The sequence below is a fragment of the Pinus tabuliformis genome, chromosome 5_1 (genome assembly GCF_031772625.1).
Source record: "Pinus tabuliformis cultivar Carrire ecotype Pingquan chromosome 5_1, CPIR1, whole genome shotgun sequence".
NCBI classification, from domain to species: domain Eukaryota; kingdom Viridiplantae; phylum Streptophyta; class Pinopsida; order Pinales; family Pinaceae; genus Pinus; species Pinus tabuliformis.
In genome coordinates, this window is record NC_142305.1 from 340,713,326 (window position 1) to 340,785,414 (window position 72,089).

The 72,089-nt window shown below is 38.1% G+C and overlaps 3 protein-coding genes across 6 annotated transcripts; 2 read left to right on the forward strand and 1 right to left on the reverse strand.

Moving 5' to 3' along the window:
• The first annotated feature begins 34,218 nt into the window (after positions 1 to 34,218).
• On the forward strand, positions 34,219 to 36,425 carry LOC149164836 (uncharacterized). The gene is made up of 2 exons (XM_089431002.1): positions 34,219 to 35,033; positions 35,843 to 36,425. The coding sequence occupies exons 1-2, from the start codon at positions 34,869 to 34,871 to the stop codon at positions 36,050 to 36,052; spliced, it is 375 nt and encodes a 124-aa protein (XP_089287128.1). The 5' UTR covers positions 34,219 to 34,868; the 3' UTR covers positions 36,053 to 36,425.
• A 115-nt stretch (positions 36,426 to 36,540) lies between these two features.
• LOC149164837 (importin subunit alpha-2-like) lies at positions 36,541 to 39,227 on the forward strand. 4 transcript variants are annotated; one of them, XM_089432187.1, is made up of 4 exons: positions 36,541 to 36,735; positions 36,819 to 36,910; positions 37,001 to 37,132; positions 37,391 to 37,858. In XM_089432187.1, the coding sequence occupies exons 1-4, from the start codon at positions 36,621 to 36,623 to the stop codon at positions 37,397 to 37,399; spliced, it is 348 nt and encodes a 115-aa protein (XP_089288313.1). In that variant the 5' UTR covers positions 36,541 to 36,620; the 3' UTR covers positions 37,400 to 37,858. The 4 variants fall into 4 exon arrangements, with proteins under 4 accessions (XP_089288313.1, XP_089288312.1, XP_089288310.1 ...); XM_089432186.1 differs by having other exon boundaries at positions 36,599 to 36,910; positions 37,382 to 39,227; XM_089432185.1 differs by having other exon boundaries at positions 36,638 to 36,735; positions 36,839 to 36,910; positions 37,001 to 39,227.
• Positions 39,228 to 43,893: 4,666 nt separating this feature from the next.
• LOC149164838 (expansin-A8-like) lies at positions 43,894 to 53,694 on the reverse strand. Its single transcript, XM_089431003.1, has 3 exons — positions 53,473 to 53,694; positions 44,747 to 45,065; positions 43,894 to 44,616 (listed from the first exon to the last, which is right to left on the reverse strand). Exons 1-3 carry the CDS (start codon positions 53,600 to 53,602, stop codon positions 44,313 to 44,315), a joined length of 753 nt encoding a protein of 250 aa, XP_089287129.1. The 5' UTR covers positions 53,603 to 53,694; the 3' UTR covers positions 43,894 to 44,312.
• Between the last annotated feature and the right edge of the window lie 18,395 nt (positions 53,695 to 72,089).

A 72,089-nucleotide genomic window follows, 5' to 3' on the forward strand; every position in this document is an offset into this window, starting at 1 on the left:
TCAATTCCGACCTTTATGACCTTTGCGACTCAACGACCTGTTGGTCACGGGGTCGAAAGGGTCGTGTGGTCGCAATAGGTATCACTTGTGACCTTTGTGACTTAGCGACCTATTGGCCAAAAGGGTCGCAATTGTCAAAGATCTGACCTACGTGACTCAAGCGACTTAGGCTGCTTGGGTCACACTAGTCCCAAGTGATGGAAAGAGTCGCATTCTAAAGCTATGGATGACTTCCTTGAACCAGATTTGTGACTTAGCTTGATATAGCAGGAAACTTTAGGTTCTCACAAGGCTTTTTTGGTCTAGTGAGCTTTTGCACAGATTCTTAAGGTACGGAAAGTTCTCGCACGATACAGGGGTTCTGAAAATTTTAAGGATTTGAAATTTTTGGAGGGGTTGTTGCAGCGGATAGAAAAATTAGCGATTCACTGGGAGAACTCAAGGATCTCTGACGTCTTCTAGCTTGGCTTAAGGGGGACTTGAATGAGTGTTGCTTGTGTAGAGCTGCGAGTTGTGTTGATGATACTTGGGCCTTTCCTTCACACCAGTGGGTTATCCCAATCTGCAAAAATCCAACCTTTAACACATGGGATAGGATGTCAATTCATGTTATTATAGGAAGGAAAATGGAAACTGAAGTAATGATATGAAATTTAAGTTTTTCGGTATAGTAGTCATGGTACTCTGGTGTTGCTACACTACCAGTGAGCCTGAACAATACCTTGACAGAGTCAGTACCTAGAAATCGCAAACCTTTCTCTGCTTCCAGTGAGCCTAGTAAGTACCCCGGTGGAGTCGTTGCCTCACCTCTTTGCGTGTGAAGTATTTCTCAGTCGTTTAGCCCTTATTATTAGTAATTGGATGTTATCATTGACACTTATTTGTTTGTTCTTACTTGCACTTATTTGATGGTGGCTTTAAAACCCTGTGCGGACGAGGGATCCTAACTTATTTGACTATCAAAGAGGGTGTTTCTGGTTTTTCAGAGACCTTATTGTTTTGCTGAAATGTATGTATTCTCAAAAGGTTTCTTCAGCTCCCCTTCATTCCCAAAACAATGAGTGGGCTGGAACAATGCAAACTCCCATCTTGTAAGAAACTGGGATAGGCCGATGAGAGCGAAAAAGGGAGGCTGTGTGTGCCATTGAGTTCCCCACTACTGCCAATTTTGCACACTTTATCTTGGTCGTGAATTAAGGTTCAATCAACAAATGGTTCCATAGAGCACCCGCAGGAGCCAAAGTGCAGGGCCATTCTAACCTCTACCTGTCATCCCAAACTTTTATTTCAAATCAAAAGAACATCAAACTATACTGAAAACAAAACAAACTGACTAGCAAGGAAAATGAAAGGGAACTATGGTACAAGACGGGACTAGGTAAAGTAGAAATTGAGGTCTTGGCCATTCATAGGAAGGGGTTCAACCTGCCCTCCTAGGGTTTGCAACTTATAGGTGTGTTGGCTGATTTTCTCTTTGATTTGGAAAGGACCAATCCACAAAGCTTGGAACTTGGTGTGTTTTCCCTTGTCCTCATGGGACCAATCCCATTTAAGAACCAGATCAGCACTAAATTCAGAGGTTCCTGCAGACTTCTTTTCAAACCAACTTTTAATCCGGCTTTGGTGGAAAACAAATTTCTCCTTGGTCTTTAGTCTCTCCTCTTCTAATATAAAGAGCGTGTCAATACAACTTTGAGTGGCGAGGCAAGGGGAGCCTTGTGACTCTTGAGCTAGTTTGAGGGCTAGGAGATAAATATTAGGCGGCAATATGGCTTCTTTCCCATAAACCAGGAAGTAGGGGGATGTGCCAATGGATGGTTTGGGAGTAACCGGCCAGCCCATAGGGCATTGCTGAGTGCATTGTGCCAGTTTCTTTGGTGAGAGAGCAGGGTTTTCTTGAGGATGTGGATGAGGTTTTTATTGGTAGATTTTGCTAGGCCATTCCCCTATGGGTAGTAGTTGGTTGAATGTTTTAAAACAACATTGTTTTACAAGGAAAAAACATACAATTTTAAAGATGAAAAATACATAGAATTATCAAAGACATGTGAGGTTGGGACACCAAACTTGACTATGATGTAATTATTGATAAAACATATTACCTCGTTGTCATTGATTTTCCATAACGGGATTGCCTCCACCCACCTAGTGAAATAATCAGTGGCCGTGAGTATGTACCTGCGTTGTTTGATGAGTTCAACATGATCTCTCCGATGACATCCAACCCCCATTGCTGGAAAGGCTCTTCTACGGTTATGGGCTGGAGCGGAGTGGATGATCTAACCTTCTTTCCTATGTGATTCTGATAGATGGGACATTTTCGGGCGTAGGCATGTGCATTCTTAAAGAGTGTGGGTCATTAGAATCCTACCCGCATGATCTTGTGGGTAGTGGTGTCACCCGCATAATGACCTCCCACAGGTCCATCATGTATTTATTTCAGAACTCATTGATCTTCTTCATATTCAAAACATCTTAGCAGTACGCCGAGGTGGTGCTTTCTGAATAGATTTCTCTAAACTATTTGATATGAGGTAGCCTTGAGCCTGACGGCTCTCTTCTGCTTGGCGGACAAGGTATCCGGTAGAGACCCTTGCACTAGGTATTGCTTCAGGTCAGAGTACCATGAAGAGTGGTCACGTGAGCCAAGTAGCTCATTCTGGTACATTTCGATCTCATGTTCCCATCCTTCTGCCTCCGAAATCGATTGATTTGCCTCTGAAACATGTTGATTTGTCGCCTTGGCAGTTAGTTTACAGATCCCGTGCCCTTTCACAGTGTGTGATGATTTGAAATCCAAATCATAATCTTGGAGGGAGGTCATCCAGTTGACTCTCCTCTCACCCAACTCTTGTTGGATGAAGAGTGATCTGACTCCCGAGTGCGGGACCATTACTGTGACATGATATTTTAGAATGTATGGTCTAAAATGTTTCACCTCTTTGTAGACATCATATGCCTACTTATCGATGTCCGGGTAATTGAGTTCCGCACTTTGTAGCTCTGTCCTCATGAAGGATATAGGACGTTCATCATGGTTTCAATCCTTTTATGTGAGGACTACGACCAAGGATGAGTCTGAGGAAAAAGTGTATAATATGAAATCCTTACTGAAATCCAGGTTGAAAAGGGAAGGGGCCTCAGTGATTATTGTTTTGATGTGATCAAAAGACTCCTTTTATTATTGATTCTGTTTGAAAACTAAATCTTTCTTTATCCTATTCTGGAAAGGCTTGACAATTTGCAAAATATATGAAATAAATTTGCGAAGAAAATTTATTTTACCAAGGAAAGATTGCATACGTTTTTTGCTGCTTGGTTGGGGAATCTATGCTATAGCCTTCATGCGATCGGGGTCAATAGTGATTCCGTCTTTGGTAATGATATGTCCGAGAAGGTTTCCCTTAGAAACCGTGAATATGCTCTTTTTGGGGGTGAGAGAGATTCCATATTTTCAGCACTGTTCAAAAATCTGATTTAGATGGTGAAGGTGGTCAGCCCTTTTCTTCGAGAAAATAGTGAAGCTATCAAGGTAGACCACTATGCTCTGGCCCATTAAACCCCAGAATGTGATATCCATTTCTCTTTGGAACGTTGCCACAACATTAATCATTCTGAAGGGCATATGAATAAATGCAAACGTTCCCCACTTCGTTTTGAAGGTCATTTTGATCCGATCTTGTTTGGCTACTATGAATTGATTGTAGCCAGAGAAGCCATCTAACAAGGAGAAAATTTATGATCACGAGATGGTTTGAAGAATCTACTCCATGGAGGGGATCGGATAGTCGTATCTATCTGATGCCCGATTGAGGTTTCGGAAATCGACACATAAACGGATTTCTCCAAATTTCTTATGTACTAGAACCAGATTGGATACCTAAGCAGAGTTTCTAACCTTGAAGATAATGCGAGCATTAGTTTCTTGAGTTCCTTCTAGATAAGGGGTTCTAACGCAGGATGCACTTTCATCAATTTTTGTTGAAATGGTTTAGCCCCTTCTTTTGTAGGAATGACATGTTGGATAATTCGTGTATCGTATGTCTTCAGGTCATCATATGTCCAAGCAAAAATGTCGTGATACTTCTTGAATAGGTTGATAAGGGCTTGTCTTTCTTCGAGGGAGCATTCTAGTACTATGTGGACACATTTGGGATCATATTCAATCCTAAGGTTGATCTGTTCGTGCGACAAGGTGGAACTTTAGGTCGTGGTGTTCGATGGGCCTCATAACCAGTTATGTATGTCAAACAATTTCTCTAACGTGACCACTCCTTTAGGTATAGGGTTCCCTTTTCGTGAGTCTTCTTCTTCCTGTAGGGAACTTTCATGTTCCTCTTCTTCGATGCCTGCGTCTTTAAACACTTCTGCACTTGTCATGAACTCTAGTATCTGTTGTTTATCATTGAAAATGCGTAAGTTATTTATGTTTTCAGGCACAACAGGTTTATAAATAATTTCAATAGAAAATATGTCCCTAAGGGGCGTGAATCTAGATGCTGCATTAGCCAAAGTGTCAACGACGACATTATTAAATCTAGGAACATAAATAATATTTAAAGCTTTAAACGAGTTTATCAAATGCCATACCTCTTGCCGGTAATTCTTGAGGTGAGGGGACAAACATTGAATTATGTTGCGTACCTATCTTGTTATGATTATAGAATACCAGATTATCTTTAAACAATCTGCCTTTAGGTCTGTGGATTTCTTGAGGCCAAGGATTAATGCCTCATACTTTGTAGTTTTGGTAGTGCATTGGAACTCTAACCTGCAAGAAATCAAGAATATGTTTCCTTTGGGATCTACTAGGACACAACATGCTCCAGCTCCATCATGAGTCTTGGATCCGTCATAATATAATGTCTAGATCCAAACATTGAGGACAGGTGGGTCCGAACCATGCAAGTTCAACATGCATATTTCATTATTATGGCCTCGAGTTTGCAATGGGAGCTCGAACTGGGTATTCAGAGGGATAGTCGATGTTTGGGACTAATAGAAACCGAATGTTTGAGGCACACCCACAACTCCGCTTGGGCGTAGCTGATTGGTTTGTTAGAGCCCTCAAGTTTGGTTATGGTGTGCTTCATGCAAGGCTCACTATTGACTCTGATCTGATTATTCTTTCCTTTTTAGGGTAGCCATAAGTGGGACCAGTCTGTGGCGAAGTAGCCTTGAAGCTTGTAGGACCAATCTCTACTAAGGAGTAACCCGTAGGCTTCTAGGATGTCTATGAAAATTATTTCAATGCACTGATGCACCCAAGAATCAAAAGACAAACAAATAATAACGTTATTCAACTCTTAAATGGCTGGGACTTGGGACCTATCCAGTTGGATGATTTTAGCATCTATTTTTTATGGCTAGATGTTTAGCTTCTTATAGACTAACAAGGGCATGATGTTGGTTGATGCACCAGAGTCAACGAGGTAGTTGTGCACATTGTAGTTGAATAACTCAAAGGTCAAGAGGAAAGGAGTGGTTTAACCTCTCGAGCTTGCATTTCCGGCATTTAAAATGGCTTGCAGGTCAATCATGACCTGGGATTAGCCTGAAGAGTTGTCCTTAAATGACGAGGTTTATTTTGAAGGGGTGAGAGAGGTGGAAAAAGTTTTGATGATCAACTCGCGTTGGCTGGTCAACTTGCACAACTCATACAATGAGATGTTAGCCCGTGTCTTCTTCATGTCCTCGATAATATTGTAATCCAAGTCTATGGACGAAGTGTCTTCCAACGAGAGTTGTGATAACAAGGTGTTTCTAGTTGTCACCCCTTTGGTTGAACTTTTGGCTATGGATGTGTCCCCTTTCTGTATAGTTAGGGACTCTTTAGAGCCTAGGTCACTCATTCCTTTTGGGAAACTGGTGGATGGCTAGTTGGTGTTAGCGGGTGGAAGAATCCTTCTTAATAGAGCCCTTTTCTTATCCTCCAGCATAACATCTGACACGGGTCCCTTACTCCTAAGACTATAGCTTTTGGGGGGCTTTAGGGGAGGAGTGTCTCCCATGATGGCCTCTTGAGTGGTCAACACTTCTCCCCCACAGATGACTTTGAAGGCTAATACGGTGGATGGAGCATCATTGTTGGGAGGGGAGTCTTCCTCTTCAGGGTCATTAGTTTCTTCTTAACCCTCTCTTGTGGCTTGGTCTTGTAGAAACTAGGTTACTACAACGGTCATGTTATGGAGCCATTGGTGGCAGGTTTTCTCAGAATGAGAGGCTTGATGGAAAGTGCAGAATTTGTCCTTTCGTATCTCTTCCACATTAATGTTTGTACTGGATTCTTGAAACGTTTTAGTGGTGGGGGGGGGGGGGTGGGGGTTGTTAGTTTTTCGGAAAAATGGTTTAGTGGGTTTTCCTCCTCTCGAAACATCACTAATATTTCTCTTTAATTCAAACACCTTGTTAGTCAATTGCTTTAAGGATTTGGCTAGTCCTTCAAAATCGAAGGAATCTTTGTCTTTATTTGTGGGTTTACTGGATGAGGCTTGATTTTTCTTAGTGGATGGTTTTGCCTCCTCCCATGAATTGTGCTCTAGGGAACCAATAGAAAGGAGATCCTTTTCGACCTCTAGAGTTGTAGCAAAGTTCTCCACTAGGGTTAGTTTTGCTTCACATTTAACAAACACTGTAATGTCCCACGGCAGGGCCCTGGTGTAATAATCAATCATGATGGAATCATCAAGGGCCACATCAATCAAGAACTTATTCAAAATGGTGGTGAATCGTTGGTTGAAATATTTCACCTTCTCCTTCTTGGGGCACTTCAACATGCTAATCTCATTGAGGAGCATAGAAGGTGACTTGTCTTTCGAAAACTTATCTAGAAAGGCTTTTCGAAATTGATCCCAAGTTCGGATGGAGGCAACGGGTAGTGACCAATACCAGGTGGCAGCATTATTTTCAAAAGTGTGAGGGAATAGGCAACAAGCCACGTCATTGTATTGCACCCTCATAATTTGCAATGCTAGGTAGAAATGGCTAATATGGTCATCAGCCGAGGTTCCCTTCTCGGGGTCAAACTTTGGGAGGTGTTTCTCAGGATGGCACGACATGTCATGAAGTTGGCCCCTAATGCCTAATGGGGATTGAACCATCTAGGCCAACGGTTTTTGGTGGCGATTGGTTCTAGGTGGGGCAGGAAACAAGAGGTGGTTGTCATTTCCCTCTGATTCACTACCAGTTCCTAATCCCCCGCAGGTGTGAAAAGGTTTCCTACCTCCCCCTTGAGGCACTCTGAGGTGTCCTAGATCTCTATTATTTCTCACATTCCTCGTGTTTCTTAGATTCCTCAAGAGTCATTTAATGTTGTAAAAGTTAATACGATCTCTAAGGTACTCTATGGTCCCCTGCCTTAAGGTCCCCACAATATTCTCTCTCATAGGTTGGTTATTGACATGGGTATCTTTTGGGGCCTATTGATTATTTCCCTGCGTCTCTTCCCATCGAGATCGACTTTTTTCCTCGGTGAAGGTGTTATTAGTGTCTCCTCCTTCATCTTCGGGAGGACTGTCCAACCCCTAGATGGAGAGCCTTTCAACGACGTCGACATAGTCAACGAGCGCTAGCATAATTAACTGTGATATGGAGTTAACTAGGACGTCTTGACATGTATGATGAGGCGTGGAGGTGTGAGGGTTGGATAGGGATTTAGTGGCACGAATGCATTTCAAACCCCTAGCGAACTGTCAAGTAATAGGGTGCATGGGCCTGAGCTGTTCGTGGTGACTTCGAAAAGGGGAAGTTCCTCTCCTTCCGGGACCTCTTCAAGAGGGGGAGGCTGGGAAACTTCTTGTTGTGGCCTTGTGAAAGTCAGACCATAAGGGGGAATATATGGTATTTCAGGAGGCATGGGGGGACGGGGTTGGTTACTAGCTTGATGAGAAGTTTCAATGTGAGGGCATGGATTAGTACTTGCCATGGCCCTCCTTCTAGTGCCAAATCTATTGACGAGCTAGAATTCTCCACCAACAACAAGGGGATCTCCCAGGTGTAAGTTCCCAACTAGACCCTGCACCGTTTGCTTTAGGGATATCGTGCGGTATGTAGACCCAACTGTCATTCAGGTGTGTTGAGCTTTCTTTGGGCAAAAGTGAGATGCAGGCTCAATTGAAAACATTAACTTCAATAAACAAAAGGAAATAATTGACAAATATCTTATAACGTGCATACCATGAATATCCAAACTATTAACAACATAAACCTTACATAAAGTAACAATCAATAGACTTCAAATAAGACTCATGTTTTATAAGATAAAGTGCTTAACAACTGTGAACTAGTTCACATAAATCGAACATCTATAAGAATAAGTAAACATATAGTCAAGAATAGATTATACCAATACCAACGAAACAGTTCATCAATACAAGCATAGAGTTAGTGAATCATATACCATCCACGCGTAGCAACACAAAGTTTGTAGTATGAGACAACTCATGAACAAACTGTACATCAAATAACTCTTGGGAACATTCGATCTATCAAGCGAAAATACTCATGGAATTACAACATAAAAGATTTGAGGAATCCAATAGTGGAATATTACAATCACTCCTTGCATCAATTAGAAGATCATAAGTTCTCTTAATAAATATGTCTCAAAAGGTCCTCAACGAAAGGCCAATACAATGTGTCATGAGGGTGTATTTATAGAGTGAGGGTGACTCTTGTCCTACCCCTGACTCTTGAACTTCCTCATGACCTTTCATCTACCCGATGACTCTTGGACTTCCTCATGACCTTTCATATTCCAAAATGTCTTATTTTATCAAATTACAAATATCACAAAATAAGCTACTAATATAATATATCAATTTAATAATAGCAAGTTCAGGGATGTCTAGGTTGAGTTTCTCCATTAAGTATGTGCACCACAGTTTGTTATCGGCTGCGATGGGGGTGATCTGGGGTTTCCCTTCATCATGTTTTTGCAGGCATTCGAGTGCATCTGGAATGAGGGTGGTATGTTTGGCGTTCACCTGGTTATTCAAGGTTACCAGTTTGGTGCAAATCCTTACTGGTTCCACCACATAGCGTGTAATATTTTCTTTAGTGACAAGCATATCTTCTACATGGGCTGCCTATTTATATGTATCAACAAAATCCTGCACTTCCTTTGAAATATTCTCCTACCTCCTTACCTATCCGACTTCTCCGATAGATGGAACCCCATGAATTTGGATCATAGATTCTAGGCCACTAAAAAGGTGCCTGTAGGAAGCCAACACCCTGTCCACATCCTTGGCTAATTTGTCTTTTGATTGAATCTTGATGTCGAATTGAACCTTGGTGTTTTTCATGGTGATCCAATCTTTCTTAGGGACTACCATTGGTGCTCCTAGGTACCTAATGGGCCACTCATGCATGTTGTCTTGAGCGATTACAACTTCCTTCAACATTGCAGCTCTTTCTTTTGTGTGAGCTTGTATCGCCAAGACAGGGGCCACTGCGTGGTGCAGCTTTGACATCTCTTCATAAACCATCGCCATGGCTTCCTCGAGGGTCTATTCCTCTCCTTTGATTGCTGCATGGAATTTGGTTGTGCTTGAGTGAACTAAACGAAGGGCTGCATTCTCTTCTTCTTCTCTCCTTTTCTCTTTCTCTGCACTGGCAGCCCTTTATTCAGATGCGTAAAGCCTATTCTGAAGGTCCATGATCTGTTTTCTCATTCGGGCCACATTATGTTCCAAGGCGGTTATGAAAGCTGTCTCGGGCGCGGCAATCATGTCTGGATTCATAGTGATGTTGGGCACAATCTCCTTGGCCGTGGTGACTGATAATGGCTCTGGTGGATTCCTAGCATAATATTTTTTCTTTCCTACACTATTTTGAGGCTGACCTCATCAAAGGTGAGTTTAGTAAGATGTTAGGCCCCTATACTACTAGTGTAACCCCTTATTGTTATTAGTACAACCCACTTATTATATTGATGTACCCATGTAGTGCCCATATTGTTACTATTGTGCCATATAGAAGCCCACTATTGTTACTATTGTGCCACATAGAAGCCCACTATTGTTATTATTGTGCCCTTACATTATTATTGTTATGTCGGCTCTGATTATGTTATGACCCCTTAGACTCCTATATATAGAAAGGAGGTATTTTCATTTGTATCATCTAAGAATTGTTCATTATGTAATGTAAAGGAGGTTGCCCCTCTAAGAGGCTGAATTCTAAGGCGTTGATCTATATTTTCTATCTTTTCTTGAGTTGGTTTCATAACATTTGGTATCAGAGCTTTAGATTCTAGGGTTTCGCTACTCCAAATAGGTCATCATGGCATTTTCTCTATAACTTTTTTTTGCGATGTTTCAGAAGCTAAAAAAAACCCCATTTGAGAAGACATCGCGCTGAATATTGGGTCTGAATTTCAGAGATTTTCACGCTATATTTGCGGAGATATGATCTGAGGAAGTTGGTCTTTTTGCAGACTCCTGAATTACATTCCAAACAGGTGACCTGGGGAAAATCGTCATAACTTTCTCTTTGAGCATCGAATTGAAATTTCATAAGAAGTTACAGAAATAGGATGGATTGTAGTTTCTTGTAGATATTTTTCAGAGCCAAAGGTCGAAACAGTGACTCGTGGCACGTCGTACAAGTTTGCTCTACTGAACTAGTCTATAATCAAGTCACTGTGGGATATTTCGCATAACACTTCCTAGGAGAATCCAATTTGGATCAGACTGGTGGCATTGGAAAGAGGACGCAGAGGGCTACTACAGGTCGCAATTTTAGAACTTAAAGAGGCGAAAGTATAGAGTTACAGTCATTTCAAGATTGAGCTCCTAAAATCAAGAAAAAGCAAGATGAGGAAGTTTGATGGCAAGGATCCGGTAAATTGGATACTTCATATGGAGCAATATTTTGATCTACATGGTGTACCACTGTTACAAAATGTATGTATTGCATCTTCATATTTAGAACCAGATAAATTTTTATGGTATGAAGGGCTTTGTTCTCGTAAAAAACTTGTTACGTGGTAAATTTTCACAGAGGAAATGATAGCACATTATGAGGATACAAAGAGCAACACCTTCTTTAGAGCAACACCACAACAATTGGAAAGAGTAAAAGGGCTTTGTGACATAGTGGAAAGAAAAATTATGGAAACCAGGAAGCATACCCCTCACAACTATAAAGATGGAAGTGTTGTTTCTCCCAGCCTTCCACAACCTATAAGGGTTACACCACAACAATTGGAAGAAAAAAGAGAAAAAGGGCTTTGTTACAATTGTGATAGCAAATGCACTAAAGGTCATAAGTGTTTTGAGAAGAAATTATTTTACATAGAATATGAAGAGGAGGAAGAAAAGGATCAAGAAACATCAAAAGAAGAGGATATACACCAGGACCCCACCCTAGAGAAAGAAGAAATGAATTAGACCATATCTTTTAAAGCATTAGCAAGAGTTACCACTCCTCAAACTCTCAAGATAGAAGGACATATCAAGAAGAAAAAGGTGCAAGAAGTGAAAGATCGCAACGAGAAAGAAGAAATGAATCCAACCATATCTTATAATTCATTGGTCGAAATTACCACTCCTCAAACTATCAAGATAGAAGGACATATCAAGAAGAAAAATGTTCAAGAAGTGAAAGATCACATCGAGCATCAAGAAATGAATCTGACCATATCTTGTAAAGGATTGGAAGAAATTACCACTCCTCAAACTCTAGAGATAGAAGGACATATCAAGAAAAAAAAAGTTCAAGCAGAGAAAGATCACATCGAGCATCAACAACAAGTTCTCCAACTTTTAAAGGATAATGCCACTTTGGTGCAAAATCAAACGAAACAACAGGTAGATCAACATCGTATTGAAAAATGTTTTGATGTAGGTGATTGGGTATTTTTACTGCTACATCTCAAGCAAGCTATTTATGAGAAGGAAATGTTGGCTATACTACATGCACTTAAAAAATGGCGACCTTACTAAATGGGAAGACTCTTCAAGGATGAGGATGTGGAAGCATTGCTTTGTGCTATTTCTATTATCCAACCAGATTGGATAAACGAAGCAGGGGATGAATGGAAGAAGGACGAAGAAGTATGGACACTTATTCAAAAGTTGCAAAAGGTCCCAATTCAAACAATATTGCTAGAAATTGAAGAGGAAGGAAAAATAATATTGGAACCTGGAGTAGTCACAGAAACAAGAACCCGACAGCTAAGAAATCGATCAATTTCAGAGTATCTCATCAAATGGAAGAACTTACCTGTTGAAGATTCCACATGGGAGGACAAGAATTTTATACAGAAGCATCAAGAACTACTCAAGCATTAAGGACAACGCTTTTTGAAGGAGAGGGGCATGTTAGGCCCCTATACTACTAGTGTAACCCCTTATTGTTATTAGTACAACCCACTTATTATATTGATGTACCCATGTAGTGCCCATATTGTTACTATTGTGCCACATAGAAGCCCACTATTGTTACTATTGTGCCACATAGAAGCCCACTATTTTTATTATTGTGCCCTTACATTATTATTATTATGTCGGCTCTAATTATGTTATGACCCCTTAGACTCCTATATATAGAAAGGAGGTCTTTTCATTTGTATCATCCAAGAATTTTTCATTTATGTAATGTAAAGGAGGTTGCCCCCTTGAAGAGGCTGAATTCTAAGGCATTGATCTATATTTTCTATTTTTTCTTGAGCTGGTTTCATAACATAAGATCTAGGACCTCATCTTCTTGTCCTTCTGAGAAACCCAACTCTTGTAAGGGAGGGTGCCCTCCAGTGAGGGGAGTAGAAAGAGGAACATCTAATGGTGGTATCTCACTTTGTTCTGTGTCTAGCTCAGATGTCTTACTAGTCTCTCCTCGTTCAACTCTCCTGGTTTCCTCTTCTTTACTCCTTCGCATTTCTTCCTCCTATCGCTTTCTCTCTTGCTATGCTAGTGGTTGTTGCCTCTCAAGCTCCTCATCCTGCTTAAGGTTTTCTTCCTTGTCCTTTCTCTCCTGTTCTTGCCTCCTTTTCTCTTCCTCCTTTTTGGTCGGTTGCTCCCCTTGCTGTCTTTTCCTATCTACTTCTTCCTGGACCCTTCACTCCTCCTACAACTTTGCTTCTAGTTGTTTCTCTCTTTCCTCCTTTTCTTGTCGCATCTTCTTTTTGAGCTGGCCTTGGTCACTGGAATCTTATGATTGCTTGAGCTCTTGTTCCCATTTCCTCTAGAGCTCTTGCTTCTTCCTTTCCAAGGCAATGTTCCTTTGTTCCAATGTTTCATTATTGTCCTCCTCTGGGTCACTCAAAATATCTTCGACCTCCTTTTCTTTCTACTTCTCATATTTCCCGGTGGCCTTCTGCATCTCCCGTTGTTTCTTCTCCATGGTGGAGGCTCTCTCTTGAAGACACATTTTCCTCGGAGTTCTCGAGGAGCTCCTCCTCTATGGCTCGTTTCTCACTAGGGTTGAGTTCCCTTGTGGCATTATACCAATTCTTTATCCTAACTTCATGATATTGTATGGCGTGTGAATATGACCAGCTGAATTTTGCTTTCCTACAGTGGGCATCCACGACCTTCTCAAGATCATACATCCAATAGTTGAGATTTACAAAGTGGTTACCTTTCAATGCTTCAACTTCTGCCTCCACTTTTTTGAAGTTCTCAACTATATATGCTTTGATGACGAGTGTGAAGGAAGACCATGGCTTCTTCTTGCCTTTGTTTAGTACCTTTGAAAAACCCTACGTCATCTAGTAGCAAACTTCTTGCAGGAGTGTTTTGTCTGTGACAAACCTGGGTACAGTATGGGGGGGCTTATGGGTACCGAAGACTCTGATGAACGTGCCCTCCTGGATGGGAAACCAATGTGCTACCTTTACCACAGTCTCCGTAACCCTCCTTCACATGCATGGTGGTTCCTCACCGAATAGATGTTGGTATAGCGAGGCGATAAAAGATTCAGAAATAACATGTATCATACCTTTGTAGGTAGTGTCCCAGAAAACCTTGTAGTGGTGGTGCACGGGGCTGGTCACTGATGTATCCTAGTTATAGCTCCAGTTCTCAAATTGGCATCTTTTGCAGAAAACATCTAGGAGGTATGAAGCCATGTAGAATTCTATTGGCTTCTATGGCTCTGGATACTAGTTTGCAGTTATGTTTATCCTTATGGATGATACCAGAATGCTCGCCCAGTTGAAAATTGTTCCCTAGGTCGCGACAACGTGCGTGATAGGAACCCAGGTGTTGTAGAATACGTCACAGTCTATTTTACCATACAAGTGCCACATCATAGCAGCAATCAGTTGATATAATTTTCATAGCCCCTTTGTCCTGTATGTCTGATCTACTCTAACCCATAATTTTGATGGGTCCTACCACCATTCCCCCGAGATATCTTTAACTAGAGTTACAAAACTAGAGATCCACTGGGTATTGAAGGTCTCTTGTCTTTCAGGGAGTCTGTAGTAGGTGGAAATATTTGTAGGGGAGATTGCAGCTAAGGGTGCTACAGTGTGGTCCTTGACCGGCCATGAATCTGTATATGTATTCTGCAGGACCCAGTGAATAGTTTTCAAGCACGGAAAGATCGAAGGATGTGACACTATCTTGTGTAGGTTATACCTCTTGACGTTCAGGTATATCAGGAATTCCTCCTAGGTTTCTGGTATGTCTAGGCTCGTGGACTCTTCATATATGTTATACGAGGATAATCTTGTAGTTTTATTGATATTACAGGTTGCGTCCCCATAGATGGGTGGTTCCCCGTATTGATTGATTTCCAATGAATTGCTTCTTGAGCTTCTATGAGTGACCTTCGTAGTTACGGGTGCCATCTTGTCTTCAAAGGAGGAGATGGAGATGCACTCGAAGTCTACATCACCAGGAATGTTGAACAGAAAATCCCATGATGAGGGTGACGACATGAAAATTAAACATAAACTGTTTAAATAAAATCAATTTAAAAAGTTGTTAGGAGGCCTTTTAGCAGGTCGCACTGGAAGGTAGGTCGCATGGGTCGCAAGGAAAAGTGCGTGATTTAGCGACTCAATGTATGAGTCGTAGGTCATGGAGGTCGCGAGGTTGCGAGGTCGCTAAATTTCTATGTTTCTAAGTCACTAGGTCGCTAAGGTCGCTTGAATTATGGCATCGCGGCTACGGGCCATGCGACATAGGATTTAGGCGGGCTAAGAAGGAAGAATTGAGGCTTAGGGGAGGTCTGGATTTCTTCACATTGAGATGGTCAGGCTCACTGGCGAAAACAAGGATGATTAAGGTTGAGGAATGTATATGAGGGGGGCAAGAGAGACTACACAGGGCCAGAGTAATTGATTTTAGGTTCGAGGTGACAACCTAGGCCAAAATGGAGATAAAAAACCCCCTAGTGTCAAATGTGCATGCTTGGGGTGTAATATAATGACACTTGGACCGGAAAATGATTACCGGGAAGGTGAAAGGTTGCCTACCTATAGAAATCGCGTGAGCACCCAAGTCACAAGCCTCCTTCATCTCTCGTGCAACCAAAGGAGCAGTTACAAATGAATCAGAGCAACCTACTATTTATAGTTTTGGACAGACGTGTGAGGGTGCCATGGGTCGTAAGTGTGACCTTGTGACCTATGCGACCTTGCGACCTGTTGGTCGTGAGGTCACAAGGGTTGCATGGTCACACTGAATATCAATTACAACCTTTGCGATCTTTGCGACTCAGTGACCCATTGGTAGCAAAGGTCGCGTGGTTGTGATAGGTATCACATGCGACCTTTGCGACCATTGTGACTTAGCAACCTATTGGTTGAAAGGGCCGCAAGTGTTCAAGATCCGACCTATGCAACTCAAGCAACTTAGGCTGCTCAAGTTGCATAGGTCGCACTAGTCGCAAGTGATGGAAAGAGTCACATTCTGAAGATGCGGCTAACTTGCTTGAACTGGATTTGCCACTTAGCTTGACTTAGAAGGAAAATTTAGGTTCTCACGAGGCTTTTCTAGTCTAGCAAGCTTTTGAGCAGATTCTTAAGGTGTGAAAAGTTCTCCCACGATACAGGGGCTCCGAATATTTCAAGGATTTGAAATTTTTGGAGGGGTTGTTGCAGCGGATAAAATAGGTTTCTAATTCCATTGGTTCTTTTAAAAATAGATCATATCATATGTCCTCGAATGGAAGAGAACATCTGCAGACTGATGCGAAGATGGGTGAAGATGGAAAAATTCACTTTATATTGAGGAAATCATCTTCCTTGCAAGGGAATTTTTCTCCTGCTTCTCAGATATTTCAATCATTGAATTCTATCAAATCCTTCCTTCTTGGAAGGCTGACTAACCATCATAATAAAAACATATATTCTCTTCAATCCTCTCGGAATTTGACTCTCACAGACTTCAACTTCACTAGAGTAGATTATGTTTCTATGATGTCAAGTCGGGCAATAAGCCCCCTATGATCAAATACAAACAATGGCAATATAAAAAACAACAACCCACATGTAAACAATGGCAATAGCAACAACAATAGCCCACATGTCTGTGATGTCAATTCCCTTATTACCACCAATAAGATGGACACTAAGTTCTTCGAACCCCTCACAAATACCTATAAGCTTCACTTTCTGGATGAATTTAGTGACCCACTATAATAAGACATTGGCTCTTATTAATGGATTTAGAAATCCTTTTTGCAAGGTTTTGTCCATTCATTTTGCATTCGATTCCTTTTACAAGGGAACAATTTAAGACAAACAAGAAAGTGAATTTTATGTTATGAGTAAGATATGTAGAATTATGCCTAATTTCACTTTTATTTTTGTTATTGTCCTTTGAGAAGTGTTTCCTTCAGTATAGACTTCCAAGTAGATTCACAAATGATGTTAGTCTTGAAAAAGTATTTGGCAGAACAACTCTAGAAGTTTGAATAAGTTTTAGTTCAGAGTAATAATACAAATAAATGGTAGAGCTAAATTTATTTATTACTTTTTGTTAGAGGAAGTAATTTATGTTGCAAAGTAAACAGTTCCAAAGTAGCCAACATATAGATCATATAACATATTTTAGAAGACCTCACAAAACATCTTGTACCATGTCGTTTTGTTGAGAAGAGAAGAGATTTCTCCAGTTAAATTAAACATGTTGTAAAGTCAAATTAATTTATTACCTGTTGTTAGAGACAATAAATTATGTTGCAAAATAAATATTTACAAATTAGACAACATCTAGATCGCATAACATATCAAATCTCTCTTCATATATGCTTCTCTTGCATATGCTTCCGCCTTATGGTGTTTTGCAACATCTCGTGCAATTACTAGTTAAAAAAATGTTATATGAATAAGTGTCATATGAAATTATTTATAGTTTTTTTGGTATGTGGTATTGATAAGTCATGATATCCAACCACAATAATATAAGAAAGTCTATTTACATATAAAAATCTCCATTGTAAAATGGGATGAATATTCAAGATTAAAAAATTTGCTACATGTTTTTTTAGATGTGTACATATTATTAACTTATGTAATAATGTTTTTTATAATTAATCATAATAGTAACAATTGAAAATAAATTTATGATTTAGTTAATTTTTATTTCTAATTTGAATAATGTGAAATGTATTATAAAGTAACTATTTTGATATATATTATGAATTGATGTCTATCTACACTTATTAACTATTTAATTGATATAAATACATAAATACATACATTATATTAATTATATATAAAACTAAAAAATCAACAATAAATTATTAAACTATATATGTAATTTGTGTTTCCTCATTTTAGAAGCAACACACACAATGCCATACGACTTAAAGTGTTAACAAATAATGAAATTAGCAAGCAAAATTATTTGTTTACGGAGGATTGCGATGACGATTGATTGTGAGTGGTTCTTTTCAAATAGTTATGGAGAGTGTGTTTAAATTTTATGTATTATTACTAGAAATTCCACCAGATGTTGCAAAGGAAACGCCATAAGGTGGTAGCATAGCAACCAATAGCATGGAAGAAAGAAGATGTGACCAAAGTATTCCATTGAGAGATGAGAGATAGGGACACTCTACTTACGTAAGTAAATTAGCAAGAAATGTTTCATTAATATAGGTAATAGTGTTCCACTTAATATGAGATGGACCAATTTAAATAATAGCAACATCACCCTAATATAAAAAATAAATATTTGGAATACACGAAAACTTCTAAAACTTATGTCTTCAAATAAGTAAAAAAAAAAACAATTTAAAAATTTAAGCCCATCAAGACATCCCTTTGTTTTATTTTAATGTCACCTTGAGAATTGATTAGGGATGACCAGTTACAAAGAAATACAAAGTCACATTCTTGAATATCCCTTTGTTTTTTTAATATCAACTTGAGAATTTGGTTTGACACTATGAAGAGAACTATTGTTTTGAAGGTATGAAGAAAACAATGGTGGATAAAGCCTTTAGAAAGAAAAAGGCTATGCACGAATTTTACTTTTGATCGACAAATCAAAGCCTTTGAAATTGAGGTTTTGGAATTTAGTTTGTCCTTTAAGATCATTTGTTTTTACATTTCAGAAGAATCAAAGATTGGAACAATTGGCGGTTGAAAAAATAAAACAAAGTTTCTTGAGAAATTTTCTTGAAGGGATTTGTACTGATTCGAAGTTGGGCAAAGAACAACTAGAAAGTAATAAGCTTTGCAGGGATTTTATCTTTGTTTTATAAATCGAAGCACCTCCAATCGATGTTTCAAATTCTAATATGTGCTTTAAGGATTGGAAGAAATTGTAGCTGGAACAACAAATTAAAGCTTCTCGAGAAATATTTCAAGTTACTTTTACTGTACTGGTTTGAAGTTATAAAGAGCTTAGAAGAGAATTCTAAGCCTCTAGAATAGTAATAAGCTTATATTTGCAGGGATTCTACTTTTGGTCGATGAAAAATTGAAGACTTAAAAATTGATGTTCTGAATATTAGTCCATGCATTAAAATCAATGATTTTTGTATTTCAGAAGCAGTAGGATTCAAACAAATTGGCACCGGAACAATAAAATGATGTTGCTTCTTAATAAAGTTGCTTCAAGTGATTTGAATTGAAGACAAAATTAAAGCTTCCATTGTGGCGCTTTGAAATCATTGGTTTTTACAGTCAAGAAGCGTCATGGAAGCCTGCCTTCAAAATAGAGGTTTTGAATATTAGTCCATGCACTTAAATCATTGGTTTTTGTATTTCATAAGCGTTAGGATTCAAAGAAATTAGCGTTGGAACAATAAAATAATGCTCCTTTATAATTTGCTTAGAAGTTATTTGAACTTGAGAGAAATTAAAGCTTCCATTATGGACCTTTGAAATCATCGATTTTTGTAGTCAAGAAGCGTCACAGATTCCAAGGAAAATTGGGAAAAACAAATAAGGTTCCTCTAGATTTCTGCTTCAAGTGAATTTTAACTTTGATAAATCAAGGCCTCCAGAGCCAACATAAAAACACAATGGTTTTTCAGTTAAAAACCGTGAGGTGATGGAGAAAATTGGCCACTTGAACACCAAATAAAAGCTTTCCTAAGATGTCGTTAGTGGTCTTTACAGTCAAGAAGCGACAGGGATACGGAAAAAATTTGTTGCTGGAACAACAAATCAAAGCTTTGTAAGAGATTTGTTTCAAGAGAATTTGAACTTAGATAGATTAAAGGCTTAAGTGTGGACCTCTACAATTAATGTCTTTTCCAGTACAAAAGCACCATGGATTGGATCCATTTTCAATTAAAATGAATCAAAACATTAATCCTTTATCATCAAGCTTATGTAAAATATGAATAACCTCAATCATAGATCATGATGTCCCGTGAATAAAATGGATGGAGAATAAAGCATTTTCTACAACATAAAGCATGATATCCTAAGAGAGAAGAAAACATAGAAACTTATAGTGTCCTATGAATATGATAAGAGTATGAAATTTTCCATTGCAAACTAGGGAAAAAATACATAATACTATTTATTCATAAACTCGCTATTAGAACGATCTCTCCGAGAAAAATCCAGTAAAACATTATCGAAGATGCCGAAACATCTTATTTATTTCCTCAATTCCTAAACATCAAAAACATTCTTGAACATGCCAGAACATTGTTCATCAGTACGGTTCTACAAACTCGTGGAAACTTGTGGCTTCATAAACTGCTATCAACCCCAATTCCACCTCAATTTGTAAGAGATGCAAAGGCGACAATAAAGATTCTGTAAACAAAATAAAACATAAAAAAATGACTCCAGAAAAATTAGGAGAAGACTATAAAAGCACCTAATTATACTTAGAAAGTCGCTTAGACCTACAAGGAGCACCTGTATTGATTTGGCCCTAAAGATACGAGCAACAACCCTTGTAGATCAGAGGTGAATTTAATTACCCTAGAAATTTCACATGAAACTTTGGACATGTCTTGAAATTATTAGTCTCTCTAAACTTTAAAGCAACCAAATACTAAAAAATGAACATCACTCTGGCCAAGCCCACTGCGAGATCTGTAACTTCGGTTTCACCACTACATACACGCAATGAGAGAACCATTAAAAATTACATTAAATCTCACAAATGACCTAAAAGTTACAAGAATAAGGAGGAAAAGATACAGATTTAGTAAAAACAACACTAAGTCAATACCTGTGATGGCTTGTCATCACTCACCATCTAGTACGTTTGGAAATTTTTATTGCTTCAATACTTTCAGTAACGGAACCAATTTGGTTCACCTGTAACAAGTTGCAAAAAAAGTATTAGACATTATACGACAAATCAGAACTGATATAGAGAATAAGAGACAATCTATTTTGGGTCACTATATTTACCTTCAGTAAAAGAGCATTTTAAGTGTTTTCATTGATAACTTTTCCAACATGTTGCACCAGTACATGTGCATATGTTAATGATAATTGGAACAAAGGTGGAAAACATAAGATGACGATTATTTCTATACGCACTACAATTGATTCCAACCAAAGACATGCAAGTCCAAGTATAGATCTGAAAAATGGGTTGGGCCAATAAAATTGTCAATAATTAAATTACAAACAGGTGTCAAAGTAAATACTTTTGGATTTGTCACCAATAGATCATCGCCACCAATTTGCACCTTCTCCCCAATTGTCATGATAAATTGTACATAGTGAGTCCAATCATCTTGATAAAATAAAATTAAATAATAAAAAAATTTCAAACATATAACATAACAACACCAAAATGATTGACACCTTTTGTTTGCATCAACACCAATGATTTTGATTTTCATCAAGTTATAGTAACACGAATTTATCGATTCCAGTATGATCTACTGGATCTTGTATGCATAAAGATTAACTTCTAATGAATAACAATACCAAGAAAAAATCTAAAAATATGGCATACTAACAAAAGTGGATGAGTACCAATTATTAAATGATTTGCATACCATATCAACAGCCTTTCAAACAAATCCAAAATGAGATTCAAATTTTCTTAATGAACTAAGTGTACATATTAAGACAAGAAAAAAAAAACAAGAGTAGCTAGCGGGGAGAACCCACTATATAGCTAGCGTATTTAATATTATGAAAGAAATCCTTGGCCAGAATTGAACATGAGACCTTTGAAATTCTAATAAACATATGGAGCAAAGGCAATCGAGTTGTTGGCCCGAGTTTCAAATCCCATGGGCAACAGAAGAAGCCTCTCCATTAAGGTTATCTTTCTAGGAAAGATTCTTCTCCAGCAACGTATTTTGTGTGGTGGCAATCATGGTATTGTGTAGTGTGTATGTCAATAGATTGAACAGGGGCTTGGTCTTCTGCAAGAAGAAGCAAACCCTCTCCAAACGTTCAAATAGAAAAGCCACTAACATTAAAAACCATAAAAACCAACACTAAAAAGTAATTTTATTTTTAGTTAACCAAAGATTTCTATGGCTCTAACCTTGAGTTTAAGATGAGGCTGCTTCTGTAACACTTACGTGGCCCACCTTGGCATTTTCGGGAAGAAGAAACGCAAAAGAAATCTTCCAAACATGGAAGATAAAACAAAGAACAATATACTTATCTTTTGGTAAAATGGATAAGGCTCCCTTTTAATCTAATCTGTCTGAAGGATACCTAAAACTTAAACAACTCAAAAAGTTCTAACAAGATATATCTATGAACTCTAGAAATCAAAACATAAAAGAAAATAATTGTAGAACTTAAAGTAGAAGGATATGCAAGGTATAATATCTCTAAGAGTCTCTAGAAAATAGATCTTTTACTTCGAATTCTTTAGCATGGTTCTTCATTGGTTGAGCTTCATTAGCAACATTTTCATGTTCTCTTTTTCTCTTCTTATTTCTTCGATCTTCAGGACAATGAATTTTGTAATGACCCATCTTATGACAATTGTAGCGTTTAATCTTGGATAGGTCAACTTCTTCCTTGGTCTTTTGAACTTCTTGTATGTTCCCTTCTTCTTGTGATGAGCAGAGTAGGCATTTGAAGTGTTGTCTTCTTCATCCTTGTTCTTGTTACTTACTAACGAGATGCAAACTTCTTCTTGACTACATGCATTCCACATTTGTTCAAAGGTTGGTGTATCCTTCCAACTACTAATTCATCAAGCAAAAGAGCTCCAAGACTTCAATAGACTTAGTAGTGCAACAATCACAAGTTCTTTCTCAGGTATAACTTCATCAATTGCTTCTAGTTCATATGTTATTCTAGATATCCTTACAAAATATGATGAAACAATATCATCTTTCGTCGGCTTTATTGTTCTTAGTTCATTATTGAAACTAGTTATTTCACCAATATTCTTCATGGTGGATAACTTGGAGAGGGCTCATACATTTCTTGAGCAAAATCTATATTGGATATGTATGGGATTATATTGTTCTTTACTCCAGCTACTATTAGATTCATGGCCAAGATGTCGGTTTCCCTGAACTTCTCCTTTCCTGCATCATATATAGGTTTCTGGACATTTCCTTTAATGAAATCCAAAACTTTACACTTAGCGAGAATAAGATCTATCCTCTTCTTCCATGCCTTGTAGTTGGAGGCTCCTTCTAGCTTATTTTCATATAGATAGTATACCTTCCTCATATAGTTTTTTCCTTAATGACGTTCTTTTGTTCCTTCCTCCTTAACTCTTCTTTCAATTGACTTTCAAGCTGTTTTTTCCTTCTTTACGTTAGCTCTGATACCATTTTAGAAAAAGAAAAAGGCAGAAATATTTTCTAATGTTGATAATTACTTGTGTTATTCTTGTATTCTTATTATATTTTTTATGCTCTTCTTTTATCTTTGTTTCATTAAGCAATCATCAATACAAAACATGAAGATCAATGGCACCAGATGTAGGCACTTAGTTAGGTCTAAACCCCCTCTTTAGGGGAAAACCCAGTCAAACTCTTCCACTAATCAAATTGAGATAAACCAAGACCTTAGACCTGACCAAAAGACCTTCTTCCTCCACCAAGTCAACTTTCCAATATGCTTAAGCAGCCTTCAATAGTCTCTTCTTGTACAACAGCTGCAACCCATAATTTTGGCCCCTAACAACTCCATAATTTCAACCTAGCTACAGTACTACAATTTCGACCCTACTAACAACTTAGCAACTTTGCATGTGTGAGACAAGGAGAGTGAAAATTTGACATCTTGTGCTTCACAAGGACGTCCTTCTCGTTCGCTAGGGTTTCCTCCCTCATCCTTGAATTTCGCACCTTGCTTCTACCTCTAGCAACTACAAATCGAACTTGTTGTGAATGTGCTACAAATGAGGTCAAGTTTTTTCCTTTATATAGTGAATTTGTGAGGTCAAATTCCCTTGATGAGGCCGACTTGGTAGAGGACACATAAAAGACCTATTTTACATTAAAATAAATTTCTTTCTTGATATATGAAGCCCAAGAAAGGTCTTCTACATGATGACAAGGACTAAGACACTTGACATAAACCCTAGAAGCATACAATGGAAGCTTTGACCTAAAAACCATTGATCCAAGCATGAAACCCATGCTTTAATAAGTTAAATTTTTTATAATAAAACTTCTTTTTTCTTTCTTTTAACAGATACATTACATCATAACTCAAATACAATTATGAAAACCGACACTAATTACATTTTTCAACGAAGCTTGGCACAATCAATATCTCTTTTTACTCCTAGAAAATAATTTAACAATTCTTTTTTGTATACCTTCACATTAAAATATCCTCATATATATATGATCCATTACACACATTTCCTAGTAGATCTAAGGGCCACTGAGCTATTTCAATCTTCTTCGATGACTGCATATGATCTGTTGCACACATTTCCTAGTGGATCTAAGCCACTGAGCTATTCCAATCTCCTTCGATGACCGCATTTGTATCTCGTAATCGGGTCATTTGCACATGAGGGATTTAGAATTGCGAGAGTTTTACCATGATTGACGACTAGGGAGGGTCTTCTTATTTTTCGAGAACTCTGACCATTATGGAACCGACACTCCTAGAAAGGGTGCCGGGATGATACGCGAAATTTAAGCCTATACTTTCGCTACCGCCTCTACTTTTTCTTTTATGGATGACCAAAGGTTTTGCTTATTCTTATCTTCTCCTTAATAAATATTTTTATAATATATACGGTTGACTGTTCGTATTTATTTTTCCGAAAAACGATAGATGAAATAATGTTTTTCCAATTTTTAATTTATCTTAAATGGATGGTTTGCCCACGCGGAGAACTTGATAATGACGAGATATTGATAGGTGAGGTGAATGGGGAATTTTTCAGTTTTAAGTTTTTTCATATCGGTCAAAAGGTTACCCAGGGAATCTTTAATCATTTTTCTAATTTATAGTTTCTAGTCATTTTGACAATTTTCAATTTATATTTCCCATCAATATGATTTTCAAATATTATTGCCAAATGTCCATCGTCAAGTCATAGATAGATTGATTTTCAAATATCATGGTCAAATATCTCGCTTGTCCTAGCATAGATAGGGTGCTTGTTCTTTCTTACTTTTGAAAAAACAAAACAAAATTTTCTTCCAATGACGTTTAGAGAGCTAGCGAAGTCTTCGCATTCTAAAGAGAGACACGCAGAAGTTTTCGAATTCTAAAGAGCGACAAGAAGCAGTCCAAATTAAAGGTAAAGGGTACATGATAAATCCAAGTTAAAGCACAAAGGTACATGATAAGACCAAAGAATAAGAAATATTTTATTAACCAAGTTAGAGAAGAAAGGTACATGATAAGACCAGGTATCAGAATTTTTTTATTAACTGAATTGTATTCAAGATTAGAAATGCAGCGATTGAGTTTGTCCAACCACCTCTTCTGCTGTTTTGCGCGTGTTTAATGATTTTGTTGCTGGAAGTCACGGTATCGGAAAAACTCGGCCGTGTTTTTAATGATTTTGTTGCTCGAAGTCACGATATCGGCCAAGCTCGGCCGAGTGTTTCGTGATTTTGTCGCTGAAACTTATGGGGTTGATGTCGTTGATTGCATTTGGTTGGTAAAAATGCCAAATATGCCCTTGCATTGGTCGTGGTTGGCAACGGTTTAGGTTTGCTCCCTCTTTATTTTAATTGTTATTTTAAATGGTTAGTTTTGTCATTAGGTTCCATTTTTATTTTTATTTTTATTTATATGTTTTTGTTTTTGTTTTGAGTTTGAGTTTGAAGTAAGTTTTAAAACCATTTTTGTTTGGTTGAAAATTTGTCTTCTTTGAATCTAAGGAAATGGGCTAACCATTCAAGATATAATAGCATATGGTAGAATTAAAAGCTTACCCCTTTACATGTGGTGTGATTTACCTAAAATATTAGTGTTGAGTCAATTTATATTAGCAAATTGTAAATGTGTTAGAAAACCTGCACAGATGAATCTAGCTAGTAAAGGTTGAACACATAGCTTTGCAGAGCAAAAACACTAAAAGAAAATCGAAAGAACAAAAGAATGATTCATTAGAAAATAAGTTACAATGCTCATGATATAGCATTACTGGGTGAAGATCCCAAGGTAATGCACCATAGTGGTGATCAATGAGAAGACTCAACACCTACAACAAGTTCCGGAGAGAACTAGCTAGTTGCGGAGTGAAAGAAGGAGCAAATCAGGGAGTAAATCATGCAGAAGAACTAACCAGTTGCGGAGTTAAAGAAGGAGCAAATCAGGGAGTAAATCATGCAGAAGAACTAACCAGTTGCGGAGTTAAAGAAGGAGCAAATCAGGGAGTAAATCATGCAGAAGAACTAACCAGTTGCGGAGTTAAAGAAGGAGCAAATCAAGCAGTAAATCATGCAAAAGGAATCTTGCATGTAGTCCCATGCTCTAACTAAGAGTCTGCATGTAGGTGTGTAGTAGTTCCAACACAAATAAGATGAGTTATGATAGATCTTTTGTCTTTTGTAAATTTTTTAATTCTAACTTGATCATAAAATACTATTGAAAGTAATATACATCTCCTTTATATTAAGATATATAAAAAAGGGAAGGACATCATGAAGAGCATTACAATTTCTATTAGTGTTGCATCCTTTTGCATTTATCGTCATGCTTCAGATTGTCATTGAGGCTTTAAAAATCATGTGTTTGGAAAGCACTTGTATCTACTACAACCATGGTTACAAAGTATGTCTGAATCATGGGGCTTGAGATTGTCACTAAGGCTCCGGACGGCCATGAGTTTGGAAAGCCCTTATATGGTTGGGAGGCTACGACAGCCATGGTTACAAAGTCTGCGCCGATCATGGAGAATATTGCAAATTCACTCAAGACCCCATAGATCTGGCACTAATGAAGACTATTCTCGACATTGTGGAATTGCAACTTTATATGAGGAGTCACAAAAATCTGACATGTGAAAAGGAAGAAGAGCATGCAAGGTTTATTATTTACATTTATGAAGCTTGGGAACTGGTTTATTATATTGCAAAGTCGTATGATGATCTAAACCAAGGTTTTTCGCTCCAGATATAACGTAGCTTTTGGATCTGGAACCCTGTTTTTTCGCACAGAAGCATGTTTTTCAAGATGCAAATCTGTATAAGGAGGAGAGTTAGCCATTTTTTGTAAAAAATTAATCCTCTTAAGGTTCACGCATCGGATCTAGTGAAAGGCATCGCATCTAGTGAAAGATCTAAAAGAGAAGGTCCATAATCACTTGGGTATTCCGACAAGACTACAGAACATGATTTATTAAGGAAAATTGTTACACCATGCATTCAACTAAATGACTATGCCATTGATGTAACTCTACAATTATCGTAAATTTGAGATTGTGGAATGGTGTTTCAGGAATGAGCAATCCATTTGGATCAATCTCGTTTGTCAAAAACCCAAAGGGTTTAGTTTCATTCAAGGATGATGTAAAAGGGAAAGACACTGCAATAGAAGGATAGTCCCCAAATTCGTCAACTTTAGGTCGTTATCTCACTAAATAGATGGAAAACGCACTAGAGTAAATTTAATTTATCTGAAGCAAGTGGTCTTTTCACATTCCTCCTAGCCATAGTTTTTATTTAAATATTTAATGGTTTTTGGCCCAATTCTGAAGATCTACATCATTGGATCTTCTCAAATTGGACAGATAAATGTGATATTTACTTTTGTTCGAAAGGGTTTTGTGTGTTCGAGACTGACAATCAAGAAGATCTGGATTTTTTTTAAAAAGAGGGACCATGGTTTTGGGGAAGGGTGGGCCTCTTCATAACTCATGGTTTCTAGCATTTGGTGCTACAACAATGGTTGTTCACAATCAAGAAGATCTAGGTTTTGTTTAAAAAGAGGGACCATGGTTTTGGGGAAGGGTGGGCCTCTTCGTAACCCATGGTTTCTAGCATTTGGTGTTACAACAATGGTGGTTCACAATCAAGAAGATCTGGATTTTGTTTAAAAAGAGGGACCATGGTTTTGGGGAATGGTGGGCCTCTTCTTAACCCTGTGGTCTCTAGCATTTGGTGCTACAACAATGGTGGTTACGAAGATGTCTGTATGGATGAGACTTCACAACCTCCCTCTCCCTTTCAAGCATCACTAAGTTTTAGAAGGTATCAGAAACACATTGGGAAGTCTTTGGAGATAGATAAAAAAGATGGAAAAACACATTTTTATCTTTTTTTGGATACGCATGGAAATAGATTTTAGTAAAGGTCTACCATATCGCATTCATTTGGTTCATAAATATTTTAAGTGGACCCAATTGTTAGACTTTGAAAATATGACTTCCATGTGTCGTATTCATCTCCAAACAAGGAATTTACAGAATACACCCCCGAAGTCAAAAGTGTGGGAGTTTCTAGTTTTGCCTCTTACAAATGATGAAGACGAAGAAATGGATGAGATTCATCCAACAAAGGAAAAACAAAATCAACAAGTTTCCCAATTAGAGGAGGATGAAAAGAAGAATAACAAATTTGAAGGATAAGCCAAGAAAGGAAATGAGTTAGCACTGATCTAGGCTCTAGAAAAGAAACATGAAGAAACAAGTATTAGTGAAGGAGTGGTTGGAACAAAATGAACACATACATGTGAGAGTTCATACTCAGATAAAGAAGTGGTCCCAAATTCAAAAGGATAAGGAATGGCAATAATTATTTCCAACCCAAACTCTAAGGTTGGCAAAAGTTTCAGAAGAGGAAAAGTAAAAGAGAGAAGTTCTGTTTGTCTCCATAATTGTAATTCTAGTTTGAATATCTTGTGCACATTTTGAGTGCAAACAACGAAATATAATTTTGTTTCTTTAATAAAATTACAAGTTTTTTCTTTGAAGAAAAATATCATCGTAAATGTATAATTTTTATCTTACTTGAAAAAGTTCACTGATATATTCAAGAGTGTTCATTTCTACTTCAACCAAGTAAAATATAGATGTATATATTTTATATTATTTACAAAGTACAAACATATTTAGTAATGTTCATTACTATTTTCAAACTAGGAAATTATTTGGTGCACTTATATATAGTCATTGTTTATGTAATTTTGAATTTTTTACATATTATTCTAAATCATTTTTAAAAGTTTTCAAGTAACTAGGTTAAACCTATTAATTATAATGTATTTGGAAGAGGAACAATTAACCTCAACTTTCAATGTGATGAGTTGAAGGAAGAGGTTATAAATAGTAGAACAATCTTGAACATATTTTTAAATAGGAATTTGCAAGCAAAAATAAAATATAGAGAATGCATTTTGAAGAAATTTATAAGCTTCTTACAAATAAGAAGAATAAAGCTCTCCCGAAGCTAAAACAACCTCATTACAAACGTTTTCAAAGCATCATAGCCTTGGTAACCACAGATTTGAGATTACCATAACCAACCACAAAATATATTTGCTTTCTAATCATACTAATAAATAGACTAATTGTATAATAGCAAGATTTATCAAAATTGTCCCAACACTAAAGAAACTACATAAAACTCTCAAAATCAAACTAAAACCACAATTTCACCCAAACAAACAAGAAAAAATAGTTAGTGTTTTGTATGGAATACTAATGCCCCATGAGTGTGGACATATCACACACGAGTCTGGATTTTTTTCAAGTGAAGAAATCTGAGTGGATCAGCTTTTAGGCATACATGGATTGGGCCACAAGACCAATAGGGACTAAACCTCCCCACCTAACCCTTGGACCACATCCTCGGGACTGCTAGATGATGACTCTATGCTTATCTTGAAATCTATGCTTATGTTAATCTCAACTAATACAATTATTGATTGTTTATATATATATATTAAATTTCACAATTTACACATTACAAGTAACTTTATTTAATTTATAAAATAGTTTAGGTCTTGTGTATGTTTTAAAAGTGATTATGCTCGCTAAGAAATTGTCTTCTTTGGATGTAAGAAAACAGATTAATGGCGCAAGGCTGCAAGGTCTAAAGGCAATTGGTAGGCACACCACCAACTGGTTTTCCTTGAATAACAATGATAAAGCAACCTACATTTACTTATCACTGTTAGTGATGGTTGTCCCCCACTCATTTAACATCTGAATTATAATAAATTTTCCCATATGTAAAATTCAAAATAGTTAATTTTAACTATTAAATATATAAAATATGTATAAATATCATTCAAACTTAACATCGGTTAGGAACATTATAAAATACATAAATATCATTCAAACTTAATCCTATTAGAAACATTATAAAATATAGTGAGAACTGCATTGTTCATTTAAAAACCAACCTAAATCCATTTAATTCCGGATCTATCATCCCGAGAGAGGGATCAAATCCCTGGAGGTGCAAACCTTTCCTCAAATTCTACACTCAAAAAAAAAGTTTGCACCTTGAGGGATTTGACCCTCTTGGCTCATGATAAATCCAGAGTTATATGGATCTAAACTGCTATTAAAATTAATATTGCATTAATCTAAATGCATTGTTCATTTAAAAACCAACCTAAATCTATTTAACTCCGGATCTATCATCCAGAGAGAGGGATCAAATCCCTGGAGGTGCAAACCTTTCCTCAAATTCTACACTCAAAAAAAAGTTTGCACCTTGAGGGATTTGATCCTCTTGGCTCATTATAAATCCAGAGTTATATGGATCTAAACTGCTATTAAAATTAATATTGTATTAATCTAATATTATTAAATTTAATAATATTAATACTATAATATATTAATATTAATATTAAATTTAATAATAATAATAATAATAATAATATTATTATTATTATTATTATTATTATTATTATAATATTTAATGACTTTTTTTACATGGTATGATAACAAAATTTATAATAAAATTATATCAAATTAATATTTTCAAATATCTCAATTAAAATCTAGAAATATTATCTTAACGATGAGCCACATTTGCTGGTTCCAAATGGGTAGACAAAGGTCTTTCTATATGTGATTTACGCAGAAGCTCTTCTTACAATTGTTATGGATCACAGAAGTCTCAATTCAACAATATTTATGTTTTTAAATATTTTAATATATTTATAATATACAATTTTTCTATTAAATTTTATTGTAATTTTTTTTTCAATCTAATTATTTTCATTTTTATTTTAAATGAGATTAATTTTTTTATTGTTATTATTATTTTATTAAAAATTTAACATATTTACCCATTACTCTCATATGGTTTTAGAATGTACTTCTTAACCTAATTAAATTATCTGATAGACTAATATTACTTAGAATGTACTTCTTAACCTAATTAAATTATCTGATAGACTAATATTACCATACTACTCTATTGCTAATTAATAATGCCTTAGACAAAATAAATGTAATATCCGCCACGCCATCAGTCAAACGCGTATTCACTTAAAAAAAACTAGAAACCTTGCCAATAAGTATACCACTTGAAAAAACTCGAAACCTTGCCAAATTTAATGTCTCTCATTGTTTTGAAAGAATTTGAATATATTATATCTAATATAATTGGGTTTCCAAACTTTTGTTGAGTTTCAGGCAAGTCAAACTAACAGTGGTAATTAGATAGCCCCAGCTATATAAAGCGCTGGTAATTACATAGTCAAAGACAGCTGGTGAGTCTTTCCGTCTGGACTCTGTCCATATAACTGTAGCCTAGAATTTCTACCGGTTCCTCACGATGCAAAGCACTAATTCTAGAATTTTTATTGGATTCCTTATGATGAAAAGCACCATTGTTGTCTATGCATGCTGGTCATTCTATATATATTGTTTTCATTATCAACTAAGTTTCCTTATTAGATTATATATAGACACAAAGCCCTTAACATTACATTGTCTTTAACATTTAAACCAAAATATTTGCATTAATTCTGTATGATGCTTATTCCAGATTTATCTTTTCATTGTCAACCCAATTTCCTTATTAGATATCTTCACATTGCATTTCCTTTAGCATTTAAATTTTAAACCAAGATTCAACATTGTCTTTGGCATTAAAACCAAGAGATTTGGGCAAACCAACCACGTTTCTTGTATTTATGGTAGAATTATCTTTGGACTATTGGTAGAAACTTAAAAAAACTGAAGTGAATCCTTTAACAAAACTTAGATTAATGAATGTAGAAATAATACAAAATTGAGCTTACATAGATCCAAAAATTGATACACTTCGGAATGCTTTTCCAGGCACTGAAAAAAACAAAAATCCACATTCTTTAAGATCCAAATTGAGCTTACATAGATCCAAAAATTGATACACTTTGGAATGCTTTTCCAGGCACTGAAAAAAACAAAAATCCTCATTCTTTAAAATCCAATAGCTAGAGCGTGTAACCAGCATGGTTGCAACCTTTATAAAAGATATAATCCCACCTTAACTAGGGATATTTGCCTCTTTTGAGCTCTCTCCTTCACCTCCTTGCCTCTGCAGCGGTTGCAGCTTAGTTCTTTTACATTGGCATTTGGTCATGAAGATCATTTGAAATGTTAAGTGTCAAATAAAGATTCATCCGAAACATTTAGATAAAAAAAACCTGAACATACTGTATGTTGTGTAGGCATCCCACCATCCTTCTCAAACCCAAATGAGGACTTAGGGGAATCATCAAACATTGCCCTTCCAAGCCTATGTGACTTGTCATACACATTGTATGAGGATTTGCCAATCAAATCCAGTGACAAAGTAGCATGATTTTAGTATGTAGATTTTCGCTGCTATCCATAATTGTGTTATACGCTATGCATATGAATTGTGTTAGAATGTAGAAATGTCCCAACATTTCAAGTGGACACTATTGCCCTCATCAGGGGATCTAAATGAAGCTTATGTGGTAGATGGCTATAAAAAATCCATGGCATGGATCAGAGCCAAGGGAAGATCCAGAATTTGCCGGAGATTTTGGTAACATTCCTAATGGTATTTGTGTACCTATTAACCTAGAGTCATTCGCTGAAGCCACAGGGTGACCAACAAAATGAGTTAAATTGAATGAATATGCTAAGCCAGAACTGGAATTGTTGTGGCCAGGAACATAAAATTGAAGTGTTCTCAACCTTGATTGTGAATTTGTGTTATGATTTTGATGTTTCAGGTGAGGAGGCCGAACCATTACACGTTTATGTCCTAATGCAACTTGACTACTTTGCAGCAAAGACGATGTCTCAGTGGAAGTATCTATGATATTTTAAGACAAAATACTTGATTGCAGAAGAGAAGATGGTTGGTGCTCTTCAGATTCCTACATTAAGAAAAACATCATTCTGCCAAACATCCTTCATATTTACATGCTAAGGAAATCACTAAAAAAGCAAGAACGAAAAAAGGAATTGGGAATAATTTGTCATCGAACTAATTAGATAAAAAAAGACAACAAGGAGAAAAGAAGGCTACCCTTCTAGGAGGTCATCTCTCCTTCTAACTCATCATAGGTCTATCCATATGAGACAAGGGTCCATGCATATGCTAATCACTATTAGGAAGAGTAGGTTACAGACCCATTATTTTCTCTATCTCTATGCCTGACTTCTTTAGGTCACCTAAAAAATAATTATCTTTCCTTGAGTTATCACTTCCTCTACCATGATTCTCCAATATTGGTCTCATATCCTCCCACAAGTATCCTTCTTCCTCTGAATTTCGCTAGTTTCTAGACACCATTCTACTGCTTATTATATCGATTTCCTGAGGTGGATGTACATGTGAAAGTAGTCCACATGAGGATCTTTGGACCCTGTAATTTCCATAGGCATCAATTAGAGCACCATGCATTAATTGATGCCTCAAATCATATCCATTAGTTGAACCATATACTACACTCAGTAGCAGCATCAAGTTGCCTGAGGTGATCTCCATCACCTTTCCCACCCCAAGGCCTTTCCCACCCCCTATCCTGCTCTACATTCCTGTCATTTAGCCTTCCAACAATCCTTGATGGAGAAGGATTCCTTCCAACTCCGATTCTTGATGATGCCAAAGGAGCACTCCTTCCTCCAACACTTGATGGAGAAGAATCTCTTCCAATTTTAACTCTTGGTGGAGAGGAAACCCTTCCACCTCTTAACCTAGAGACCAGAGAGTAATGTTTTCCAACTCAAATCCTTGACGAGGGAGAGAGAGGCCTTCCAAGTCTAATCCTTGATGGAGAAACATTGAAATCGTTATCACTATAGCTTGTAGCAGTCTTCTGTCCATATCCAGGTTTAGGAAAATCATCTGCACTTTCCAATCATCTAAATAACAAATGTTTTTCTTTTAACATATCGACAAGAAAATGTCATCAAATAATTCAAATTCTACTAGAAAAATCTGAAACACACTACAACTTTCACATCAATGTTTTTAAAAATAAAGAATACACCCACGCAATACCCCTGCATTTCTAGGATATTCCACCTAATTTAACAACATTCTATGAACCATAACAAAAGGCGTGTGCATACTAGATAAAGTATCAAAGTTTCATTTGCCATTCAAGACTTTCTAAAATTAAAATCCAAATATCTAGAGACTAAATATTTTGTTCTTTTAACCGAACAATCACTTGTAAGAGAAGAGTAGTGTAAAGACCGATACTACAGCAAACTTATAAGAGAATCCTTGCTTTACAATCAAAATCTAGCATTGAGCATGGGTTTCTACTATTAGAAACAAACCTGCAAAATTGTTGTCCAGTGTAATCTGTTTTACTGGATTCTGTTGTTTAATTTAGTTGTTATAAGTGGATGTTTTTCATGTTCCATTTTTGTAAGTTTGTATGCAGAAACTACTACTTGCCCTTCGATTGTTTGTGTTTTTTTATAGAACTAATAAATTGCACGCATCTGCTGATTATTTGTGAAATAGCATGGAAGTTTTAATTGCAAGCTTCGCCTGTGTTTTTGCAGGTTTGACAAATTTAATTGTTCAAACTGAAGATGAGTATGTCAGCAAGGCATTGGAGTTAGCTTCTAACATTCCTTTGCTCTCATATCTGAGGACGTGTCTTTGGGAACGGATGCTGAAGTCCAAGCTTTCTGATGGACATAACTTTGTTCATGGTTTGGAATGAACATACCGAAAACTATGGCACCGGTATTGTGAAGGGGATGTTCAAGGAAGAGTGTTGCTGGTACTTTGTTACAGATTTCCATCCCAATATCAGAATTATTACTGATGCCTTAGCTAACGGCGGCTTTATCTGGGTATGGATATAGTAAGCTTCAGCATGTGTGGCCTTTTTGGCGATCTTTCTTTTTTCAGACAGGATTTTATGCCCCGTAGCTTTTATTCTATTTATAATCTTTAGTTTAAAAATTGTGAACAGAGATCAAATCAGGGTTTATGTGCTTCACATTTGACTTCAGTGTAAGCGGTTGTATGCTGTATGAATTCCTGGGATCTGATTACATTCTCAGTATTATATGACAACCTTTTGGCTCACAAGAGTGAAATAGCTCTGAATTTTGGTTTATAAGTGATTAGAGAAACATGACCGAATTCCTTTAAATTCCAGAAGGATTACATTTGGGCTAGACTATGTTAGGCATTGCAAGTGGCCCAGTTTTGGGGTCTTCTAAGATGAACCATGCATCACAATCACTTTTGTTTTGCCAAGCTGCGGCAACAGGGAGTTGCTCTTTCCATAAAAACAAGACAGTGCTTAAATTTTGTCCCAACCGTTTATTGGTGCTGTGGAAGACTAGATCTTTGGTGCGTCGCCTGACACACCATTGCATTCACCATTGAACAATGATCTCATTGGTTGTTCATCTGAAATTTCTATTTTTTGAAATTGCTTACTTTATAGCATGTTTTTAAAGGCAACACAACATGTTGCAACTTGCATGACAAGTAATGTCCAACTGTGGGACATGCAAGGACAATGGGTTTAAATTTCTATTTACAATTGTGCATCAATTACATATAAATAATGACTTAACTTAAGCCCAAATATGTTATAACCAAAATATAACAAGGGAGTCTTACTAAGATTATGTTGGATATGTTACAGTTGGAGAGTCTTCCTGCAACGGTAGCAGGGGTCTGGTCTGATGATCCTACCATGCAGTTAGAAGCACCAACTCAATTCAGGAAGCTTCTCTCTGTTGGTAATAGTCTTGAGTATATGTATCTTTATATGTGCTTCACATTTGACTTCAGTGTAAGCGGTTGTATGCTGTATGAATTCCTGGGATCTGATTACATTCTCAGTATTATATGACAACCTTTTGGCTCACAAGAGTGAAATAGCTCTGAATTTTGGTTTATAAGTGATTAGAGAAACATGACCGAATTCCTTTAAATTCCAGAAGGATTACATTTGGGCTAGACTATGTTAGGCATTGCAAGTGGCCCAGTTTTGGGGTCTTCTAAGATGAACCATGCATCACAATCACTTTTGTTTTGCCAAGCTGCGGCAACAGGGAGTTGCTCTTTCCATAAAAATAAGACAGTGCTTAAATTTTGTCCCAACCGTTTATTGGTGCTGTGGAAGACTAGATCTTTGGTGCGTCGCCTGACACACCATTGCATTCACCATTGAACAATGATCTCATTGGTTGTTCATCTGAAATTTCTATTTTTTGAAATTGCTTACTTTATAACATGTTTTTAAAGGCAACACAACATGTTGCAACTTGCATGACAAGTAATGTCCAACTATGGGACATGCAAGGACAATGGGTTTAAATTTCTATTTACAATTGTGCATCAATTACATATAAATAATGACTTAACTTAAGCCCAAATATGTTATAACCAAAATATAACAAGGGAGTCTTACTAAGATTATGTTGGATATGTTACAGTTGGAGAGTCTTCCTGCAACGGTAGCAGGGGTCTGGTCTGATGATCCTACCATGCAGTTAGAAGCACCAACTCAATTCAGGAAGCTTCTCTCTGTTGGTAATAGTCTTGAGTATATGTATCTTTATTACCATTTTCTTTTGTCTTTAGGAAATGGCCATCTGAAAAAATATATGTGACAGAAGGCAGTCCTCCAATTCAGGAAGTTATCGCTGTGGGTGTGGTCCCTCGACTTGTAGAGTTTCTTGCAAGGGATGATTTCCCTCAGCTTCAGGTATGATCTGTTTTTCAGTTGAGATTCTAAGTATTGAATTGACATTATATTGTGGTAATCTAATATCGTTTTAATTTGGTCATATTATAGTTTGAGGCAGCCTGGGCATTAACAAATATTGCGTCCGGAACCTCAGAGCATACCAGAGTTGTGATTGATCATGGAGCTGTGCCCAAGTTTGTGCAACTTCTTAGTGTTGCCAGTGATGATGTCAGAGAACAGGTTGCATTTTGGAGACCTTTCCATCCATTTATGTTACTTAGAAATATTTTTGAAATTTGCCATCTCTATGTTCAATGTGCTTTCTTTACAGGTCTAAGGGTTCTTTTGAACTAATTGAGATAGTAATGTTCGTTTCATTGTAAGGACCATGTATTACAAAACGTAATGTCGGTGATGTACATTTATTAAGCTCCATGGTGTGGTTTGCCTCTCACAATTTTAATTTGTTTGATGGACAGTAGGTTTTAGGTTTTGCAGATCTATTGAGGAGTGGTATTTGCAGTCTCTGCTCTAGCCAGGGAACGGACTATTCAATTGACGTGGGTGTTTAGAGGGAAAAAAAAGTTATGGCTGAACTGGAGCATTTGCTGCTAGAAGCAGCTGGTCGAACATCTACCAATGATGGAAAGAAAAACCGAAATCCTGCGAAAGGGAGACTGGAAGATTCTGATTCAGATGATGGCAGTGACTCGAAATACATTGATGACGATGATTCAGATGATGCTTGGACAGCAAATAGGAAGGCTTCTGGGTCAAGAATGCCCCTGAAAAATAGATTTGATTCTGGTGACAAGGATGATGATGACAGGGGTTGTTGTGATGATTCCGATAGCGAATTATCGATAGGAAGTGATTTATACAAAGATGATGAAGATAGGGAGCAGCTTTGAAGATATTAGAAGCATAACAATAAGGAGATCAAAACTTTCCAAGTGGTTTATGGAACCATTCTTTGAGAATATCATTGTGGGCTGCTTTGTAAGAATTGGGATAGGAATGTCCAGGTCAGGACAGAGTACTTACCGTCTTTGCATGGTAAAAAATGTTGATGTGACAGACCCTGATAAACAATACAAGTTTGAGAACCGCACCACATATAAGTATTTGAATTGTTTCTGGGGTAGCAAGAGCAATGCAACAAGATGGCAGATGGCCAGGGTGTCTGATTCACCTCCACTTGAGAAAGAGTTTTCAGATTGGGAACGGGAAGTAGAATGCAGTGGTGGTCGGATGATTAGTCGAGCAGAAGTTGAGGAAAAAATAAATGCGCTAAAAAAGATAAATCAATTTGTGTATTCTGCAGAAACTGTAAAACAAATGTTGCAGGAAAAGAAGTTGGCTTCCAAAAGGCCATCGAATGTGGCTGCTGAAAAGGACAGGGTTAGAAGAGAGATGGAGCTAGTGGAGAGCAGGCATGATTATTCAGAAGTTGAGAGAATTAAAGTGAGATTGAAGGAACTAGAAGTCCTTTCTCTTCAGAGCAAAAGCAAGGGTGCAAAAGCCTTGATGCTAATAGAAATGAATAAGAAAAACAAGGCTGAAAATTTCAAGAACGCTTTTGAGATCAAGCCTCTAAACCTTAATCTTAAAGCAGGTGAAGCAGGGTATGATCCTTTCACTCGGCGTTGGACTCAATCTCAAAATTATTATGATACAAAGGCGAAGGTTGCTGAAGACAACACTGATGCGAACAAAGAGGCAGATGCAGCCAAAGTAGAGGAAGCCATAGCAATAGAAACTGTTGAGGATGATGGAAAGCTTGTCGACACTGATGCTCCTGTATCAGAAGATGCAAGGGTGTATTCTTTGCATGATTTTGAACTTCCAATTTCACTTGCTGGACTGCAGAAGTATGGGGGTGCTCAAGGGGCCCCTTTAGTTTTTATGGCTAGAAAGCAGAAGATTGAGTCAACTTGTGGAGTGCAAGTTCCTAGTAATGATGGAAAGAGGCATCATCTGACATTAACTGTGAATGATTACAAGCGTAGAAGAGGCCTGCTGTTAAAATAAATAATGATATTTTCTCTGCTTGTTGGTTTCCCCATTTAATTTTTATATGAAAGATTCGGAAATTTCCTTTTGGGATTGCCAGAAACATATGCAGAAAAGCCTTAAAGTGAACATTTTTGTAAATTGTTTCAAATTCTATATGTAGTGTGCCAGTATAGGCACTTTAAAACACAACTGCAATAACCTAGTCAACCAAGGATTGTCTTTTAACAGTAGCAACATCATGGATTGTTGGCAGGCATGAAATCAACAATGTGTTAGAAATATAGGCTGTATTTTCTTGACATCTAAAGTTCAAGGGTGTTTTTTTTCCCAACCATTCTGCTAAAAAATGGTATATAATGTTCCAAAAGGATTCCTTTCCTCTAAGTAACACTATTCCACTGTAAGTTATCATGCAGTTGGTGAAACATGGCGTTTTATGTTGTTTGAGATTGATGTTGAGTGATGCCTTTTTCTAAATTATTGTTGAAATATGTATTGTTTTTCATATTCATGTAATAAATGCTATGTTTTATTAATTTCTGTTGTTGTAGTATAGTTTGCTTAAATGCTTTTAGAGTTGTGGTTGTTTTGTTGTGCTTAGTTATTTATTCTTGCTTTCGATTGATTGCAATTCTATCTAATAAGCAACTATCTTTTACATGGTAAAAAAGTTTGGCTGAATCAAGGAAAACATTCGAAAATCTGGAAGAACTTTGGTACAGCCAAATAATTCGGTTCAGTTGGGATTCGTATAGTCAATCTGTTGTTTGTCCAAAACTGAACCAAACCAAATCCAATTTTAACCCAAAAAAATCATCTTCCCAAGAAACCCTAAAGAATTCTTAAGAAAATGCATTTTAACTTTCAAGCCACCAATGAATATGATATTTGCCCATTTCTTCTCCCTGTCCTATCAATGCCTGTCACTACTCCCTCATTTAGGAAATAGCCATGGGAGATTTCAGGAGACTATGTTGCTGTTGATGCCTAGAGAGGTTTGTCTATTCTGTTCATGTGTGAAGTCTCGAGGAGACTGCATTTGTAGTTGGGAAACTGTTACCTGCACCTTAAAGGCCTGCTTAGACCTTCATAAACAAAGTTACACTCAAATGAAGCATGCCAACCGAGCCAACATACTAAATAAGTAGATTCCACTAGGTATTTAGTCATATATTCTCTGTTTGCTATGTGCTTATTTAATTTTTATTTTTCAACTTGAAAGGGTGTACCTAATGTCTGTGCATATCCTTCTTACTTCCAAAGCACCTAGAACAGGTTACATGACCTGCATTATCAAAAGTAGAATCACAACACACGCAAACAAATACATACGCCCACCAAGCACAAGAAAATAGTGTGATGGCTATCAACTTTTAAAAATCAAACTTGTAATAATCTCAATAATAAATCTAATGTTCTTTAGAGAAGACCTGCTACTTTTTGCTGGGTTTCGTACAGTTTATTGTGTATGATAAGGAAATACATTTTCTTGAAGGGATTGCATCAGAAGGCTCAACGAACCTTTGAGCATTTTTGTAGGGGTTTATGTTATCCAATCATTAAAATTTTTGATAAAATTAGTCTGGACTATCCACATACCTATTTTTTTTCAATAAATTTGAAGAAGTTCATGTTTTTGCTTTAATAATATGTATACTCCTGAATTTTCTGAACTGTAGTTCTGTGGGCCAATTGTTTTCTGTATTGTATGGTATCCACATTTGAATTTAGATTCTATCTTGATAACTATCATTTCTTAGTATGTTTTTATGAATATATTGCATTGTAAGTGTTCTTTCTCTTCTTACATTGGACAAGAGAATACGACTGTCTTTGACAATGTGAAGTTGTTGAAGATGCAAAAATTCCCTTGCTTTACATGAGCCAACTTGACCTTCAATAGAAACGTTGCTAAACACAATGAGAAGTTTCATGTTTCTTTAGAGAGCATCCCGAAAGGCTTGTGTAATTCCTGCATTGTTTTGGTTGATGCCTTGCTGAGGAATCATTGAGACTCGTCATGGTTTTGTGGTCCAATCAGAACCTATTCAATACTCACCTTCATTGACTATATTAGTTGGACACAAACCCTGTCAAAACTCTCAAGCCAGTAGGGCTCGGGCACAATGTTAGTTCCTCAATACGGTGATCAAAGTCTGTCTTCAACATTACAATTGTCTTCACGCATCCTTTTTCTAAATAAATCTATATTACATGCGCTTGAAGGACTAGCTTTGAAGTCTCTATTCTCCGGCAATGTTCAGGGCTAAGTTCATGTAGGCAATTCTATGTTGAAATTATACTTGCATACCAGAATCTTATATTGGCAATGTTCAGGGCTAAGTTCATGTAGGCAATTCTATGTTGAAATTATACTTGCATACCGGAATCTTATATTGGCGGAAGACCGTTACTCAAATGTCTGCCAAAAAGAGCACCCATTCTGACACACCACCTATGCAAAGGAAGAAGCCTCACAAGTGTTTGGGCTCCTTTTCTCTATCATGGCTGGGGAAGTAGCCAAGAGTAAATATCTCTGCAGGCATGAAGTCCAATAAAAATAATGTATAAGACATATTTGACAACCAAACAATTGCATCTAAAATGAAAAATATGTTCCCGGCCTTTCAGAAAATGTGGAGTCTAGCAGAATGTGAGGCCAACACTATCATCGAAATTCCAACCAGATATGAATCTTTCAGTATTATGGTATTATGGGACAATAACATCACTGATATATGAACTATATATCAAGCTTTCAATCCCAAAATATAAGTGTTGGATGCTTCACTGCAAAGCCTAGAAACCTTCTTTCAAATGTAACAACTGGATGATGCACAAAAGTTGATGCTAATAGAAGTCCGTATGGAGCGACCAACCCTTAACATGGTGGTGGGCTCTTGTACGAGAAGCCTTCTTTCAAATTTAATAACTGAATGATGCACAGAAGTTGATGCTAAAAGAAGTCAGTATGGAGCGACCAACCCTTAACATGGCGGTGGGCTCTTGTACGAGACTTAGTCAACTCAAATTCACCTCCTACACAAACTTTGATATGGTTCAAGCAAGAAATGCAAGATAGGTTATACCTGAAGGGGAAAGCAGAGGAAATCATGAAGCAATGGATTCACGTAAGGCAAGTACGTGGTCAAAGGCATCAAACAATATTTTTGATGGCTTCAAGTCCATGGTGATCAACTTGGAAGTTCCTCGACTCACTTCTTAGAGGACTCTCAACCAAAATATCCAAAGAAAAATGGACCTGCTTAGTATAAATGCTTTGGAGAATTCTTTACAAGTAGCTTTCGAGTTTGAGGCCAAAGCTTCAGAAGAAAATGTACGAAGCCTCCACCAACTACAGCAAGGTTCTCGAAGCCTTATCTTTTAGAACTGTCTCTATTAGTAACTCAGAGCAGCCTTTAAATCAGGGAAATGATTACACAATAGATAAAATTGGCCAGCACTTATCAAAAATTCCATCCAGCCAGATAGTCGATGCTCAATCCTACTTTATATTTTCTAAGGACAACCAATAACTCCACGAGGATAACATGATCCCTATTTAGCAAATACACTGGCTGCCCGCTCAAATGGCTGGTACCTATAATCATAGCCCTGTGGATAAAAACTGATGACTACGAGTTACATTGGCTCTATATATTGATGACAGTTTCTTTAGCTTTGCCAACAATCATTGTACTCTAGTATAGACTAAATGGACACTGGAATTTCCATTATCCAGAAGATGGAATCTTACCCAAGGCATTCACAAAAGTTGTTGCCAACCCACAACTGGTTGAAAATAATCTCCATCATCATAATAAACTTTATGCCCATAATATGCACAAATGGTAACACATGATACATCTCCCAAACCAATGGAGTCCAACTAAAGTCTAATCTGAGATCCTCCATTCTCAACACTTTATACATAAAAAAACTTGTATGTAATCGGCCTCTCTTTGCACTTTTTGGGGCAATTGCTAGTTATATTAAGTTACTTGAAAAATTGGTCTCCTACAATGTATTTTAGGTATCAGAGGATGGAAACGGTTATTTCCATTGATTGAGGAATCATTTAGGCAATTTCAGTCTTGTAGAAAAGATTTGTGTTGGTTCAGCCTAGGCTCGAAACTTTTTCGTTGTCATCTAATTAATCAATGCATTAGGTTGACCATAACAAAATATCCATTTTCAGAATACACATTATCGTCCACCCTTGCTTTCAACAATGCCCATTCACATGTCGCTATTCTTCCCCACTCTATGCCTTACCACTCTATGCCTTACGGCGTTTCCTTTGCAACATAAGGTGCAAATGCTAGTTAATAATGCCTTAGACAAAATAAATGTAATATCCACCACGCCATCAGTCAAACGCGTATTCACTACCGGTCTGCCATATTGCTCTGTTGCTTAGCTCATGTCTTCAGACAAAATAAATGTAACATCGGCTAGTCCATCAGTCAAACGCGTATTCACTAGCTAGCTCTGCACGACGAAGCAAGAGTACTGGGTTAAAATAAGTATTTCATTACAGGGTAGTTTACAAATTTACAAATTAATTTAGAAACTAATGGAAATTTTAGTAAGATTGTGATAAAATTTGGTAGGAATTTTTGAAAATTTAAAATTGTAGTAGTTAAAATTCATGATTTTAGATGCAATAGAAATTTTTGATAGTGATTAATTTATTTTGGCTATTAAAAAACTATTAAACATTACACCTTTCTAATTTTTTGAAATTTTTTTAATAGCAACATATTTCTGCCATCCAAAAAAAATTGTGGTGTCATTTTATTGGCATTCACAGAAACAGAGCAATTGCACCCCTGGAAGTGGAGATGGGCGCAGAGGGCTTTGAACGTCTCTCGGAGCTTAACTTACCATTTTACTGTCATATTTTCATTTAAACTTAAAATTATTCTCGTATTTTCATATAAACTTAAAAAACATGCACACAAACATATGCTTGTATTGTCCCCAATATCTATTAGTACGTAAAACTCCTTCAATTAATTTGCCCGAAAGAGGATGGCTAGCAAATTCAATTAACCTGCATTGCTTGTGGACAACGCACGACATGAAAATCTCCAGCCATTGCCGTCAACGATAGCAGTGAAACCATCCAATCTCCCATTTAATTTACTCAATTTAGGAGAATTATGCGTCCCAAGTCCCAAGTCAGCGCAACAATATACGCGTAGTATATATCAATTCTGTACACCAGCAACCATCAGAAGCGGGCGGCAATCTGTGTCTCCCTCGTTCAACACTAGGAGTACTGCCTAATGTACTTTTGAAGTAATAACCACTTGAAATCGGGTGATATTCTCGCATCACCTCGGCTTCGTTTCTTCTGCGTTACTCTTGGACAAACAGAATTGGTACAGATGCGAATGTGTTAGAATTGCAGTCCTTCAAATGTCTGGCCGAATTGCCAATTTGCAGGAGCAACGTTATAGGAAGTGATGGTTCTCCCATCGCTGGTGCTGACCTGGAAGGACAGAGTCTGCCCATTCAAATAGGAGTTGCTCTGCCAATTCTGTCCCCAGTTGCGGGACATTGCTTGCCAACCAGTGTTGGAACCTTTGATGGAAACCGCCTCCACATCGCCTGCACCTCCTACGTTGGTAATGAGCACCAAATTGAAGTAGGAGTGTCCATTAATCGTGAATCGAACTCCTCCTTTCCTCATGCATGGTACTCTGCACACATAAATATTAACCTTGCTGCTCAGAATTTCATCCCAATTGAAGTCAAGTTGCGAATAAAATTATCAGGATTGAAGAAGAGGAAAATAGCGTTGGCACGCTAATTACAATAATAATTAATTACCTTCTGAAAATGATTGGAACAATGCCACTTCTGTAAATGGCAATCTGTTGAAAAGCAGGTTGAGCCATGTCGAAGTGTTGGAGAGGTGGATTGCACCATCCTCCATTGTCGTTGGGAAGAGCAGAGTTAGGGGGGCAGAGGTTAGTAGCAGTAACTATCACAGTGCCCGGTAGACACCACTGAGGGTCGGACTGCTGGTTGCATTTCATTTGGTAGCAGGCTCCGCAAGTAGCTCCATTGTTGAAAAGCGCCGTGCTCAGAGCTACAGTGTTCGTTCCATATCCTTGGCTATACAAATTACCGTATCCGCACGCACCGCCTGTAAATTAATTTCACCATCGATTTGCTTAGCTAACATATGGTATCAAATTTATGAATCTAAATCTGAAACTGCAAAGCGATTATTTTTAGGAGTAGTCTACGGAGGCAGTAGAATGGCCCCTTTTCCGGCACCGGCCGGAAAATCGTCCGGCTCCGGCTGCCGGAAATCTCTCCCTCTTCCGCCACCATCTCTCAGCCCGTTCTCCGCCACCCTCCCGGTCCGAACTGACATTCCCTGACATTCCTTACCGATCGCCTGACATCCCTGACCGATCGGGGAGTAATTACTACAGAAGGTAATGAGCTGGAATTCATGCGCGAAGTAATTCCCATTCCCTCCATTCGAATTCAACACCCGCGCGCGCCCATTCAAGCGCTCTGGTTTTGTGGTTTCGCTGTGCTCCCCTACCCTTACTCTCGTTTCGCTCTGGTTTTTGTGGTTTCGTTGTCCTCTGATCCTCTGCGAACTCCTTCGGGAAGCTCTGCATGATCCCCTGAGGTGGAGTTATGATGCCCTCGGCAGGTATGACGTTAACCTGCAATTGTGCTTTCTATTCTTAAGTGCCTTTTTTGAAGACCAGATCATCTGGATCAATCAAGCAATTGGGCTGTGTATAGGCCAAGGGCTAGTTGCAAGAAAGAATGTGCAAGATGAGCGTAGCTACGACCCATTTGAGGTGGGGAAAATTTACATCAACCTTTCCCACATTGAGAGACGTGGGTGGGTCGGTGGTGTATTTCAGGGTGCACGACGTCCTGCGTGATTTGGCAATACAAATCGCTGAGCGGGAAGAAAACTTCTACTGCCGGGCAGGTAAGGGTTTGGCAGCCTTAACTGAAGATGAATGTTCAGGGCGCTCTCACGTGTTTTTAGACTACAACAAATTGACATTGCTTCCGGAGTCGTTGCGAGCTCCCGAAATGTCCTCGTTAACCTTGGCTGGAAATGCAAATCTCAGAGAAATTCCAAGGAAATTGATTAGGAGTATGGTCTCCCTTAAGGTTTTGAATTTGAATGGGACGTCCGTCCGGTCATTGCCGGAGAGTGTGGGGTGTTTGAAACAGTTGGTATACCTCGCGTTGGTAGGGGTTCCGATTGCAAGTCTGCCTGCATCACTTACAGATCTTGTAAGCCTTGAAGTCCTCCTACTTAATGGGTCTAAAATCACAGAATTGCCGTCGGACATTCACAGGCTAAGATCCCCAAGGGTTTTAGGGCTTCAGGGTTGTGAAGATTTACAATCTCTGCCTTGGAGTATGTCTCTGCTTACTTCTTTGCAATACTTAATAATGGATGGTTGCAGTCGGGTGTGGACAAAACGCGGCCAGAGAAGTCGTCCTCAAACGGTGGCTTCTATCGATGATTTGCGCACTCTGACACAACTGAAGAAGTTATGTCTGGATAACAATGGACAATGGGGAGTATGGATAAAATAGAGACGCTCAAATTGAGATTCACAGGGATCGCAAATTTACCAAATGACTTATTCAGTGTGTCGAAGATGAGAAGTCTTTTGCTAAAATGTTCGTGTGTGGTTAAAATGGAGAGTAGGTTTTATAAATTTCAGAATTGAAGCTCACTTAAATTGGAGGGATGTAATAAGTTGGAAGAACTTCCAGATTTACATAACCTTCCGAATTTAAAAAAATCAGAAATCATAAACTGTTTTAAATTGAAAACAATTCCGGAAAAGTTCGGTAAAAAAGGATCATTTCCTTTATTGGAAAGATTTTCAATAGTTTTACTAAAAAATTTAGAAGAATTACCAGTGATAGAAGAAGGTGCAATGCCTTCCCTTCAAATATTCACTGTGATGTTATGTGAATCATTGAGGAGGTTGCCAGGAAGTTATTTGAATATCAGAAAACTTCAAAAAATAAGACTATGGGGTTGTTCAATGGTGATAGAAAATTTAAAGGAAATGAGAAAAGAAAATAAAACAATAGTAGTAACAAAGTCTACAACAGATGTAATAAGCATTTTAGAAAAATGGAGTCGAGCAGAAAATCTAAGGGAACATTATTTTTATGGTGAGTTTTGGTGCAATGAGTTTTCTCTATTCTTACAAGAGATTGGGGAGAGGACTGGCTTCATGTGCACTGGAACTTTAGGATTATGTAATTTTTATATGGAGTCACTTTAGACTTCCAAATTTCTGTAATATATATGTATTATCATTTACCTTATTTCCATATTTCTTCTTCAAGTGTGTTAGATGTGTTTATGTAATTTTTATATGGAGTCATTTTAGACTTCCAAATTTCTATAATATATGTATTATCATGTACCTTCCATATTTCTTCTTAAAGTGTGTTATCTGTGTTTAAAATAATGCTACTAAGTTGTTGAACATATCTTATTTTAAACTCCAAAGTAGTAGTTGGTAATGAGTACATTAGTATTAATCAATAACTTTACAATAATCTGAATTTTACTTAAATAACATTGAAAATTTAAAATATTTGTTTTTATTTAAAAATGTTAAATATAATTTTATTTTTAGTAAATAATTTAAAAACATAGATATTATTTTAATATTAATATTTTTCATTAAATAACATACACATGCAAACACTTCAAGAAACTATTTCACATTACTAATTAAAAATAAATAAATTAAATTCATTTAATAAAAAATTACATTCCTTACCTCTCACAATTATTATACACATGCAAACACTTTAATAAACTATTTCACATAGCTAATTAAAAACATATAAATTAAATTCATTTATAAAGAGAGTTACCTCTCACAATTATTAAACATTTTTCAGCTAGGAATACTCTCCCATATTTATAATGTATGTTCCATCAACTTAAATGCAATTCATTCAAAATGAAATTTCATTTGATAAGATAAAATTTCACAAAAAAAATATTTATGTTATGAGAAATATTGTAGTATTTAGAAAATAATAATAATAATATAAAGTTGATTCAATTAAATGAATAATGAGAATAAAAAGTAATAGGGGAGGCCAGAGAAATAGTGACAAAATTCGTTTGGGGATTAGGGAGGACTACAAACAATTAAGTCGAAACTCTTGCATTATGGTAGGGTCTCAAGATAACATTGTCCTATGGGATTCGACAACTTGCTATCTTTGGGGATTCACAAGTAACAATTCAACAAATTTGTTATTCAAAGAACCCATCAGGGGAAGACCGACTCCCTCTAGATGATAGAATTAGAATGCAATTAAATAAATTTGAGACAACCAATTTATTCGATGTCAAAAGAGGAAACAACAAAATCGCTGATGATCAAGCCAATATAGGAGCAACCTTGGAGGAGGGGACCCTCTCCCTTGATGAAGGTATCACCCATACATGTCATGTCCCATGAATCCAAAAATTAATTGGATGAGAAAACGACAAGCTCAGAACCTTATGGAACTAATACAATAATTAAATTCTAAGCTTATGATAAGACAACCACGATGTGTGTCGTGCAAGCTCCAGCGTTAGGATGAAGCATCCAAATGGTTAGGTAGCATGTCAAATTTCATGTGGGAGGATAGGTGGGAATCAAGCTTGGTTCACATTAAATTACTTACAATTGAATTGATCGCCAACGTCATTACCACTCCAATTCTCTCTGGTACAAATGAACTTGGAAGTAGGGCAAAGGATTTGTTGTAGGGATTTGTTGGTTGTTTGATGCAGTTGTTGATCAAAGACATTAAATTTGAAGAGATGGTGTTAGGAGACCAAGGAGCCAAGAAGGCATGGTATTTAAGAGGTATACCCCTTGCTTCTTATGCATTTTTTCCAGTTAAATTCTCAGTGTTCATAAAACGACCACTCCAACCGTTGAGAGAAGTGGAAATAATGGCAAGGGATTTTTGTTTAGTTCATTGGAGGAAATCATGAATTTAATTTCGAAGCTCACAGAACAAGTTAATCAATACTCTAAATTTAATCAATAAAATATTTGTTTTTATTGAAGTAAAATTTAGAGTATTGTAAAGTTATTGATTAATACTAATGTACTCAATTACCAACTACTACTTTGGATTGTAAAATAAGATATGTTGAACAACTTGAAATTTAGTAGCATTATTTTAAACACAGATAACACACTTTAAGAAGAAATATGAAAGTAAGGTACATGATAATACATAACATTCATCAAGATTAATTTGTCTAGTCTCTAACTTCCTTGTCCATGCCTTCATCTGCGACGAGTTCAACCTCATCTTCTTTGTTCTCCTGAGCAACAGGGTCTTCTATTCGCTAATCCTAGCGTCCATTGTCCTTGTACACTTCATTAGTTCTTAGCGGGCGGTCACACAAGTCGTAGACTTCCTTTAAAACTCTGACAACTGCCAACTCAACTTTGACCTCAATACTTTCCACCTTGACTTTTAACATGTCCATCTTCCTCATGAGCGTGGTCACCATAACTAGGAGGCATTCCATTTCCCTCTGCAGCTCCTCTAATTGGTGGGTTATTAAAGCAAAATGTGAATGGGATTCCAAGGTAACTTGTTCTGTGAGCTTCGAAATTAAATTCATGATTGCCTCCAATGAACTAAACAAAAATCCCTTGCCATTATTTCCACTTCTCTCAACGGTTGGAGTGGTCGTTTTACGAACACTGAGAATTTAACTAGAAACAATGCATAAGAGGCAAGGGGTATACCTCTTAAATACCATGCCTTCTTGGCTCCTTGGTCTCCTAACACCATCTCTTCAAATTTAATGTCTTTGATCAACAACTGCATCAAACAACCAACAAATCCCTACAACAAATCCTTTGCCCTGCTTCCAAGTTCATTTGTACCAGAGAGAATTGGAGTGGTAATGACGTTGGCGATCAATTCAGTTGTAAGTAATTTAATGTGAACCAAGCTTGATTCCCACCTATCCTCCCAGATGAAATTTGACATGCTACCTAACCATTTGGATGCTTCATCCTAACGCTGGAGCTTGCACGACACACATCGTGGTTGTCTTATCATAAGCTTAGAATTTAATTATTGTATTAGTTCCATAAGGTTCTGAGCTTGTCATTATCTCATCCAATTAATTTTTGGATTCATGGGACATGACATGTATGGGTGATACCTTCATCAAGGGAGAGGGTCCCTCCTCCAAGGTTGCTCCTATATTGGCTTGATCATCAGCGATTTTGTTGTTTCCTCTTTTGACATCGAATAAATTGGTTGTCTCAAATTTATTTAATTGCATTCTAATTCTATCATCTAGAGGAAGTCGGTCTTCCCCCGATGGGTTCTTTGAATAACAAATTTGTTGAATTGTTGCTTGTGAATCCCCAAAGATAGCAAGTTGTCGAATCCCATAGGACAATGTTATCTTGAGACCCTACCATAATGCAAGAGTTTCGACTTAAATGTTTGTAGTCCTCCCTAATCCCCAAACGAATTTTGTCACTATTTCTCTGGCCTCCCCTATTACTTTTTATTCTCATTATTCATTTAATTGAATCAACTTTATATTATTATTATTATTTTCTAAATACTACAATATTTCTCATAACATAAATATTTTTTTGTAAAATTTTATCTTATCAAATGAAATTTCATTTTGAATGAATTGCATTTAAGTTGATGGAACATACATTATAAATATGGGAGAGTATTCCTAGTTGAATAAGGTTTAATAATTGTGAGAGGTAACTCTCTTTATAAATGAATTTAATTTATATGTTTTTAATTAGCTATGTGAAATAGTTTATTAAAGTGTTTGGGCATGTATAATAATTGTGAGAGGTAAGGAATGTATTTTTTTATTAAATGAATTTAATTTATTTATTTTTAATTAGTTATGTGAAATAGTTTATTGAAGTGTTTGCATGTGTATGTTATTTAATGAAAAATATTAATATTAAAATAATATTTATGTTTTTAAATTATTTACTAAAAATAAAATTATATTTTTCATTTTTAAATAAAAACAAATATTTTAAATTTTCAATGTTATTTAAGTAAAATTCAGATTATTGTAAAGTTATTGATTAATACTAATGTACTCATTACCAACTACTACTTTGGAGTTTAAAATAAGATATTTTCAACAACTTAGTAGCATTATTTTAAACACAGATAACACACTTTAAGAAGAAATATGGAAGTAAGGTACATGATAATACATATATTATAGAAATTTGGAAGTCTAAAATGACTCCATATAAAAATTACATAAACACATCTAACACACTTTAAGAAGAAATATGGAAATAAGGTAAATGATAATACATATATATTACAGAAATTTGGAAGTCTAAAGTGACTCCATATAAAAATTACATAATCCTAAAGTTCCAGTGCACATGTAGCCAGTCCTCTCCCCAATCTCTTGTAAGAATAGAGAAAACTCATTGCACCAAAACTCACCATAAAAATAATGTTCCCTTAGATTTTCTGCTCGGCTCCATTTTTCTAAGATGCTTATTACATCTGTTGTAGACTTTGTTACTACTATTGTTTTATTTTATTTTCTCATTTTCTTTAAATTTTCTATCACCATTGAACAACCCCATAGTCTTATTTTTTGAAGTTTTCTGATATTCAAATAACTTTCTGGCAACCTCCTCAATGCTTCACATAACATCACAGTGAATATTTGAAGGGAAGGCATTGCACCTTCTTCTATCACTGGTAATTCTTCTAAATTTTTTAAGTAAAACTATTGAAAATCTTTCCAATAAAGGAAATGATCCTTTTTTACCAAACTTTTCCGGAATTTTTTTCAATTTAAAACAGTTTATGATTTCTAATTTTTTTAAATTCGGAAGGTTATGTAAATCTGGAAGTTCTTCCAACTTATTACATCCCTCCAATTTAAGTGAGCTTAAATTCTGAAATTTATAAAACCTACTCTCCATTTTAACCACACACGGACATTTTAGCAAAAGCCTTCTCATCTTCGACACACTGAATAAGTCATTTGGTAAATTTGCGATCCCTGTGAATCTCAATTTGAGCGTCTCTATTTTATCCATACTCCCCATTGTTCCCTCGCTTATGAATTCTCCATTGTTATCCAGACATAACTTCTTCAGTTGTGTCAGAGTGCGCAAATCATCGATAGAAGCCACCGTTTGAGGACGACTTCTCTGGCCGCGTTTTGTCCACACCCGACTGCAACCATCCATTATTAAGTATTGCAAAGAAGTAAGCAGAGACATACTCCAAGGCAGAGATTGTAAATCTTCACAACGCTCAAGCCCTAAAACCCTTAGGGATCTTAGCCTGTGAATGTCCGACGGCAATTCTGTGATTTTAGACCCACTAAGTAGGAGGACTTCCAGGCTTACAAGATCTGTAAGTGATGCAGGCAGCCTAGCAATCGGAACCCCTACCAACGCGAGGTATACCAACTGTTTCAAACACCCCACACTCTCCGGCAATGACCGGACGGACGTCCCATTCAAATTCAAAATCTTAAGGGAGACCATACTCCTAATCAATTTTCTTGGAATTTCTCTGAGATTTGCATTTCCAGCCAAGGTTAACGAGGACATTTCGGGAGCTCGCAACGACTCCGGAAGCAATGTCAATTTGTTGTAGTCTAAAAACACGTGAGAGCGCCCTGAACATTCATCTTCAGTTAAGGCTGCCAAACCCTTACCTGCCCGGCAGTAGAAGTTTTCTTCCCGCTCAGCGATTTGTATTGCCAAATCACGCAGGACGTCGTGCACCCTGAAATACACCACGGACCCATCCACGTCTCTCAATGTGGGTTCGATCAAGCAACGATCCGCTAAAAGGTTGATGTAAATTTTCCCCACCTCAAATGGGTCGTAGCTACGCTCATCTTGCACATTCTTTCTTGCAACTAGCCCTTCGCCTATACAGCCCAATTGCTTGATTGATCCAGATGATCTGGTCTTCAAAAAAGGCACTTAAGAATAGAAAGCACAATTGCAGGTTAACGTCATACCTGCCGAGGGCATCATAACTCCACCTCAGGGGATCATGCAGAGCTTCCCGAAGGAGTTCGCAGAGGATCAGAGCACAGCGAAACCACAAAAACCAGAGCGAAACCAGAGTAAGGGTAGGGGAGCACAGCGAAACCACAAAACCAGAGCGCTTGAATGGGCGCGGGTGTTGAATTCGAATGGAGGGAATTACTTCGCGCATGAATTCCAGCTCATTACCTTCTGCAGGAATTACTCCCCGATCGGTCAGGGATGTCAGGCGATCGGTCAGGAATGTTAGGGAATGTCAGTTCGGACCTGGAGGGTGGCGGAGAACTGGCTGAGAGATGGTGGCGGAAGAGGGAGAGATTTCCGGCTGCCGGAGCCAGATGATTTTCCGGCCGGTGCCGGAAAAGGGGCCATTCTACTGCCTCCATAGACTACTCCTTATTTTTAAGCTTATATCTATGCCCAGCCAAACATCCATAAAACTGGAATTTTGTCGAACTGTGAACTTACCCATTGTGCCGGACGCATCGCTGCCACCGTAAAACGTAGCATGTGCGGATTGCCAGCCATAATCTAGTGCATAAGTTGTACCAGCTATCCACAACAAACCGAAAATTGTGGTTAGTTTTACAGGCGCCATTTCACGATGAAATAAATGGTCGCTAAGGATAAGTAGACCTCCCCTTAATCAATATCTACCGTTGGAATCAATTCCAATAGAAATCAGAACTGATATCTGAATCGATATTTGATTGGTGGACTCTGAGATGTCTCCATATATAGAATAGGGAGGTGGATAAGCTATCGAATTTTTCTTCCGCGAAGGGCGGCGCCTACCCCAACTTACATTGTTTACTTTTAGAGTAGTTGGCCACACATGCACAGCACTTCAAAGAAACGGTGGCCGCGTTCATTTCCCGCGATGGGGCCACCCGCGCATGGGATCCTGGAATCGGGTGAATTTTGCGGTGATGGAGGAGCCGCTTCTTATTTTCAAGGTTTTGAACATATTATGACAGACACTCTTGTAAAGGCGGGAGGGCAAGCATTAAGGTCATATTTGTATACTTTCGCGACTGATTACATTGATAACGAAGCCCATGTGGTTGAATTTACTTCTTCGTATATTCGCTTGCAGGGATCAAAATTGAACACATCATAGCCCTTCAAAGGGTCTCTGGCACGTCAGAGAAGTAGGGAGAAAATTTTACCAGTCAAAAAAAATTTAAAAATTGATTTTTGTCATTTAAAAAAAAAATTGGAATAATATCTCAAAATTTTTTAAGAAGTGCTGTCAAATTGTCAACTTTTTTTTTTAAATTTCATTGTTTCTGAAATTAGAATTTTAGGAATGTTGAATTTGTAAATTTCTTTTCATGTTAAAACTTAAATCCCATTTCAGAAACTCCCATTTCAAAAACAACAGTTTCCTTTTGAGTTGTTTTTTCTAATTGTGCATATGATGTAAGTTCTTATTAATTATTATGTCACAATTACCTTTTGATACCATTACATTTGGCAGTTTCTGAGTTGCTCCCATTTAAAAAACAACAGTGTCTTTTTGAGTTGTTTTTTCTAATTGTGCATATGATGGAAGTTCTTATTAATTATTATGTCACAATTACCCTTTGATACCATTACATTTGGTAGTTTCAATTGAGAGCGACTAGATGTCAATATGGGCCATGTATTAGGTATGTAATTTCATTGGGTTGTGCCTGAAGGTTGCCCAAAGCAAGGTTTAACGACAATTTAAGCTGGAGATGAGCATAGATTCATCATTCAGCAAACGCATGTCAAGCAAGGTTTAAGCACGATTTATGCTTTGAGAGGAGCGCATTCAACATGCTTCCTAACATACTGGATTTGATTTGTTTGCAGATTCCCAATTCCTGGTATGTTTTCATGTTAAAAAAAGAGATACCAAAAACATATACACCTTTATACACTCTTTTGTTGAATCCTAAACTTGTTTAGAATTTTACTGAATTTTTTCATTTATGCAATAAATTTCCTACAAAATTAATCCTTATCTGAACTGGAGCAGGAATATAGGTATCGTGTTTATCCATTAATGGTAAATGCATCCGATATATTAGTTGCGGCTCATATCATACCTGCCTTATACACAACATCCATGGGGTTGTTGTTCCACCATTCTCCTATAAAGAAATAAAAAGAAATTTGAAAATAATATACTGTTGTCAATTGAATTGCTCTTTTTTTTTATGCTTTTCATTATAGAAGTGCGACCTGAATATGTGCCCTTCTAAATGAAATTAAGACCTGCCCTTCAAATTTGCTCACTGTTCGCTTGATTATAGGAATTCTTTTTATAAATTTTATATAAACGTTATTAGTAAGTAGGTACAAAGATTATTTTTTTTTATTTCTATTTTTTTCTTTCGAAGACTGAACCCTGTTTAAAAGTAAAGCGTGGTGTTTACACATGAGAAGGTGGGGTAGGTGATAAGGGCGAGACGTAGATAAGTGAGTTGAATGCGGCGACTTTGAGGGCCTCCGAGAAAGGTATGCCTTTTCATATTGATCTTCAAAAAGAACTAGTTGATTTCTAAATCTTAAAATTCATAAACGAATATTACACTTCTGCGATTGAAGTGTTTAATTTCCTATTGATCTTAAAAAAAACAGTTGATTCCTGATTCTTAAAATTCATAAACAAATATCACACTTCTGCGATTAAGTGTTTAACTTCCTGCGCTTGTTTTTCAATTAATGGACTCGTCAAATACACTAAAGGCCTTTGTAGTGCTGGCGCCATATGTGACATGTGAAATCGTAGTTGGTGCTCCGTAAATTTTAATCTTTAATTACAAAATGCGTACTGGACAGACCTATCCCTGCTACATGACAAACTAGTGTTATACGGATAAAATACATTTTAATGAACAAGGAATTGTATAAAGTTTTTTTCCAGTGAGAAAAAAGCTTTATATTATATACACTGGAAGACGTGCAGAATATAAAACCTTACATATCATTCTGATAATGATGGGAAAAAACATGTTTTCCATCTCATTATAAGGAGAGCAGTGAAAGCTATCATATTGGAGCTATATACCAATCATCAAAAGCAAGATCATATAATCTTGGAGGCTAATACTTTAGAAGATCCGGGGCAGTGGTGTCCCTTTTTACAACAAAAATCCATGTATAATTTGGAGCATTAATCAAAATTGACATATGTAGGAAACAGATAAACAAAAAGATATAAAAAAAAAACAAATTTTGCAGAAAATAGAGATGCTTGGATTTAACCCGGAAATAGGAAGTCCCCCATGTCGTATGTGTTATGCACCCAAGTGATCTCCAAGTACCAGTTGCCAGGTGCTCCAAGCAGTGTTTTTTCTGATAAGTTGTCTGCTTCCATGTTCTAGGATCTGCCTATGTGCTGAATTGTATAGTCTTTCTGAAGTTGCCAAAGGAGCTCTATTCTGTTCAACCATCCTTGTAATGTAGGAGTGTATATGGAGGTCTTTCCCAAAAATTGATCAATAATGACTGGCAAGTGTGGTATATTTAGAAAGTTGTTGAACCACAAGAGACCCCAAAGAGAAATTGCTTCCGCCTTGTTGTTGGTGTCGTGGCCTCCATTCCAGAAAATTCTGTAGGATAGTTCAGCTGATATAGTAATCCAAACCCCACATGCACAGTAGCCCCTTTGTGCTGCTTCGTCAAAAAAACCCATTGTGTACATGAATTGTGCGTTAACATGCATGCGAGGGTTGTTGCTGGGGCGATTGGGTTGTGAAAAGAAAATAGAGAAGTTTGTTACGATTCTATCAGAGACCTGCTGAAAGTTCTCATTAGAGTTCTGGAACAGATAGTTGTTCCGCCAGTTCCAGATGACCCATATACTGAGTAATGGAATGGCCCTCCAGGAGGATTTCTGAATAGTGTGTTGGCATTGCAAGAAAATATGATTGTTGTTTTCAGTGTCACATTTGCAGATAGAGCATATACCCGGTCCTTGCCATTGTCTTTTCTGTAAGTTCTCCTAGATGAGATTCTTATTTTGAAAAACCAGCCAAGAAAAGATGATGATTTTATTTGGAATTCCTGTTTTCCAAAAGGCAAAGGGGAATTGTATATCTGCTTGTAGAGCTGATACCTTGGAGAGAGAGAAAAAAGTATCAGCAACAATGATATTATTAGCTGTCATCTTTCCCTTCCATGCGATTGAGTCTCGGGGTCTCGTGCGAAAGATGCCAATGTTTTTTATATTTGCTATAATATTGTTCCACTGTAGGGCCATGTGGCCATTTAGGCCAAGAGTGTGTGCCTTCTTCCAAATAGGAATTGGACCTTGCCAGTCCGTTATAGCTTGACCCCAAAAATAGATGCCCTGTTCATTTAGGTGAATTTTAATGTTCTCGGGAATGAAACATTCCTCCCCAACACCAAGGATTGGGTCTACAACAATGAGAATACAATTTCCATTTTGAAATTTCCATGTGAGTTGTTGAAAGAAACATTTTTCCATTTTCCGGAAACTTTTCCAAATGGCAGACCCCTGCTTGATGCCTATGGAGCCTTTCCTGTACCAGTATCTGAAATCTTTATTTCTGAGGTACTTTTGCTGGATGATATTTCTCCAGGGGCCATTCCCAAATAAGCCTCTCCATAAGGATTTCATCAGCAATGCTCCTCCAAATCTGCGAAGATCCATAATCCCCCATCCACCTAATTCCTTCGGGAGAGTGATGTTGGCCAGTTTGGTGAGGTGGTATTTTTTTCTTTCATGGCTTCCTCCCCATATGAAGTTCGTTGCAAGGTGGTTTAGCTCCTTGACAATGGATGCAGGGATGTGGTATAGATTAGCCCAATAAACCGCCAATTGTGCTAAAACTGCTTGGGAGATGACAACTCTCCCACCCATTGAAAGGCATCTGAACTCCCATCCAAATATCCTTTTGTAAAAGAGGTCAATAATCCATTTCCAGCCAACAGATTTGTAACAATAAGGCTTTAGGCAGTATCCAAGATATTTCATTCCCCTTTGAATAGACATTGCCTTAATACCAAATAAACCTTCAATATATGTAATGATTTCGATGGTATATTACAGATTTTCCATTGTTTATGTGTAATCCTGTAGCATTTTAAAATTTGTTAAGAATATTAAAGAGACATAACCAGGAAAAGCGACAGAGCATACCCAAAATCAAAATATCATCTACAAAAAGACTGTGTGAAATGTTGTTGTTGTTGCCTATCATCAGTGGGCGGAACTGTTCCTCCATTACTACTCTTTTTATGTGCAGACTTAGGCAATCCATTGCCAGGATGAATAGTAGTGGGGAGAGTGAGCATCCCTGCCACAATCCTCTAGCAGCTCGAAAAAAATTAGTTGGATAACCATTTATTAGGACAACGTAATTTACATTGTCAACACATGCCATTATCCAATTTATACATCTAGGACTGAGTCCAATTTTGATAAGGACGCATCTAAGGAAACCCCAATCCAGGCAGTCGTATGTCTTCCTCAGGTCGATCTGGAAGATGGTTGCATTTAACTTCTTGGTGTGTATCGAATGCATACTCTCTTGTGTGTTTGCAACAGCATCATGGATAAGCTTGTGTTGGAGAAAGCCATGTTCTTCAAGATAGATGTATCGCGAAAGAGTATTTCGCATTCTGTCATCAATTGTCTTTGAAATGATTTTGTAAATAGTGTTGCACAGGGAGATCGGCCTGAATCCCTAGAATAATTTTCATTGGTATTCTTTGGAATGAGGGAAATGAAAGTATAAGTGATGTGTTGATGTATTCTACCCGTTGATCTGGATTCCTCAACCATGCTCAAAAGATCATTCTTAACAAGATCAATGAAATGAGTAAAGAGTTCAATCATCCATCCATCCAGATCGGGAAATTTATCCCTCTTGAAGGATTTCAGTACATTCAGGAGTTCTTCCTTTGTGACTATCTTGTAGAACTCTTTATTTTGCTCGTCCTCATACATAATAGGATAAGGCTCAATTCCCCAAATTAGATCCTCCGCCATTATATTTTCATTTTTGCCATATGCTTCCTGGAAGTAATGTACAGCCGCATTGCAGATACCTTCTTGTGTTTGATGTATTTTTCCATCCCCATCCATAATCTCCCAGATTGAATTTATGTTACAACGATGGTTACCAAAACGGTGAAAAAAATTTGTATTGCGGTCTCCCTCCTTTATCCAGGTCACCCTGCTTTTCAGTCTCCAGGTAGATTCTTCAAAAGACAGTATGTTTTTCTTTCTGATTTCAAGTGCTTGTATTCATAGCCGGATCTTCATAGGAAGGCAGTGTGAGGACATTTTGGGGAGAATCCGATCCAATTCTTTCTGAATGTCTTCAAGTTCTTTCTTGTGTGCCTTTTGCTTTTGTTTTTGCCAGAGCTTTACTTTCTCGCGAAGGGAGTCCAGTTTGTCAAGGAGATTAATCATGGGGGAGGTATTTGGAAGAGCATGTCGCCCCCAGGTCTCCTGAACAAGATTATTGAACTCCAGATCTTCCAACCAAGATCTGTTGCATTTGAACGATATGCCCATACGGATGCCAATTTTCCTCCATTGCAACGAGATGGGTTTGTGGTCAGAAATGAAGTTGTTGATGGTGTCCACGCAAACCTCCCCAAGCCGCTCAATCAAATGTTCAGGGACCAGAAAGTGGTCCAGTCTTTTGGCCACATAAGTTGTTCCAGAGCGACCATTATCCCAAGTTGGAGTAATTTTTGTAGGGCATATGTCCACAAAATTATGTAATAGAATAACATCTTGAATTAGACCGGCTAGAGGGTCTGTTTTCTTGCAGCGCCCCCATACTTCATCACAACTTATGGTGCAGTTCAGGTCCCCCGCAATGATAAGGGACACCAGTTCCATCATTCCAGAGGAGAAAACATGATTCCAGAAAATGAATCGGTCCTTGTAGGGGGCATATATATTGAGGATGTGAATGTTACCAGGTATTCCGTGAAATCTAGCTTCTAGCAGAATACCTGCAAAACACTGAAAAGCCTTAACAGAGACCCAAGAAGGATCCCATAGGGCCACCAAACCCCCAGAGAGGCCAGATGAAGCAGTTGCAGAAATGTACCAATTCAGAAACATTTTCCGAAAGTATAGAACAACCTCTGTAACATTGTGCATAGTTTCCTGTATGAGTATGATATATGGATGTAAAGAGTAGAGCAAATTTTTGAGAGCTAAGAATTTTGGGTCAGCCCCCAGACCCCGGATGTTTAGGGATATGATGCGAGTCATGGGAGGAGATCGTTGGGTTGTCGTGCTCTAAGGGCCCCAGAGGAGGAAATATCTGCAATTGGTACATCAACAAGGAAACGGTCCATTGGGGAGGCAGATGGGATATTGTTATTTCTTCCCCGAAAATGCCTGCTACCTCGGTTTTGCTTCCGTCAGACAGTTATATTGCCAGCCGAGGTAGGGCTGATGTGTGGGGAGGTAGATGACTTTGGCTTATGGATGGTGAGGGAGTGCAGGTCTAAGGTCTTTCTTTGCAGAAGGAAGTCCAAATCACTTCCGATAGAGTTCGTAGGGGATGCAGTAGGTGAGTTAGGAGGAGTGACACTTAGGCAGGGTCCTTTGTCCTTGGATTGACGATGGGGTGGAATAGGAGTAGGTGAGGGTACATATGCGATATGCGAAGTGGATGGAATATTGTGATAGGGATGTGTAGTCAGAAAAGGAGCAGGTATTTCCTGACAGGGGGTAGGTTCCAAAGGTAGAGGATAATTAAAGTGAGCTGGACCTCCCAGTAATGGCAAATCCGACTTTTCAGAGATATTTGGGGAGGATGTAACAGAAATTGGAGATGTTGCCAGAGAACCGAAAGTGAGAGGGTGGCGAGAATTTTTCTTTTGAGGACTACCTGGATGTGTCGTTTTCTGATATTGTGACGCCAGCCTTTGACCTATGCTTGGACGTTCCCTATCAGAATTAGACAGCGTGGAGGCATTGTAACATTTCCGTCCATGTAGGCGGCCTCCAGGACGAAGAGGACATTGCTCGCGCAGGTGTCCTGTTCGGTGACAGAAAGAGCAATGAAAGGGCACCCCCCAGTAATCCAGTCTCTGGTGTAGATTAATGTCCTCCCAATGTAGTTTGATGTGGTCAGGAAACCCGCCATGATATTCCTTCTCAATGAGGATCCATGCTACTCTCTTGTCCTGTGCACCAAGACATCTCGGGTCCACATAGACAAATTTTCCAATGGCATTTCCTATGTCCATTAGAGCCTGTTTTGTCCACAGTTCAATCGGCAGGCCGGGCAATTTAACCCAGATTAATTTGTTGATGGGGGTATTATGTAGGGGGTTATAACCAATGTACCAATTATGTAGGGCTAGAAAGCTTTTTCCATGGACCCTGTTAACACCCAGGTTGTTCCCTATGACTCCCAAGGGAATACGGCCGGGGTAACCACTAACCAATCTTTTAATCACTGTTTCTAGCCAAACAGTGATCAGAGAGGGCTCTCTCTTTATGATTTATATCTACAGTGATGGTGTTTTAGGCTAGGTATTGAGTACAGGTCATGTTTGTGTTTCGGTTGATGAAATTCCCTTAGACTTCAGTGATGTAGTTTTTAGATATGTTGAATATCATTGGGCAATGGAGTCTGTGGCTTAATGTGTTTGAATCTGTGAGATGAAAGATGGAACTTACAGGGCCATTTGGGTGTTTAATAGGACAGATTTTGATTAAAAGACTGGTAACAGGTAGCACGAACAGTGAAAGCATTTAAGAATTTTCACTATTTATCTATATGTTCCCAACAGATAGCTTTAAGAAGAGAAAACAGAGGTCTTAGGGGCAAAAGTTGAATCCCTGAGAATGACTGTTACAATAAAAACACAGTTTTGAATTGCAGCAATTAAGAATTACAATTCTGTTACTGTATATGAGGAAAACATATATAATAGCTCAGTTTGAGTCCAGGGTAAACATGGTTAAATCCTGGTACTATCCTTTCACCTTGCTATCAAGTGTAAAACATTAGAACGACAAAGAGAACAAAAGACTCAAAACAGACACGACAAGAGATTTGAGAATACTTATAGTTTTATGCAACACCCATGGAATCCTGTAACATGCATCCTTCACCACAAGCCATCAAATACACCAAACTTCTGGAAGTTCCATTCCTCCTTTGTATTAATTCTCTGAAAATATTACAGCAGATGGAAGTTATCCAAGAGAAAATTCCAGCAACCTCTTCAGCATCTGTGAAGGGTGTATATATACTAGCGGTGGTCTACAGAAATATCTGAGTTCTGCGTTATCTCAGTCTTTACATTCTCACCAACTCTTTAAGATATTATGTCGAAAATTTATTACACATTTAATACACAGTGCAGGTATTTTAATGCTCTGTCAGAAGATATTTAGCTTTATAAGAATAGCTAAGTCGGTCTGAATATTTGGATTTAATGCATAGAAAACCCGGCTGTAGGCTGGTACACTGTGTCTCGGGCCTGTCAGCTGTATCTTTGACTGCCGCTGGTGGTGAGTCATTGGTCTGGCTGAGTTGGCTCAGCCTCTGCCTTTTCCTGTGGGTATTAATTCCCAAAATCGTCACTGTATGTACCTGCTTCTTTCCCTTTGCTATTGGTTCTGTCCCGTTAAAATTGTCTGGGTCAAATGCCTCCAGACATCCTGTGTGGGCAGTTGATGTGCCAAAATTGCCCCTAGAGTCTCATCTGCTTCTGTGAACTTGAAGAAATTGGGTGGTGTATCAAACAGATGCTCTATCTCATTCATGAGAAAAAACAGGTTCTCCACTCTGTCATACATCATTTGCCCTGTGGCTGGCCCTGTGTCCTTTGAAGTGCTGGAAGGTTTTGCAATCTCTGCTACTGCATGTGCATCAATTCTCTTGTTATAGTTGTCCAGGGTGAGCAGTCTTCCCACGCTGCTCAAAATGTTGGGGAGGCCTCTGTTCTGCAGTGTTACAAACTTCTCCAGGAACCTGTTAATTTCTGTCTGCATGTCCTGTGTCCTTCTTTCCAAGGTTCCAATCAAGTTTCTCAATGTAACAACTCTCTTGGCTATGGCAATTGTTTCTGTCCTGTTGTTGATTCCCATGGTAGCCAATTGAGTGCTGGTCTTGTAATTCAGGATATTGATCATCCTGGTAGCTGCTTCTGGCATGTGTCCAAGGCTTGCCCTGGCTCTCTGTATCTCCTTGTTTGCTTTAGTGATGAGCACCATTTGCTCATCCATGGTTTCAATGTATTGCCACTGTTTGGCAATGGATCTCCCAATGTTGCTCCACAACACTGCTTTCATATCAGCTGTCACCCTTTCCAGTGCAAGCTCCTTCTCTAATTCAGCAATCCTTCTCTTAAGGGTTTTCACCTCTCTCTCCTTGGCTGCCTCATTTTGTTTGCTTTTATCAAATTTCTCATTAATATTAGCCAAGTTCTGTTTGAGCCCATCCAGCTCTTTCATTTGAGCTTCCATAGCTCGGATCTCTGCTTGTAGCTTTTGCATGTCTAAGCTAGCAGCTTGCTCTGATGTTGTTGTGGGGGCTGTGGATGGTGCTGTAGCTCCTGCTTGCTGAGGAGGAGGAGTGATGATCGGGGGTGCTTCCTCAAGATTTATTATTAATGGAGGAGGCTGGGAGGATTGACCTTCCCCTTTCTGTTTCATGGCTTCTTGTAGTGCTGCCTTTGCAGCTTCAGCTTGTCCTAGCTGGTCTTGAGTCCTAACCAGCTCTTTGTATAAGGATACCAGCAGGTCTGTGGTATCTTTTTCTTGCCGTTGCTGGGCAACTTCATCTGTTTGTGGATGGATGGTGGCCGGGAGTTTGATTTTCTTTCTTAGGGCTGCCATGTCTGCATCCCTTATTTTCAGCAGTTCTTGGATGCCTTTGACATCCTTGGGATCATGTCCTATCTCTATGATTACCTCCTCCAAGGATTTGATCCTGTTGTCCTTGGCTTGTGAGGATGCTCGTTCCAATTCTAGCTGGGATGATGTATTGTCTAGGCTGCTCTTTAACTTGTAATTTTCCAGTGTCTCATCTGCCAGGGAGGCATACACCATTTCACCCGTTTGTTTGTGTAACTCTATCTTATCCATGGGGTGAATGTCCTTAGCCAGAACTTCCATATTTGTTCTCAAATAGTCTGAGGTGGACTGAGGATGTAGAGTTGTGGGCATAAAATGGCTCATTATCATTTTGCCCTCACTCACATCAAAAGCAGACATTAGTCTCTGCTGGTTGCTGGGAGCTAGTTTTAACAAGTGATCATAGAGTTGCACTTTTATGGGATCACTCCTTCTCTTGATTTCTATGAACTGCTGCTTTATACTTGAGTGCCCCTCTTTATGCTGGCCAGAAGAGCTGACCTCTCCTCCCATTGTCATATCTGGTCCTCTTTGAGATGAGCTGGCCGAGAGTTCTCCACTGGGTGGGCCCATGCCCATGGCCTGCCTTACTGTTATGTCCTCCTCTTGGGAGTCATTCAATCTCTGTCTCTTCTCTCCTCTGATAAAGGATGAAGTCTGGGGAGTCTCTCTCTCTCTCTTTCTGGTTAAGTCCTCCTTCTGAGGTGTTTGGAGGACTGAGCTGTCCACATTGATGTCTGTTCTTGGAGACAACTCTGTTTGGGGCTGCTGTTCTGTAGAACCAGGCAAATCTGTCTCTTTATCTTGCTGTAATGGCTGCTGCCCACTAGTTTGTGGTTTATCTTGTTGCTGCCCCAACTCCCTTTCTTCCATTTCTTCTTGCTGCTGTAGCAGGGTGTCAACCTGTTCTTCTGTTAATATAGGTGGTTGTTCCACCTGTTTGCCTTTGTCCTTGCTTGCTGCTTGGGTTGTCTGCTCGGCAGTTCGCTGTTGTGTCGCTGGTGTTGTGGTGGCTGCCCCAATTTGCCTCCTGTAGGAAATAGGCACCTGTCCACAAGTTTCCAAGTCAGCTTGTTTTTGGACATTTCTAGCCTCTTGCTCAAGTATTTCTTCATTAGTCATTTGCTCTACTAATGTGCCCTCTTCCCAATCTGGTGCATTTGCATATTTTTCAATTTCAGGTAATCTGGCATGAGCATAGTTGCCTAACTTATACCTGATCCTCCTGAGGGAAATAGAGTGGTTAGGGTCATATGGAATCCACTCAAAACTAGTTTTCAACTGGAGTCCTTCCAGGATCCTGTCTGCCTCTTTCCAGCCTTCCTCCTTTCTGTTGTATAAGAAAGGACCTAGCTGATTTCTCACTTTCAACTGTGATTTCTTGTTTTTACTCTGAAAGTGTAGGTAATCTGAGTTCCCAAATTGCCTGAAATATTCTAAGGCAAACAGTCTCATGGGAACGTACCTTGGCAGCCTAAATGGATTTAATTCACATCCATACACCCTAATGACTGTGTGATTCTGGTAGAAGTACCAGTTGCCGATGTTGTAAAGCTTGTTCAAATGAAGAATTCTTTTCATGTCATCGGTCAGTCTAGGAGGAGGGGCACCTTGCAGCATTGTTAGGGCTGGATGAACAAATAAATCAATAAACTCACAGTATGTGTAAGGTGATACTGAGGTACGATGGAACACAGGGGTCCAAAAAACAACTGATCTTGGGGTTCCTTGGGCGTTGAGTGGCCTCAAAGGGACAGAGAAGGTAGCTGGCTGGTTGAACAAGAACAGATGGTATATGTAGGAGGTGTATCTGAACAGCCTCTCCCTCTTCAAGTTCATGAACTGGTCATGAATCTTCTCAGCTATGTAAGTTGCATAATCATAGTGGATAGCTGGAGGCTTACCTGGGGCAAATATGGACAGCATTGCCAATATGCAGTCATCTACATCTTCCAGTCCTCTGAATCCCAGGACATATCCAATCAAGTCCACCATCATCCTGCCCAACTCATTCAGGTATTGGTACCCAATGGGAGGGGTTCTGACTGCTTCAGAGCTAGGTGTGACAAATAGCTGGTTAATCTTCACAATCTGGTCATTAGACAGGTTATTTCCTCTCTTTATCAAATCTTGCATGGAAAGAGGGGTCAATTTCTTGGCTGTATGGAAATGCAGCATCTGATTTATACTCTCTGGAGTGATCTGAAACAGGACTAGGCCTGTGGGGCTAATGACTGCCCTTTGGCTGGGGTCATAGCGCTCTTGGCAACTGTAGATAAGCTCTGGCATGGGATTAACTTGGGGAAGGTTGTATATGGGCAAATTTGATTCCCAAATTCCCAGGATATCTGCTCCACTCATGTGCTGGGCTCTCAGTTCATTTAACATCTGGATATTATACTTAGTTCCCATAGGAAACCAGTCCAACATCTGGTAATCCATGTCTCCCAGGGGCTTCCATGCTAATTCTTGGTGGGGGGCATTGATAGGCTTAATATTGAGAGCAATGGGAGTCTCCATAGCTTGTGAAGGGATAAACTATTGCAATTTGACAAGTGAGCTGGCAAAGACAGACTGCAGATTGCCCTCTGTGGTAAAAACTTGATTTTCTGAACTGTCAGAGGGAAATTTACTAGCTAGACATTGAAATACTGCTGGTAATTGGTTACAGAGACTCTTTTGGGGCCCAATTTAGCTCCTGGTAGTAATTCAGAGGTATTCAGTGGGGCATTAGCCGAGAAAACGCAGGACGAGGGGCTTTCAGATGAATTGCAGTTTGTTACCACTCTGCAGGGAATTTTTGGACTTCACAGAGACAATGGCGGAGGTATAACCCGGTTCTAGCGGTGAAAAAGTCTGTTTTACGGTCCTATTATGCCTGTGAGCAGTTTAGAGCAGAATGCAGGTCGAATGGAGGGCAGGGTAGGGTAAATACCTGTAACTTGACGTGCAGAAGTCGTGACAAGGTGTACTGCAGTTGCTGGAGTGGTCGCCTTTGTTGAATTCACAGGTTGGCGGAAATCCGGGCAGAAACGGTTAAACAGAGAGTTCGGCAGACAATAACAGTGAAATGGTAAAAAATGCGTGAAATTTGGTTAATATGAGATTTTTACCCATTTGGCGCTTTTATAGGATGACGTCAGCATGACGTCATTGGTGGGTCACGGTGATGTGACGTCAGCAGACGTCATCGGGGAGGACGTGGCTGCAGACGACCGGTCAACGGGGCGGTGAGGTGGCAGTCCAGTCAGCGGTGAGCTGGACGTGGCAGAACGGTCAAATAGCGGACGGGCGGAGGTTAAGCCGTGAAGGTTACGGTTAAGGCTTTAACCGTCACGGTCTCTCGGGGCGGTTAGAGTACGGCGCCCAGGGTGTCAGAGGGAGCTCCGAGACGGTCTAACGGGCGACGCGTGGCAGAGGCATGACGAGGCGCAACGTCATGTTCTCGGGAGTTAACGCGCGGACGTGGACGGCGTTCCGATATTGTGGTGGGCCGTCGGATCTGGAGGGCTTGATCCGACGGCTGGCGGAGGTGTAAGGTGCACGGCGGATAGGGCGGCGGAAAAATTTAACGTTTATGGGTTTTTTGACAAGGTTTCCAAATGTTTCAACCTCTGACCACCCGCGCTTGCATTTGGGGGCATGCTGAAGGCGGGATTTTGCCTTTTATAAGGTTTGCGGAGGGTTTGTGGGCTAGAGGGGTTTAGAGAGGGGTTTATACCCATGCAAAGGTATTTTTTGAGGGGAAATGATCTGCAACAAAGGGAGAGTATCAGAGATAGGTTCACCATGGTGGCCAGATGCCACTATGATCCCTCTTTGCAAATTTCTCGGCTATTATGCCTAGGGGAGGGAATATATAACATTTAGGGCTTTATACACCTTAGTGTTATTACTATTAGGGCAAAGGGTAGAATAAGGGAGTTAAATAGTAGAATTAGGAGTTAGTAAAGTGAAGGAGGGGAATCTTTGAGAAAGGGGATGTTAATGATGGAGTAAGGGGGAAAAAGTGAAGTTAGTGATGCTTTCTGCTGTGAATCCATGAAATTCACTACCTTTTTTGCTGATATGTCCATTGCCTTGGCAAAATATCTTTGACAACTATGTAATGGTGAACCTGTCCTTTCTGCAACCACAACTGCCTACCCAACTATTTCACCTAACATTTTTTAGTTTCTTCTTGGAGGGGCACTTAGACTTGCAACCCTCAATTGCCTTTTCTTTTCTTTGGCTTTTTCCTTTTTTACTCTATCTGCTTCTACCCTTATCTCTTCCAAGGTCCCAGATTAGGCTTTTGGGAACCTTTGTTTCTCTACCTGAACTACTTGTCTGCCAAGATTAAGCTGTTCGGACAGACTTCTTTCTCTATTCTACAACTCAAAATTGAAACATGGCATGATCCAGATTAGACTGTTGAATCATCCACAAAAAAGTAATAAGGTCCTCAATATCTGAAGTAATTTCACACACCTCTGATTACCTGGAAATATGGGATCTTTGTGCTAACAAAGCAGAGCATATTTGGATTTTCAATAATCAATCATGAAATATGAAACCTATTACTATAGGTATCCAACAGACCCATGGGATGGATCTGATTGTCTCAAGATCCTCTTGACTGAGAAAGTGGAAACTGTACCAGCCTTTCATAAGTCTAACTATCATAGGCAGGTAGCCGAGCATAGATTTCCACTTCTTTCCTAACCAATTTCTCATCTCAGAATCCTCCATAGCCGGGAAATACCATCGGCCAACAAGAGCCCGCTTCTGTAGGTTATGTATGCGGTCAACCAGGGTGGCGCTGTCAAGAGCTATAATTGGGGGTGGTGGAATGGTTTTCATAGCTCTATGTTTGTGACTTCGTTCACAGAAGGCTTGTTCACCACCCTACAGTGAATGTGGGGATAAGTCGACCGCTGGCACATGGATATCTCCAAGAGTAGTACACCATGCATCCAATGATCGTGGTCCCATGTGGAGTGTTTCTGCTTCCATGGTGGCACGTATTAAAGCTGAGTTGGCAGACACGTCGGAGTCTGCGTCCATCCAAAGTGTATAAAGCGGGGGAGTGACGGCTTATGGGGTGTCAGTCTGACAGGATGGAGATGGGTGTTAGGTCAAAATTAATGGGAGCGGGTGTGAAAGATCCAAGTGAGGATAGTTAACCTTGGGAAAGTCAATCCCCGTGAACGAGGTGATAGAGTACGTGTGCGAGTATTAATTTCGCATGCCACAGGGGGATGGAAAAAACGCCGTCATTTGTACAAACCAGAACGGGAAACATAAAGAATGTACTGACAGAGGGAATATTGGCCTGATTTGGAATTTGTGAGGTCAGAGAGTGTATGGGGAGGCGTACTAGTGACGTTGGGCAATTATGAGGTGCGGTGTCCATAGACACGCGTTCCACCTACACTTACGGGAAGTTGTCCGTTGATCCCCTGAGGTGTTGTTCCGATCACCGGAAAAACCAGGACCAGACCAGAGCGAAAACCAGAGAGGCAAAAACAAAGACTTTACTGTGAAATTGCTAAGTATGACTCAGATATTACAGTGGCTTGTATGAGGTGGATATAGTTGGAAAAAAACGTAGATGTGGTTGTGTAAAAAACCTCCACAGACACAGAAAACCAAACAATCGCACAATACTGTGAAAATATCTTAATTTCCAAAACTAAAAGCTAGGAATGGAGTTTATAAAACAATACAACAGCAGAAACATCCCTTGCATTTACACCAGAAACTACTTATCTGGAAACTAAACTCAATGCAGGGTCGAGAGATGACCAGTTTATCTGAAATTTGAAGCCAAAATGGATGAGGGATGGATATCCAGCAGGTAGAAATTGCATAGAGGAAGTTTTTTATGGCGTCAGAACAAGATGGCATGAGTAATTTATGAAAAACAAAGGCATAGTAATAGAGCCAGAAGAAATCGATTTCATGTCTGTTCACCCATTTTGTATAAGAAGAGCGGAAATTTAGGCATACCTGTTAGAAGTCCCGAGTCCAATTGTGATAGCAGCGAAGCATTTTGTAGCCACCCATAGCATCACCCAAAAGTAATAGAATAAAACTGTAATTGTCTTTAGGGCGATTGTGAAGGAGGAATAATAAACAAAATGTTGGGTCACCAACTGATGAGGAGGCAATTTTAAATACCAAGTCCTCACAGAGGACACTGTAAGCCCAGTGGCCAGGCAGAAATCAAAAACGCCCTCCTTCCACACTCCCTTTTAGGTTGTAACTCATCTACTTTACTTTACTTGCTTTCGAAAACTTACCCCAGCTTTCTTTCATACTATATCCATCCCTGGACTGTTATTCTTCATGGAGGCTCATCAACAGAAGAAGGGAAGATAAATCCTTTACTTTACCTGCTTTCAAAAACTTACCCCAGCTTTCTTTCATACTATATCCATCCCTCTCACTCTTACCATGCTGCATGCAAACAACTGCTCCATTGAACTGTATAAAGTTGAAAATGTGATATGAAGCAATTTAGGTCGACGATAAAGTCAAGCGATAAGGTGAAGAATGTTTCGTGATAGGTTTGCGTAACGTATATAGCTCAATGGAATTGGTGTTCATGAGAGAAGAAACTGTGAAATTACCAAAATTGCTCTTCTTATTGCAAGGGGCGGGAAAATCAATCCGTAAGGAATTCAGTGAGTTAATATTGCAAGTATTAATTATTTCAAAGTAAATAAATAGGAAATATACAATACACTTATTTATATGGATAAGTGTGTCTATTTTGGTATAAAAATTTAAAATTTAAAATTTAATTATTAATAATTATTAAATTACATTAATGGTAAGAAATTAATTTTCATGGAATATTTTAGAATATTTTTAATAAAATTTACAAATCAAATCTAAGATTAAGAGTTATCTTGATAGTAACTAGTCTAACTATTTAACTTAAATGGCTAATAAATACTAATAAATAACAATTCATAACACACATCAAAACATGTATTTCATTATATATCTCACATTGTTAAAAATAAATAAATTGTATTATTATTATTAACTAAAAAAATTAATATATAAGTTAAACATATAAACATTTTAAAAAATGTGTAACAATATATTTAACCATGGATATTCAACCCCACTTTATATCTATAAATACGCTTAATTTGTAAATAGGATTTGCTACAATACACTGGGTCAATGCAATGGCTTATCAATACCACATGCCAAAAAACCATAACTCATTTCATATGGCATTTGTTCATATGATGTTTTTCTAATTAATGAATTTAATTAAAATGGGAAAATGACATAATTATTTTACAAATAAATCTCAACCTTTGATTTGTAAATACTACTAAAAATATTCTAGAATATTCTATGAAGGTTAAATTCCTACCACCCACCTAATAACTATAGATAATTAAATTAAAATTCTACATGTCCTATTATAAAATATGCATTTTTATTGACATAATTATGCTATTTTTTTCTTTTTAATTAGATTGATTAATTAAAGAAATGTTATATGAACAAGTGTCGTATGGAATTACTTATAGTTTTTTTTGGGTATGTGGTATTGATAAGTCATGATATCGATCCATGAAAATCTATTTACATATTAAAAATCTCCATTGTAAAACAGGGACGAATCTTCATTATTAAAAATCTTGTTTTTGGTATGAAATGACTTATAGTTTTTTTGGGTATCTGGTATTGATAAGTCATGATATCGATCCGTGAAAGTCTATTTACAAATTAAAAATCTCCATTGTAAAATGGGGATGAATCTTCATTACTAAAAATCTTGTTTTTGGGTATGTGGTATTGATAAGTCATGATATCGATCCATGAAAGTCTATTTACATATTAAAAATCTCCATTGTAAAATGGGGATGAATCTTCATTATTAAAAATCTTGTTAAATGCTTTTTTAGATTTGTACATATTATTAACTTATGTCATAATGTCTTTTATAATTAATCATAATAGTAACAATTTAAAATGAATTTATGATTAGTTAATTTTTATTATGTCGTAAGGTGTTCCCCTCTGAGAACAACTCCCCCAACTGCCACTATGTACCGATCTGTACCATCAGATGGAATGTTAGACGATTGACGATTTTTAAGCTGCTAGATTAATAGTTAATAGTTAAGATAAAACTAATAGTTAGGGTGCATAATGGGCACGTTCAAAAGGTAATCAAACTAAGGGGATGGAACCCTATTTGCGCAATGAAACCCAATTTGTTCGAAGAGAC

Coding starts and splice junctions, on each gene's coding strand:
- LOC149164836 (XM_089431002.1), top strand. CDS start 34,869: ATGGACATAACTTTGTTCATGGTTTGGAATGAACATACCGAAAACTAT. Junction 35,034..35,842: donor CTAACGGCGGCTTTATCTGG/GTATGGATATAG, acceptor GATATGTTACAG/TTGGAGAGTCTTCCTGCAAC.
- LOC149164837 (XM_089432184.1), top strand. CDS start 37,778: ATGATGAAGATAGGGAGCAGCTTTGAAGATATTAGAAGCATAACAATA.
- LOC149164838 (XM_089431003.1), bottom strand. CDS start 53,602: ATGGCGCCTGTAAAACTAACCACAATTTTCGGTTTGTTGTGGATAGCT. Junction 45,066..53,472: donor CGATGCGTCCGGCACAATGG/GTAAGTTCACAG, acceptor ATTAATTTACAG/GCGGTGCGTGCGGATACGGT. Junction 44,617..44,746: donor GTTCCAATCATTTTCAGAAG/GTAATTAATTAT, acceptor TTATGTGTGCAG/AGTACCATGCATGAGGAAAG.